Source organism: Lycium barbarum, chromosome 5, assembly GCF_019175385.1.
Source record: "Lycium barbarum isolate Lr01 chromosome 5, ASM1917538v2, whole genome shotgun sequence".
NCBI lineage: Eukaryota > Viridiplantae > Streptophyta > Magnoliopsida > Solanales > Solanaceae > Lycium > Lycium barbarum.
This window is the reverse complement of record NC_083341.1, coordinates 10,081,521-10,153,609: the sequence shown is the minus strand read 5'-3', so window position 1 is coordinate 10,153,609 and position 72,089 is coordinate 10,081,521. Positions and strand designations below refer to the sequence as shown.

At 35.1% G+C, this 72,089-nt stretch overlaps 3 protein-coding genes across 4 annotated transcripts; 1 reads left to right on the top strand and 2 right to left on the bottom strand.

The window, feature by feature from the left end:
- Window positions 1–31,059: 31,059 nt before the first annotated feature.
- LOC132640400 (xylan O-acetyltransferase 1-like) lies at window positions 31,060–40,001 on the bottom strand. Its single transcript, XM_060356984.1, has 5 exons — window positions 39,266–40,001; window positions 38,993–39,164; window positions 32,695–32,897; window positions 32,371–32,529; window positions 31,060–31,755 (listed from the first exon to the last, which is right to left on the bottom strand). The coding sequence occupies exons 1-5, from the start codon at window positions 39,781–39,783 to the stop codon at window positions 31,407–31,409; spliced, it is 1,401 nt and encodes a 466-aa protein (XP_060212967.1). The 5' UTR covers window positions 39,784–40,001; the 3' UTR covers window positions 31,060–31,406.
- A 4,418-nt stretch (window positions 40,002–44,419) lies between these two features.
- On the top strand, window positions 44,420–48,020 carry LOC132640399 (serine/threonine-protein phosphatase 7 long form homolog). 2 transcript variants are annotated; one of them, XM_060356983.1, is made up of 6 exons: window positions 44,423–44,629; window positions 45,495–46,288; window positions 46,381–46,545; window positions 46,654–47,091; window positions 47,183–47,797; window positions 47,882–48,020. In XM_060356983.1, exons 2-6 carry the CDS (start codon window positions 45,791–45,793, stop codon window positions 47,960–47,962), a joined length of 1,797 nt encoding a protein of 598 aa, XP_060212966.1. In that variant the 5' UTR covers window positions 44,423–44,629; window positions 45,495–45,790; the 3' UTR covers window positions 47,963–48,020. The 2 variants fall into 2 exon arrangements, with proteins under 2 accessions (XP_060212965.1, XP_060212966.1); XM_060356982.1 differs by having other exon boundaries at window positions 44,420–44,629; window positions 47,183–47,979.
- A 12,055-nt stretch (window positions 48,021–60,075) lies between these two features.
- Window positions 60,076–63,313, bottom strand: LOC132640398 (zinc finger CCCH domain-containing protein 29-like). Its single transcript, XM_060356981.1, has 2 exons — window positions 63,156–63,313; window positions 60,076–62,447 (listed from the first exon to the last, which is right to left on the bottom strand). Exon 2 carries the CDS (start codon window positions 62,439–62,441, stop codon window positions 60,366–60,368), a length of 2,076 nt encoding a protein of 691 aa, XP_060212964.1. The 5' UTR covers window positions 62,442–62,447; window positions 63,156–63,313; the 3' UTR covers window positions 60,076–60,365.
- Between the last annotated feature and the right edge of the window lie 8,776 nt (window positions 63,314–72,089).

The window sequence follows — 72,089 nt, the reverse complement described above, 5'->3', positions numbered from 1 at the left end:
GCTTGGAATCTTTAAATGTTTTGAAATAAAATTTATATATTTGGAAATTACGTAAATACTACTATAAGTCATAATAATTAATAATTTAAAATATTTAAAAGATATATGAAAGAATTACGGTCAAAGAAAAACTTACTTGAATCTTAAAATTTGAAAGGTGCCACATAAATTGTGACGGGGGGAGTAGTATTTTTTTGAAGAATGAGCATAGGTGTTTGTATTGATTGGGATATGTTCCTTAGATATGCTGGCTCTTTATTTTTTTTTTCTTTTCGAACTTCAAGAAAAATGATATTCTTGGTTATTTGAAGAGATTGTACGTGAATAGCATGTGTTCGCTTTGTAGTTTGCTGCATCATATGATAGTGCTGCTTCTCTTATCTGGTATCCTTTATAGCTAGACTCATGAAAAAAGATTGTACTCGACAGTGCTAATATCCATATTTTAGCCTAACAAACATTTTCTCCACTTGAATTCTTTCCTCTAATTTATTTGCTGGTGGTACGTAGTGCAAGAATGATGAGGAGGTTGTTGTGGGGCACTGAAAACTGAATCACACTATGTACTCCTTCATAGCTGCGCAGGTATGGGAATTAATTCATGGAGCCTGTGCCTTTAAACCAGAGCAGTTATTTTGTTTATCAAATTAGGTAGATAATGTCGTCATTCCATTTACGTGACGTAGTTTGTTTGCCTGACTAGCAATTATGCCAAGGTTCACTATCATTTCTCATTTTAGTCTTCAATTGCTGATATCTGTGATCGGGCATATGTTTATATAATCTGCCTTTCCTATACCTTTTCTCTTGGTTTTTTTTTTTTTTTTTTTGGTTAAACTTTGTCTCCATTGATCATTGATGTGCAAAAAGTTACATATTGAGTTTGGCATCCCAAACTTTGTACATGATCATTGATGAGGCTACTTTGTTAGTCCTAACCAAAATTAGCAAAAAATTATAAATTCTCAAGGTGGCTCATATACTATATGGGAAGATTTGATTCTTTGGACCCTAAAAGAAGGTAGGTTCCATCTATCCATGTTGATGAGTCCTTTGATTTGATTTGGTAATTCAGCAAAAGAGTTGAAGACCTGGATTGCATCACTACTGTGGCTAGGACTGGCAAGTTTATCAGCCGGTTTATTTGCTTCCCTAAAATAGTGGTTAATTTCAAATCCATGCTCTTCAACTAGTTCCTGCATCTCATTGATGATGTTGTTGATCCTCCAAGGATTTTTCCATTCTCTTTTGATGCATTTGGTGATGAATAAGGAGTCTGTTTCACCCAATGTTAGCCTATAACTATTTGCAGTACACCACTTCAGGCCATAAAGTAATGCTGCTGCTTCTGCTAAGTTACTAGTTCCTGATCCCAAAGGAATTGAGTAAGCAAAAATAACTTTTCCTTGGGAATTTCTAACTAGACCTCCACCTCCACATCTGCCTTGAACACAGCTCCCATCACTGTTAAGTTTAACATGTTGATTGGGAGGTTTGAACCATTTGATAATTCTGGCTGATCTTTGCTCTATAATTGCTTCACATGCTGTACATATTGTATGCCAATCTTCTCCTATTCTTGCTCTTCCAAACTTGTTGTCTAGAACCTGCAAAAGAGTGGACATAATATTATTTTTGGTTCTATAAAAGGAAGGTCTGATGTTCTCAAACTTTTTACTGCATCTTGATTTCCATAACTCCCAGCAGATAATAAGTGGAAGAATTCTAGTGATGAACTTTGCTATGGTATTTTTGGCCTTAAAGTTCCACCATTTAAGAAGAAGGATTTTAAGGCTCATGCTGTTATAGTCTACTCCCAAAGGACTAGCAAAGAATCTCCAAATTTTCTTTGCATGCTCTCCCAAGCAGAATAAGTGATCAATATTCTCAATAATAGGCTCTTGGTTCGTATTGTTGCAGCAATGACAAATAGGATCTGTATCTATTCCAAACCTTGTCATTCTTTCATCAATAGATAGTTTATTTTGAATAGCTTTCCAGGCGAGAAAAGAGATTATGAAAGGAATTTCCTTGTGCCAAACACCACTAGTAAATCTGTTTAGCTCTTTTCTCTGTCTAAGAGAATCTCATGCTGAGCAGCTGAGCTAACTGTAAAATGTCCCGTGTTGTTTGGCATCCAGATCGCTTTGTCCTCTTTATTTCTATTGATTTTGATGCTCAACTCCATGATTTTTCTTTTAGTATCTTCATCAGGCTGATCTTGCAGAATATCCCAGTTCCATATCTCATCAGTGAGAACCTCATTAACTTTGATCTGATCTTGAATGACTCTGTCAGGAAAAAGAAGGTATAATGGTCCCAAGTTGGCCCATTTATCATACCAAAAGGAAACTTCTCCTGCACCAATACTCCATAGCATGTTGTCATCCACTTCCCTTTTAATGTTGCATAGTATTTTCCAACTTTGAGACTGTCCAGTAGACCATTGAGCAATAGAAGGATGTTCAGTGTTATAAAACTTGGCCTTCATGAATTCAGTCCAAAGAGAGTTTGTGGTCCTCAAAATCCACCAATGTTTGCTTTGAAAAGCTTGACAAATATCTGTTAAAGATCTGAAGTTTGCTCCACCTTCCTCATAGGGATAGCATAAACTTTCCCATGATGCCCAATGATGTTTTCCTCCTGTTTCTTGCCCAGACCAAAAGAACCTAGCAACATATTTTTCAATAATTTCAATGGTTTCTTTTGGAGGGTTTGTAGCAGTCGGTAGGTGGATTGGAAGAGCAAGGAGGACATGTTTGATCATGATGGCTCTTCCTCCTGTTGAGAGGTATTTGGTATGCCATCCTCTTATCTTGCTGATAATTCTGTTGACAATGTCTGAGTAATAGCAAAACTTTTTCTTTCCAGTGATAAGAGGGCATCCAAGGTACTTGATTGGAAATTGTTGATGATTCATTTCTGTGATGTTCTTCAGTCTGTTTATGGTAGCAGCTTTTGAATTATTTGCTACGGCAAAACAACTCTTTTCCTTGTTTATAAGTTGACCAGAAACTCTCTCATAGACAGTTGGAGTCTTAAGAATCATATCAAGAGGCTTTTTACTACCATTACAAAACAAAATAGTATCATCAACAAAGGAGAGATGGTTAATCTGAGGACCATTGAGGTTCATATAGAAGCCTTTGTAACCTTGCCTCTCACGAAGGCAATTCAGCATTCTAGATAGCAGTTCAGCACTAATGATAAATAGAGAAGGTGATACTGGGTCTCCTTGTCTCAAACCCCTTCCAGATTTAAAAAATCCATGTCTTTCTCCATTTTACAATAACAGAATACCAGTTATTTGAGATAAAGTTATGAATTATATGAATCCACCATTCTGAGAATCCAAAATTTTTTAGGGCCTTACATAAGAATTCCCAAGAGACCCTGTCATAAGCTTTTGTCATATCTAGCTTAATGACAACATTTCCACCCCTAGCAGGTTTGTTGATATCATTGATAATCTCTTGAGCAAGAAGGATATTTTCAGAGATGGATCTCCCTTTAATAAAGCCAGATTGGTTTCTGGAAATTATCTTAGGGAGTATGCTGGAGATTCTATTGTTGAGAATTTTGGAAATCACTTTACTGGAGGTATTACAAAGGCTAATAGGTCTGAGGTCTGAAAATCTTTGAGGGTGCTCAATTTTAGGAATCATAACTAGGCAAGTGTGGGTGAAAAACTTAGGAAGTTTAGCCCCTTGAAAGAAGGATTCTACTGCTCTATGTAAGTCATGGCAAATAATATCCCAAGCTGATTGATAGAAACAGGCACCCAGTCCATCTGGACCTGGTGCACTATCCTTATCGATGGCAAAAACACTATCTTTTATTTCTTGCATTGTAGGAATTGCAATGAGCATGTTGTTGTCTTCATCAGTAACACATCTCTCTATACAGTTTAGAGCCTCAAAATTTGTGTCTACGGCTTCATGAGTAAACATTCCTTGGAAATGCCTCACAGCAGCTTCTGCAATACTATCATTACCTTCTATCCACTGATCATGCTCATCCATGATCTTAGTGATGGTCAGCTTCCTTCTTCTTTCCCTTATGACATTGTGAAAATAGGAAGTGTTGGCATCTCCCTCTTCAAACCACTTGGCTCTAGCTTTCTGTCTCAGAATTTTCTCTTGGATTTTTAAGTATCTAGTAAATTCTGCTCTACACCTTGAAAGTTCACTTCTATTTTCTGGAGTATTGATAGCAACACAGTTATCTTCGAGGGCTCTAATTTCAGCTTCCAACCTTTTAGGGAATTCATAGATGTCTCCAAAAGTCTGTCTCGACCATAAGCTTAGAGCTTTACAAACGTGCTTGATCTTTTGATGAAATGCATAAAGAGGATTCCCATATACTTCTTCTTCCCAAGAATCTTGGACTGTTTTAAGATAATCATTGTGTTCAGTCCAAAAATTTAGGAATTTGAAATACCTAATGTGGGGGTTAACTTCCTTACTCATTTTGACAAGAAGGGGTGCATGATCAGAACATGTCCTTGATAGATGTGTAACAGTTGTGCAAGAGCTGGAATCAAACCAAGCATTATTGTAGACAAGTCTATCAAGTCTCTTCCAAATGGTTGTTGGAGGATCTCTATTGTCACACCAAGTAAATGTAGAACCAATGAAACCTGCATCTTGGAGCCCACATTCATTAAGACATTCTATGAAGTCTAGACCTTCTTCCAGTCTAAAACTTCTACCACCTTTCTTTTCTTCACCTGAGGTTATAACATTAAAAATCACCAATAACACCCCAAGCACCTTGTATACCAGTGGACATGTCTCTCAAGTCAACCCAAAGATCTCTTCTCTGTTCTTCAGTGCATTTAGCATAGACTATTGTTAGGAATATAGTAGGCTGGTTGAGATGAGTTGCACTTATCAATATATGCTGCTCTTTATCCTGAATAATGGTTATATCCGTTTCATTATTCCAAAATATTCATATTTTGTTTGAAATATTGCAAAAACCATGGTTCATTCCCAAACTTCTTTTGTATTTCTCCATTTTCCCACTGTCTACCATAAATTCTTGCAGACATATTAGGGGAATTTGGAACTGTTTTTTGATAGTTTGGAGTCTCTCAAGAGATCCTGCTGATCCTATTCCTTTTATATTCCATGATAATATGTCAATCATTGGAAACTTTCAGAGGTAAGACCTATTTGTTCATCCTTGTTTCCTTGTGTAAAAATTCCACCCTGATTTTGATAGTTTCTAGGAGACAAGTTGTTAAAGTAAAGGATGTTTTGCTGAACTTGAGTGCTTTCAGTGTCTTCCACATCATGAAAGTTATCGTTGATGTTAACTGAGGTGAGCTCATCATCTGAATGAATCATCCTTGCTCCCTCTATGTTGCTTTCTGTCATTTCTGTTTCCATTGCATCTAAATCATGAAAAACTTCTTCATGTTCATCTCTTTCAGCTTCTAGTGTAGGATTCAGATCAGGAGGAACACGATTGTTATTGCAGCTGTTAATTTGATCTTTGTTTCCATTTTGATCCCCATTATTCCTAACTTCTATTCTGATAACCTCTTTGTTATCATTATCCTTCTGAGTTTTCTTGGGGATATTTAGAGGAGTCCAGGTGCTATTTTTGTAGTTTTCCATTTTCCTGATTGTTCCATTTTGATCCTTTGTCTCATCTTGAAGCATAATATCAACTGGTATATCTATTGTTTTGGTAAATTTCTTTCTCTTGTTTTTCACTCCTTTGTAAACTTTTGGATCTTTGATGACTTAAGTTCACCATCTCTCTTTAGCTCCTTATCAATATTGTCAGAGTTGGTTGTAGACATGCTTCTGGTATTTCTGATATTGAGTCCAACAGGTTGGCTCTTGACTGCTGCATTTCTCTTGCCTTTTTGAGCTTTATCCCATCTTGTTGTTTTTTCTTGTTGCTGGTCCTGTTGAGTAGAAAACTGAATGTTCACAATCTCATTTGCTTTGGTTGTGGAGTCCATAGCTTCATTTTCTGTCCCTTCTTGTAGAATATCAAAAATGTTATTAGATATTGTCCTGATATTTTCTTTTTGACCCTCTTGAATCTCCAATCTTGTACCTCTTTCATTGTTGTTGTCTTTTTCCTGTGGTTGGCCTCTCTGATTCCCATTATTCCCATTTCCTCTTCCCCTTCTTCTATCAACATTATGCCAACTCTCATCTTTGTTGTTCTGAATTTGAACTTCTTCCTCCTGTGTCTTGGAGTTTCTTGGGGCTGATTGTTCCATATTCCTCCTCTGAGCATAGTTGTTTTGAAGGTTCTGCCTATTGCTGTTATTTTGTGTAGTCTGTGGGAGATTGCCACCTTTTTTTTATCATAGCAGTCTGATTTCTTTCAATTTGTTTCTGTTTAGGTGCAGCCCTACATTTATCAATAGAGTGACCTTGAATTTTACAATGGGAACAAAATTCTGGCATTGCTTCATACTCCACCATCTGATCAAAAGTCTCCAGTTTGACAAATCTGTTTCTTATTTCAACTCCTATACTACTTAGTAAAGGCTTGGCAAGATCAATTTGGACTCTTAACTTGGCTGTTGTTGGTCTGGTCTTAGATGTCGTTGCCTTGTCCATTACCAAAGGGATTCCTATTGGACCAACAATCCTACATAAGGCATCCCATTCATAGTAATGCCATGGCAAGCCTGGAAGATTAATCCAAACAGGAGCAAGAAAAGTTTCAGCATCTGGTTTAAAATTAGTAGTCCGTTTAAGAATTTTCATGTTGAAATTCTCAGACAGAGGAATGAAATCCCTAGAGTAGATATTGTTAAAATCATCTTCATTTTCCACATCAATGAACACATGATATTTGTCTTTGGCACCAATCTTAACTTCACCTTTTGTAGTAATTATTTTATCGAAATCTGCTCTAATTTTGTCAATAGAGGGTCTAACTGTTAAGAATTTACCGACGATAGTCCATCGGCACATTTCTGCAAGAAGATTATGTTCTTCTTCTGTGAAAATTACCACCGCTTTTCCATCTATCACTTCGTGTGCTCTTGGCGGTAATCTTACCTTTAGTTTTGATTTGTTATCGACTTTGTATCTGAGGGCACCTGCATATGATTCCTTCTAAATTGCTTTCTAAATGAAATTCCGCATTCCGACTCATGATTCTTGATGACAGCTGATAGATTATTATGTCAAAGAGAAATACACATTGAGATACACCGGAGGAATGGTGCCTGATGTAAACCAGGTGTTTTCCATCTCTTATCTCATTTTACTCGTATACCTATTTTGCGGAAATGTGATCATTTTAGAGAGAGCACACTTTTATTTACTTAATAATGTTCTCAACACACCCCTCACGTGTGGGCTGATTCTTTTCCCTGAGCCAAGCACGTGAAAATCTTTTTTAATATTATTGACATTGTGACCATGTCATCTAGAAGCTTAAGCTATTAGAGAGCACAATTTTATTTACTTAATTATATTGTCAACACAAATGTCATCCTAAGTTAATACTTAATGTAGTTTTGTACTTTTTAGGATTATCTTGTCAAAAATTTATTCCAGGATCTAGTTCTGCCCTTCAGTTGTAGGACCTATCGTATTTGGGCAGGGAGATTTTGTTGATCATGGATACAATAGTCTCGAAGTTTTCACAATTTTTTTTTGCTCCTTAAAGCAAGGTATGGTAAGAAGGATTTATATAGAATTGTATCACTTGTCTACTTTTAGAAAGTGGTATTACTGCTTATCCGTTACTGTATCAGGATGAAGCATTGGCTTAACAAAATTGTTAATTGCCCTATGAACTTTGTGATATGGACACATATATTTTGATAAACGTTGTATTTATCTTTTCAAAAAAGATACGGCGACTTAGTAGCTTTTGTGTAGACCCTATATTTTTACTATAGAAAAACCGTAAAGGTAGATATTATTTACTTGCGAACCCATATACATAAATAAGCGGTCGGTTCAATGGTAATGCAAAGGCTAGAGAAGCTCTCTCTTTCCAGAGATATGGGTTCGAAACCCAACCAATGCCTATGTTTTTTTTTTTTTTTGTTATAATAAGCAAGATTATCTTTTAATTTCACTTTTTAAAATTAGAAGAACGTATAAATTGAACTCGTGCAGTTCTTTTCCTTTGGGGGTAACTTTTTTCCTTTTTTCTATCATACAAAATATTATACAAAATTTCTTTTAAGACTTTATATTTTAAAAACAAAATATAAAATTGACAACTCAATAAGCAAAAGCAAACCAAATTCTCCCGATACTTGCTGCTACCATTCTTTTTCATCGTTTTCTTTCACAAAGCCAAACCCAAAATTAGATTTTCAAAATATATTAAATACTGATACTTGTTTGTTAATTTGATGGTTGTTATCAGGGGTGGCTCAAGGGTGAAGCTAGTAAAACCTTTGCTTTAGCCCCCCAAACTTTTGAGGCCCCAAAATTTATACGGATGAATTTTATGATTTTATTTTTTCTTAGACAATATTGAAGATTGTAAAAAGAAGTACAAAATTTATTTTATTTAAGAAGGGAAAAAACTATCTACTTTTTGAGAAATATTTTAGAACTTTGAACTAAATTACTTAAAATCTTCATATTATTAAATAAAGTTTTTACAACATCTAAGGTAATGTATTTAAAACACATGACTAACATCTTATTAACTTGAATTAATCCTCACTATTATAAATATTAATAATAATGTTACTATGTGAAGTAAATGCAACAATTATAAAATAAAAAAATAAAAAAAGCAAGACTAGACTTTTTTTTATTTTTTTATGTATGTGTATATATTTAAGGTCTCGGATTAAAATTTAGCTTTAGGCCATTAATTTTATTGAGACGCCCTTGGTTGTTATACATTAGCTTGAGGTCGTTGTCCTGTCTTAAAATTCCGAACCCCCAGACCTCAAATCCTGGCTCCGCCTCTGACTGCGAGTAATGTTTTCTTTTTTTAAATCAATTTTGATGCTCTTCTGAAGCATTGAGCTTTTAAAATTTATGTGTTTGCCTATATCTTGTGATGGTTCCGCTACTCTTATTCTCTATCTTTCCACTTTACCCAATATGGAGTGTCACTTGTTGAACTTGTTTCCCCTAATCTCACTAGGAGGTCATTTTCCTTATTTTGAAGGAACTTGTTTTCTTAGAGAAAATGTTTTTCAAAATTTTTGACCAACCAAACATAGAAAAATTCCTCCATACTGACCACAGTCACACCCTAAATGCATGTGGCGTGATACTATTTTAGGACATGTTCTCCTTGTTTCTTTAATTTTAAGATTATTTTTTCCTCATTAGGTGGAATCAATCAAAAGGATCTTGGAATGTGGCTCACCTGAGAAGAGTGGGCAAAGGACATGGTAGGATTGCGCTTCTTTGTGAATTACTATTCATTAATTGTACAGTATCTTCCTATTTATATAAAGTTGTCCTATATGTTTCTTAACTTTCAACCTTTTCAGCTGTAATTTAGGTGTTTGGCACGTTGATCAATGCTCCTGCACGATGAGGAAGTTCTTGCTTGATGGGGAGAAGATAGATTTTCAACTTTCCACGAGTACTCTGTTCTTTTAGGGGAATGTTGTCTGGATATATTTTGGTAATAGTGTTGTCTATGAGATCATATAGGGTGTCTCGGTAATAGAAAGTCCCATAGTTGTACATATAGAGCAAATAGATGTCGTTATCCTTGCTACTAATACTCTTTTCAGTACCTCTTGGCTCGAATCAGTTTAATTTCCATTATGATTGCTAGTTTGTTGCATGAAACTGAAGGTGCTCCAGAGACATGAAATTTGTTAGTTTTTGTTCTCCAGAGGATGTTGGCTCAAGTGGAGTAGATATAAATGAATGGAATTGAAATGAAGGTTGTGTTTTCCAGGTTTTGTTTCCTTATTTGTGCAAATTGCAGGGAGGAGTCCAGCACTTGTTTTGTTTTCCAGATGACTGGAAAGTATGAATGTGTTTGTCGTTGTGAAAGGACCCCCAACTTTGCTATCAGCTAGTTCTTGGCTTCTCATAATATAACATCCCCAGTTCCTGGGCTAGGCTAACGCCTATTGCCTCTATATAGATATTAATAGAAACTATGAGTTCACCCTTTTAGTGTTCACCACCTGAAAGTTTACCAAAACAGTCTAAGGGACCTGGTCCCTAAGTTGTTTCCACAGATAATGGCGGAAAGTAAATAAGGAAAGATATTTACATGGAAAACTCCTTGCTCAAGGGATTAAAAATCATGACATACCCCAGTAGGATTTCCAACTTCACTAAACTGAGCAATATTCAGATTACAACCTAGGAATTAAACTCGTAATTCCTCTCCCTTACAATGATCCTATTGTAAGCAACTTTTGACTACTGATGAATATAAATTATTCATGTATTTTCACATATAAAAATTAGTATTCTTAAATAAAAACATGAATAAATATATTCAATTCTCCTATATTTTCTAACAAATCTTGCAGGAAGAATAATGCTTGAAAAACGAGAAAAAGAGAGAAAGAAGCTAAAAGTCAAGGAAGAAAGATGCATCCATGACAAATTCAAGAAAGACTACACAAGGGCAATAAAGACAAAGTCATGGAATTCTTCACCAAGTCCTTTGAATTTCTCACCAAGCTTAAATGATATATTTGCCATGTCAAATCCTCATCAAAGTCTCATGATATTTTGAATTCATCATGATAAATTGAAACCGTTTTGGAGCATATTGAAAACCGTTTTGGAATATGTTGAAAACCGTTTTGGAACATGTTGAAAACCGTTATGAAACTTGTTAGACATCCGTAGGAATTTCCTATAAATATGCACATGTTTGTAAGGAAAAATCAACCAATTTGTATCTAATGTAAGAGGACACAAGAACTAGTCTTGGTGTCTCTCTTGGCTCTTTCCTATAGTAAAAGTATTTTCTTAGTCTTTTAAATTTCTATTTAGTTTTTCTTACTCCATAATGGAATAATCTTTTTCTGTTGGGATAGTTGATGAAACTTGGTAAATTATAGTACTATCTTAGTTTTAATACATTCTTGATTTGAAATTTGAAATTTATATTTCAAACTGTGCTGGAATGATAATTTAATTCATTATTATCACGTCTACATATTTTATCTCTAAGTCATTCTTATATTAATTTTGTAATTCTCACGGAGCAAAATTAATATATAATAACCAATGAGTAAAATAGAAGAGTGAGAGTAATTTTTAATATTATTATTTCAAATCTTTATCTTATTTCTTCCAGTCCTAATTCTCACGGAGGGATTGACTCAAATAAGTTTATTGATTTAAATGGTCTTTATTTTATTTCTTTCAGTCTTAATTCTTACAGAGGGATTGACTCAAATAACTTTATTGATTTAAAGGCAAATCGCAAGAGGTTTTTACTCCTATAGCACAATTCAAGCAAGAAAAGTATTTTGATTTAATCGTCACTAGTAATAAATTAATTAATTGACATGACCTCATGGAGTGTTAATTAGTTCTTTATTTCTTAATGAGAAAAATATAATTGAATTAGAAATAATCAATTAATCTTTAGAGAAATACATGTGAAAACTGAGGTTTTATTATAATAATTTTATCATGTGAATTCAACAATTCCCAACTCTTTTTTATATATATATATAAATCTTCCGGAAGTGGTTTGTTTTAATTAAGTAATTTGTAATTTCAAACTCACTTTTCATCAATTTGATTCTCTCAAATAGTAACAAAGATAATACAAATCTGTAGCATAGGTGGTCCCAATCTCTGGGGGACGATATCTTAAACTTTACTAGAATTTGGAAAAGTACGAGCATAAAACCTTATACAAATTAGCTTCGTCAAATTGGCACCGTTGCCAGGGATTGGTAAACATCTACTTCAGATTAATTATTTTATTACTACTTTGAGATTTTTTTTACTATATATTCATGTATTTTATTTCCTAGTACCTGACAAATGCTAGGGGACTAAAACTCGAAGCTATTATTATTATTATTATTATTATTATTATTATTATTATATTGATATTATAATATTAGTTTAATATTATTATTAGTATTATATTATATTATTATTTTTTATATTTTTATATTATTACTCTCTATATTATCATTATTTAACTAGCTTCATTTTCTTTCGAGCACATAACAAGTGTTAGGGAGAATCTTAATCATTTCACGCACCTTCAAAATGAATCTTAATCAACCACATAGAAATCTTGTCGGAAGTCATTGTCAAGTGATTATCACTTGTAACCTTTGTGATGAGAACCATCGGACATTGAATTGCCCATCAGTTATTTATGATTATGAAGATGATTGCGAACTCTTTGATGAGTTCTCATATGATGATTCCGAGAAATCAAAAGACATTGAAGAATTACTATTAGAATCAACCAAAGGTCAGTTACTTGTGATTATTGTTGTGAAAATCACCTCAGTCATGAATGTTAAGCTAGTAACACTTCCTCATATGGTGGTTCTCAGAGACCGAAAGACCTTGAAGAATTAATTGATAAAATAAGTCAGAGTTCAGTCACATGTGATTTTTGTGGAGGCAACCACCAAAGCTTTGAATGTCAAACAGGTAACACAATCTCATATGGTATTTCTGAAAAACTAAAAGACATTGAAGAATTAATTCATCAAAGGAGAATCAAAGACATTGAGGAATTAATCAATCAAAGGTCTGATATTTGTGAATATTGTGGTGGAAGTCACCTTAGTCATGAATGTCAATCAGGTAATCCTATCTTTTTTTATTCATTTTATGAACAATGTCGTTATGTTTCAAGTTCTTCCAAATGTAATGATTTTTATGGGTACAATTGCAATTCGGAAAGCAATCAATACCTAAATTTTGTGTTGAATCAAAGCAACATGAGTCAACCATTTCAATAGGAGAACAAGAGCTTTGAAGAGACGACTTTGAACAATTATATGGAAAATACAAAATAAAAATATGCACATAATTATACAATGATTTTTGACCTAACAGCACAATTAAATCAATTGGTAAGTTTGGAGATCTCCTTAAGTTGTGATGGTTAGCACTTAAATGAAACAACATCATGTGAGGATGGATCAAATCAAGAAGATGAGTTTTATGAGAAAGAGGCAATCACACAAGAAGAAGGGTCAGATCCAATTGAGATGGTTTACAATGAAGGTTTGGTTGAGCTTGAATTATCAGGTGATGAGTGCATATCCAATTTTTTCTATCCGTGTAAATTGAATAGTTTGAAAGAAAATGAAAATGAAGAGGACATAAGCACGGATACAATTAATGAATATTCCTTTGATTATTATTCTTCAACTTCTTTAGATCATTATGACTTTGTGAATTTTGTTATTGGAGATTTTCAGGAGAATACATGCAATGATTTGGTAAAATAATGCAAAATTAAATTTGGGATCAGCATGTATGAGAGATCTTCCCCTCAAGGTATGGCAAAAAAAAAAAACGAGATTTGAAAAAAAGAAAAGAAAAATGTTTTATGATGTTCTTAGCCTAATGAACTCGGAGAGCATCCCTAAGCAGAGGAAAAGAAAATTTGATTCGAATTTGGGGGCGGAGTTCACAAGCTCTCGGAGAAAAAAAATAGAGGGAGTTTCTTGATCCCACTTGTTTTTAAATTATATCTCATGAGGACATGACACAATATAAATGTGGGGGTAGAAAAAATATATTTATTTTTATCTTTCTTCTTTTTTTAAAAAAAATATAGTTTGTTTTATATTTGGTTTTATTTCTTTCTTTTTATGTGTTTTTAATATTTTTTTTAAAATTATTTTGTTCTTCGTTTTTTGTTGTTATCGCGTAGCCTTTGAGGGTGAAGCAATTGAGCCTTATAAGTCAAGTGAGAGTGAGTGAAAGTGCACTTGATTAATTGAGTTGGTCACTATCCAAATCAATGTACAACTAGAATACAAAATGATGACCTCTACAAAAACAATGTCACTTATACAGAGTAACTCCATAGTGATTGGCATACCTGAGTGATTGGTTAATCAACTGCATTTTTTTTACAGAATTAGGACCAGGGGAAGGCAACGGGACCAAAAAGGATAAAAGGAGATGGATCATGTGTTTGCAGGTTTGATAGGGTTGAAAGCTTTGAGCATCATATCCAGCCTGGCATCTGTAGCTCTGTGATTTTCCAAGTTCTGCTCCTGAAGTCGTCCAACTTTCAGCTACAGATTTTCATTTTCACCTCGTAACTTGGCAACCTCTTCCGTCTGTTTCTCTCTGGGATCAGGTCCTCCAACCTTCAACTTAGCGTTTTCTGCTTTTAACAAGGTATTTTCAACCTGCAACCTCTCAATGTCAGCTAACATCTTCTCATTTGCCTCAATGAGACTTGAGATAGTGCTCCCGATTCCCCCTTTCTTTTGCACAATGCCATATTCTTCTAGTGTGCTCAAAGAGAATATCTGTTTCCTTATTCCTTTAGTGGCTTTCCAAGTAACAACTTTAAAGTGATCAAAAACTTTTGTCAGGAGAAAACCAAAAGGTAGACCATGCTTTCCATCTTTTGTATTTACGACTTTAATCATATGCTCAATCATGATGGAGGGTAGACTGACTAAGTGTCCTTCATCCAAGATCTCCATCAGGAACAAATCCCTCTTAGATCCAATGCACCTTTTCTCAGCTCTGGGCAATACCACCTTGTTAACTAACTCAAAAAAAAGCTGATATTATGGCTTCATTTGCTTCTTATATATAGTGTCAGTGGTCACTTGCTCTCCAATCTTGACTATGAAACTTTTGAAGTCGTCAGAGGCTTTGATATTTTTGTCATTTCCCAGCATTTTAATTCCCTCAGTTGGAACACCTAGAATCTCGCCCAACTGAGCTTCATCCAAAGTAAAATCGACTCTTCCAACTTTGCACACTAAGGTATGGTTGGCAGTGTACTATAGATTTGCAAAGAAATCTGCTACCTCTTTCTCATAAGCAAGAGCAGGACTTTCAAATAGATGATCCCATTGTTGAGCTTTTAAGATTTCCATCAATTCATTCAATCCCTGATGTCCACTTATTTCAGGATCAAGCACTCTTCCAAGTAGCACCTTTTGTCCTTTTAGATTCTTGATTCTCAACATCTCTTCATTTTTCTTGAGTGCTCCCTGTAGTGAAGTACTAGGTCCCTTCCTGACTTCCACCTTTTTCCTTTTGGATGGACCTGTTTCCTCAATTTCAACGTCCTTCCTTTTCGTAGGAGATTTAGAGATTTTCTGAGACTTGTGCACTTCAGCAGTATCATTCTCACTTCTCAATTTCACCTTCTTTTTCAAGATTTTTCTTTCTCGGTAGGACTCTTCTTTTTCCTTTCCTTGGTTATCAACCATATTCACCACCTCTTCTTTGTATTTTGGCCTCACAACTCTTCTTCTACTCTTTGGACTCTTCTCTTTGTCATACTTAAAAGTGGAGTCCGGTTATGTTTGAGTTCTGAGTTTGATAGTGAAGGGTTTCTTGCTAGGCTGGGATGTCACTTTCTTTTTGGCAATATGTTTACTTTTGGTAGTGTTTCCGTTGCCAGAGGATTTTGAAGCACCAGATTCCTTTCGTGAGCATCCTTCCAGAGACACACAAATGGAGGATAGGGGTACAATGTCCAAACAATGTTCCTCGGGACCAGGTCCCTTATTCACATACTCTGTTGCACCACTGTTCCACTTCATTTTCTGCCAACTTTTTCTCAATCTCTCCAGGTTTCTCTTGTGTTTCCATGCTTACTTTTTAAGATTCCCTTTCAACCACTTTTTTCACAGTAATATCACTATCCTCATTTGCTGCAACATCTTCTGAACTTTTACTAGATATTTTCACTATCTCACTTTCATTTGCTGCATCACCTGACACACCCCTTCCTATTTCAACCTTGATATCTAAGATAACATTCCTTAAAGACAACTTCACCCTTTTTTCACAACTACCAATCATAGTATCGACATTTTCAGAACTTTTTACTTCTTCTATACTGGTTAAGGGGTTGGAATTTTTTGATCTTTGAGGTTGTTCTTCTAAAAGCCTTTCCTCATTCTCATGCATCACCTCTACTAGCCTATAGATTTCAGCACCTTTGTTTTGACTTGACACCTCTATTCCATCATCATTGTCAATTGTTTCTTCCGTAAAACCAAAGAGTTGGGAGGTAGTAACGGTTTTGGCACTGATGTCAGAGTCGGGGTTGTAAAAAAAGAAGGGTCTTGTAGATTCAGAGATAAAATCTTTTGATTTTTTTTTTCTCTAGACTTTCAGAGGGACCAGGAATAACAGATTTAAGTGAAGGCGCATTAGGTTTTTTGATGGTGGAAATGTGATCTTTTTAAGAAAGGGAGGATGATAGTGGGTCTGTTGTAGTGGGTTATTTAGGAGGTGAAAGAGTAGGGTTGATTTTTGTTCCAACAGAAAATGAAGACTCAACATTAGACATGGTCCATTTTAAGTGAAGGGATGAAGTGTAAGGGTTTGAGAGATTATGTGAGAGAGAAAAGAGGAGTGTAGAAAGGCTTATATGGGAGGAAGGAACCGATTTCTATTAGTTAAAAAAATACTTTCATAGCCAGGTCGGTTCAGAGAAAAGAGACGTTTGGCTTAAAACAAGTGGGAACTAAAGAAGACATAGCATTTAGGCAAAATTAAAAAGTATATGAATGCTTGAAAGGACTACTAACCTGAGTCATAGGGACCTGATCCCTTGACCTTTATTAGGACAGCTTAGACAAGAACTCTGAAGAGTGTAATGTCTTGAATGTTAGGTTGTCCTGGAATTGCCAAGTGATCATATCTATAACGGTACAAGGATGAGTTAGATATCTCCAAAAAAACACTTTAGCATTGTACCTTTTTTCTCAACAAGCTATTTATAGAGGAGCCATTTGAGGATTTTGAACACCCACAACATCACTGACACAATTTTTTAGCCTTAAGCATCGTTTCAAGGATTTAGAAGACATTACTGATTGCATATTCAACAGGCTTGTGATGTCTTCTGACAAGAAGTGGTTTCTATCTTTTGGATACAACAAAAATTTGTTTGACACTTCAAGGATTTTAACATCGTCCCTCCTAAATCTTTGTGCAAATCCTTGATTGTACTGAAGTAGGGTTCCTTTTGATGGCTTACAAATTTGCAAACAAAGAAGACGATTTTCCTTATTTGTCATCCCTTGTTCAGAACTTTTGTACGTGAGTTGGACATCTCTCCCTTCTCTCCTCTCAATTCATCTTTGTGAGGAGCTTTTGATGTTCAACGCGCTTGCCTTGAGTAGTGAGCAACCTTATCAAAGTGAGGTGATAGCATAGGAACCTTAGGTCTTATAAACTGACGGGACCCGGTCCTTTTGTATTCTTTGGACATCTGGTTGTACCCTTTTACTTTACTATCCTCTGCTTGAATTATTATCTCAGCCTTACACCCTGTCCTTCTCTGCTTTTTTTATCTTTGTTTCTTTTCAGAGGACTTTATTAAAGAGTCCAAGGAGGAGTTCTTCATACCCTTAGAGTTGAGCTCTTTTCAAGTCTTTCTCACTATCATTGAGACAGGAGGATTTGCACTCACATCTCTTTAGACAATTCAGCTTGGGCCCCCTTTTTTTATACTAATCAGCTCACAGTGAATACTTAGGAACAGGATCTCAACCATACATTCATTTAGCATAAGCCTAATGAAAATACCACTTATCTTCAGCACTGTCTTGACAGATCTTCATGAGTCTTGTCTTTCTCTTCCCAAAAGAGATAGTGGTAAGTTCTAGAGACAGAGCACACACATATTACCCCTGTCTTATCTTTAGCACACCACTTGTTGTCATTTACTGTTGATCTCTGATGAACCTCGTCCTCCAGAATTTGTGCCCTTTTCATTTCTCATTGATAGGGACCAAGCATATATCTATTGACAATATAAGATTAACCATATTGAGCTCCCCATAGCTGACCTATCTTAGTATACTTGCAATTCAACCTTTCAACATGGTAAGCACATTCAAATCCATGAGAGAGTGTCTTCCCGACTTTTGTTCACATAAAGAGTGCATAATCTCTTCATGGTATCACTCGACACACTCCTACCTTTCAAAGGCTTAAGTGAGAGAAGATTAACCATTTCTTCAATTTTTGCGCTCAGAGCAGTCATATTCACCAATTGTTGACTACTCCTTTCTCACTCCAGACCATTTCTCCAATTACTTACAAAACTTAGGATACCAAATCAGCTTAGGTCCCAAGTAATGATAGAATGGATGAACTAGATGTCTTCTTGTCCATGCAGGTAACAACTCTTCTTTATTTTAGGAACAGGTCATTCACGTCTTGGTTTGCTTTCAACATTCTCTCTGTTTCTCTGTGATGACTGACCTTTGTCTTTGCTCAAATCCTCAGAATGACCAGCATGATCATAATGATTCCAACGCCATCCTTCAGGTCCAGATATATATATTTCTCTTCCTTGTGATCTTCTAATATTTCCATCAGGGCAAAGTTAGAGTTATATCCTGAATCTTCATTATCAGTGTTCATCATGGATGTCTCTCTTGTATCCTTACCATTTTTAGATTCATCAGAGGAATCTTCCCAATCAGCTAAAACTTCTTCAACCAAGGTGTCGACTTCCGTTTTTGAGTTGAGCTTGTCCTCGGGGACCACGTACTACTCTTTTTCTTCTTCCATATTTCTGATGCTGCTTCCTAACTTTGACAGACCTTTAGTGATGTGCAACATTTCAAACTCATCTCCACTTGAGTCACTCTTCTCTTCTGATTTAACACCTTTCTTCTTCTTCTTCTTCTTCTTCTTCTTCTTCTTCTTCTTCTTCTTCTTCTTCTTCTTCTTCTTCTTCTTCTTCTTCTTCTTCTTCTTCTTCCATCTTTGGTTTTTGATTTCTTCATTTCTTTTTCTTAACTCATAGATCTTGAGGTCATTGATCAGTTCATCGAGTGTCAGTTCTACCAGATCCAAGGATTCAAGAATAGTGCACGCATTCACTTTCCATGAAGTTGGCAGAGCCCTCAGCAGTTTGCGAACTAAGAGATGCTCCTTAATGACTCTATCAAGGGAAGAAGTTCTTCAATGATGGAGGAGAATCTAGTGTACATATCATGAACAAAATCACTTTCCTTCATTTTGAGGAAGTTATACTTTATGGTAAGCATCTCAATTTTAAGATGCTTTGTTCTGCTAGATTCTTCATAGACTTTTTGAGAACATCCCATATTTCCTTTGCTGTTTTGCAGAAGGCAATGAAATTATATTCTTCTGACCCAAAACTGCGAATAAGGATTTTCTTGGCTTTGAGATCCTTTCGTATGGCTCCTTCATCAGCATCACTGAGTTTCTTCTTTTCTTTTGGATCTATTTTTTCTTCAGCCTCATAATCCTTGACAGAAACATGAGGACCATCAAATAATGCACCACAATTCAGGGTCCTCTGTCAAGATAAAATCCCACATCCTTGCCTTCCACCATTCATAATATTTTTCGTTGAACATTGGTGGTCTTGTGATAAATTTTGCTTTCTCCATGTTTGGTGAACTAGCCATGACAAGGATCATTTCTAGTTATTACCCTTTTAGAAAGAACTTGCTCTGATACCAACTGATAGAACCTATGAGTTCACCCTTTTAGTGTTCACCATCTGAGAGTTTACTAAAACAGTCTAAGGGACCTGGTCCCTAAGATATTTCCACATATAATGGCAGAAAGTAAATAAGACAAGATATTTACGTGGAAAACTCCTTACTCAAGGGATTAAAAACCATGACCCACCCTAGTAGGATTTCCAACTTCACTAAACTAAGCAATATTCAGATTACAACCTATTGCAACCTAGGAATTAAACTTGTAATTCTTCTCCCTTACAATGACTATATTGTAAGCAACTCTTGACTACCTCTAGTCAAGCAACCTAATACTCCTTGGTTACCTCTAGACAAGTGTATCACCCAAAAGCTAAAGTAGGTAAACAGCCTACAAACAACTTCTAAGAATTCAAATTAATACACCTAGACTAACTCTAGCCTAGTGTACCACTCAAAAACTTGTGAAGATAAACTTCCTACAAGAAACCTTTGAGAATTCAACCCCTTACAAACAGCTTCTTAAAAGAGAAGAGTAGGTTTACAATTTTATAGAACAAAAGACAAAGACTCTCAACAAACTAAGGACCTAAAGCATCTTTAGTGGGGGAAATGGTCCTTCTGATTGTTGGAGCTTTGTTCTTGAGAGCACCTTGAGAGGGTTGTGGCAGCTGCACTTGTATGAATTGGATTTTTAGGTTTTTCAAGTGTTAGGTCAAACTTATCCCAACATGTTGTATATATATAAGACCAATATAGAGAGCATCTGAGAACCATGTGACCATGGATGGTGGCTTTCCAAGGGCTAGTAGCTCCTACCATACATACAGTTGTGCTGCTGCAGTTCTGCCAGAACAGTGCAACAACTTTACCAGCTGTCATGTTTTGTATAGTGCTCAGGGGACCTGATCAAGGAGCTGGTCCTTTTGGTGTTTTTCACATTATCAAAACTACGACATATCATAACTCATCAGATATGTGTGCACTTAATATATATATATATATATATATATATATATATATATATATATATATATAGGATGCCTTGGACCGTACTTCCTCTTGTTCTATGTTCTGGACTCTGGAGAGTAAGTCGCATCGTACACCCTTTTTTAGCACATCTTTTATGAATTCATATACGTATTCATATACACTACATTCAATTAATTGGGACCAGAAGTGCTACTAAAGGATCTTTGCCTAGAACCAAAATCGATCTTTAGCTTACCAATCACGTGTAAGAAGTCTATATCGGCATTTCAATAGGTTTAGCAAGTCCAACTTCAAGAATTTAGTTTGACACCCAAATATCGACGGTTATTTACCGTGGTTAGGAATTCTGGTAATTAGAATTTGCATGCGAGATATGAATTTGAATATTGGATAAGTGCTTAGAAATAGTTCTATTAACATTGATCTTCTACAAGCACGAACTTGGCATAAAGAAACTGGACATATAAAATATCTTAATCCCTCCATCACTTACTTGTCCATTAAGGACTTTGCATACCCCTTAATAAATAATAAATGAAGAGCATGATACTCATATTAATTGTTGTATCATTTTAATGAACTTGAAAAATGATTTGAAATGAATAATTAATACTATGGGTAAAACATGAAAAAAAAAATTGGTCTTCTCTTGATATGCCAAATTATAAATAAAAGTGAAAATGTATTTTTAAAATACTGGACCGAGGGAGCAGTATTATTTTCAACATTTGCTCATCCAATAGCTACTAGATTTTCCGAGTAGCGTAATCACACTATCCCAAATATAAGGGAAGAAAGGAAACGCATTGGAGTAATTTTATTTTATTAGATTTTTTTTTTCAAAAAAAAAAAAAAGGGTAAAAGCTAACCTATTCACCGTAAAGTGATCTAGTGACACCGGAAAGTGGTTTAGTGACTTTTATGTTAATACACTTAAAAGTTAAGTGACTTTTGTGTTAGAAACGATAGTTAAGTAACTTTTGTGTTAGAAACGATAGTTAAGTGACTTGTGTGGAAAAAAAGTGATAGTTAAGTGTCCATCTCTGAAATTTACCCGTGCCTTTTGATGATTTGTTTTAGATCACATGTTTAAAAGCCTTATTTTCTTTATTAAATTTTATGCAAGTCAAATCACTGCTATATAAATTGAGATTGAGGGATTAGTATACACTAATCTTACCGCATAACAGGAGTACTGCGAAATTGACCTGCAACAGAAATGCTAGTCTGGTATTGCAAAATTTCACTTCACAGACCTCCATTCTATTGTTTGACGTTATTAACGAGACAACACAACTTTTCATAATATAGTTTTCTTTTTAGTCTGTCTTAATAATTTAAGTTTAAAATTTCATTTGATCTCAATGAAATAATCAATAGACACACAAATATTTATAATTTATTTTAGATCATATATTTCAAAATCCTTATTTTCTTTATTAAATTGTATGCCAAGTCAAACAACGTCATATATATATAAATTGAGATTGAGGGAGTTGTATGCATGTATTTTACCTCATAACCAGAGCAACTATAGAATTGACCCGCCACAAACTGGCCTGGGAACTTTTTAGCAAACTCAAATAAATGCACAAAATTGCATAATGAATCAATTACATGTGACTCTAAAAATAGGTCAAAATAATACATTCACACAACAGTCACTATTAAACTTAGATGAATTGATTTGGAGAAGAAAACTCGAGCTACAACAATGGTTGTTACAGTGCAATGGAGTTCATGTGAAGAGAGAGAAAGTGTGGAACAAAAATCTGAATTTGTGAAAGTGAGAACTCAAATGTTTATTTCTACTAACTGAAAGTTATATATACATGTACAGCTCACTTTACAGTTGTCAACAACTAAGCATAACTAACTAGTTCCTAAACTAACTAACAGACTCTAATCATTAGCTAACTAATTGACTCTGATGTAATTAACTAATTAATTTAAACTGATATCTTCAATACCCTTCCTCAAGTTGGTGGTGATGATTTCACAACCAACTTGCTTAGCATCATTGAGTGTTTGATCCCAGTTAGAGCCTTTGTGATAATGTCTACTAACTAATCAATACTGGCAATGTGATGCAAGGAAATGAGCCCCTCATGTAGCTTATCCCTAACAAAGTGATAATCCACCTCTATGTGTTTGGTACGCTCATGAAAGACAGGATTTCTAGCTATGTGAAGTGCTGATTGACTGTCACAACACACAGCAATAGGAGATGGACAGCAAATAGTTAGTTCATTGAACAGTCTCTGCAACCATACTAGCGCACCCACAACTTTTCTCAATGATCTGTACTCTGCCTCTGCTGAGGACAAAGAGACAGTCTCTTACTTCTTAAGCTTACCTATCAATTTTCTGTAGTATGTTGGATCAGTCATGGTGTCCCCTCCTTGGCCTTGAGCTTCATAATGGGATCAAGAGGTTAAGAGAAAGGGCCAAGGGTGATGCTTTCATATTCTTTGAGTAAGTCAAGAACTAACTTCCTCTGGAAAATGATGCCCCTAACACACACCCCCCCCCCCTCAGTGTGCAGAATTTCAATACCCAAGAAGTAGTGCAATTTCCTAAGGTCTTTACTCTTGAATGTGTCATGCAAGTATAGCTTGAGATTTGTGATTTCTGCAGAGTTTGTTCCAGTTAGAATGACATCATCAACATACACAGCTACAAACACCATCAAAGAACCATTTTTCTTGTAGAACAAAGAATAATCATGATGAGAATGTTGATAACCTCTGAAGGACAATGCTTCAGTCAACTTGGCATACCATTGCCTACTTGCTTACTTCAGTCCATAGAACGATTTATTGAGTTTGCATACTAAGGTGGTGTTAGTTACATCTAAACCTTGGGTCACCGTCATATACACTTCTTCATGGAGATCTCCATGAAGAAATGTATTGTTGACATCAAGTTGAAACATGTCCCAACCCTTCTTGACTGCACAAGCTACTAAAGTTCTAACAATAGTCATCTTGACTACTGGAGAATATGTTTCTATGTAGTCAATACCAACCTGGTGAGTGTACCCTTTTACTACCAATCTGGCCTTAAATCTCTCTATGCTTCCATCTGCTCTATGTTTGACTTTGTAAACCCACTTGCAACCAATAACTTGTTTCCCTACTGGTAACTGTACAAGATCCCAAGTGTTGTTTGCATAGAGGGCCTTAAATTATTGTGACATAGCAGCTTGCCAGGCAGGGTTCAAAGCTGCTTCTTCATATGATGAAAGCTTATTATCATGACAAACACTTTGAACAAGAAGCTGACTAGTAGGGGTTAGTGCATCACGAGCAAGATGGTGGTGTTTTGAAAATAAGGCATAGAGGAAAAAACTGGAGGCATTTGGCTTTAATGTGGGAATGTTGCAAATGTAATATTTTAGGTGTTCAGGTGGTTTATTAGGTCTCTGTGAAGTTCTCTGTGGAACCATGGATGAAGGTTGAGCTGGTGGGTGGAAAATAGGAGATGGGATTGGTGATGGTGGTGATGAGGGATGAGCAGGAGGTGGTGAATGGGAAATGGGAAATGGAGGTGCTTGTTGGGATGAGTCAAGTGGCATATCAGGTTCAGTGACAACTGCATTTCTAGTATCATTAATTAGGGTATTTTGAGGTCTTGTTTCAGCACTTTTAGAGAAATCATCAAACACTACAGACTTAAGAACAGCAGGAAAAGATACATTATTAGATAAAAGAGTGAAAAGAAGACAAAATCATGAAACACCACATCTCTAGAAACATGTAATCTTTTTGTGGCAAGACTCAGCACCTTGTAGCCCTTTATGCCATAAGGATATCCCACAAATATGTGAGTTGTGGTTCTTGGTTAAAACTTGTCTCTATGCACCTTTGGCACAGTTGGATAGCATAGACATCCAAAGGTTTTTTGGTGAGAATAGTCTGGTTTTATTTTGTACAGAAGTTCATAAGGGGACTTATTCTTCAATTGGGTTGATGGGAGTCTATTTATAAGATGAATAGCTGTCAGTATGCACTCTCCCCAATATTTCAAGGGCAATTTGGACTGAAACAAAAGTGCTCTGGCAGTTTCAAGCAAGTGTTTATGCTTTCTTTCCACCACACTGTTTTGTTGTGGTGTATAAGGGAAACTTTTCTGATGAAGTATACCTTTGGTTTGAAAGAATTGATTGGCTTCATTACTAGTGAATTCAAGGCCATTGTCTGATCTGATGGTTTTAATGGAGGTGTTAAACTAATTTTCTACCATAATGGTGAAGGCCTTTAAGACTTGGAGAGCATTACTCTTGGTGCTAAGCAGATGTGTCCATGTGCATCTGCTAAAGTCATCTACCAAGGTGAGGAAATATTTATAGTTGTCATGTGTAATTACATGGTAGGGGCCCCCCATAAGTCAATGTGAAGCAATTCAAAGATATTGTGTGTAAAGGTGGTACTTTGTTTGAAGGGAAGTCTGGTTTGTCTTGCCATGGGACATATGGTGCGTAAAAATGGTTGTCTTGGTGAGAATTTCACTGGTAACGTGGAAATACCTCTCATTTTAACAAAGGGCACATGGCCAAGTCTGCTATGCCACATTAAGTCCACATTGCTATTGATAGACAAGTAGGAATTATTACTATCAGACAAACAAGGATTCTTGCTAACAGTCAGACAAGAGTTGTTGTCGACAAACAAACAAGAATCATTGGCAGACTCATCAGTTTTATTATTGTGAAAAGTGGAAATATATACATAAAGGGATGAATATGAAACATATGGAGGGGAAATGAGGATTCTGTTCCTAGTGAACATGTTGCTGCCACTATTTACATTGTTAAGCTTCTTTCTAACAAGAGAGGAGTCACTACCAGGAAAACAACAACAAACAGAAATCACATTAGTAGCACTACCAACATTACACTTGAGACATATGGAACAAAGAAAGTAGAGTCCATCTCTGCTACTACCAATCACCTGAGGCCTCTTCATCAAAAGGGCCCTGAAATAGACATAATGCATTAGTAAAGAGAACCATGCATTTTAAGGAAAATGTCAAAGAATGAACTGAAACAAGATTGTACTTGAAACAAGGCACATATAACACTTTATGTATCATGATTCTAGGTGTAATTGTCACATCACCAAACTGTGTCACTTTAACTTTGTATCCATTTGGGAAAGACACTAGTATGGGATAAGGTAAGGTTGTAATGTTGGTTAAGGAGGCTTTGTTAAAATTCATGTGATTGGATGCCCTCAAGTCTATGATCCACAAGTAAGCTTTTGATTCAAAGCATTTACATGAAGGTTTGTCAAAATCAATAGAAGAAGTACAGACTACAATACCTGTAAAGTTGGCAGAACCAGCATTGACATTAGAGTCATTATTCTGATCTTCTCCAGTGTTCTCAACTTGGAAATGTTTCAGCATACTTATGATTTGTTCATATTGTTCCTTTTTCAATTTGGAATTCTGATGGTTAGCACTCTGAGTATCATTTCTTGGATATTCCTCTCCATAAGTGGATGTCAGATCCTCATGTGCATTAGCTGCAACTCTCTTCCCTTTATCAAAGCTAGAATACTGGTTATTGGTTTGTGGATAGCTTTGGTAGTTGCCTTGTGGATTGTTGCTATGGTTGTTATTAGGATACCAATGCAGTTTGTAGCATTTGTCTTTGGTATGTCCTGGTCTTTTGCAGAATTCACAAAATAAGTCAATTCTATTGTTGCTTGAGTAGTTGTTGTTTCCTGAGTAACTATTGTTTCTTGATGGATGGTTGAATCCTGAGTGGTTGTTCTTTCCTATATAATTTGTTCTAAAGTTCCTTCCAGATGAATTTCTATAGTTCACAGTAGATGCATTCAATGAAGTTGATCCAATTTCCAGTCGATTGTTAGGCCTAAATTCTCTTTGTTTTTCCTCCTAAATCAATATGGAAAATGTTTGTGCCATGGATGGGAGAGGATTCATCATAAGAATACTTCCTCTCACTACAGTATATACCTCATTCAATCCCATAAGGAATTGAATCAAACGTCTGCCATGTTCTGCTTTGTGAAAGCTTTCCTTTGCTCCACATGTACATTGACATTTTCACTGGTTTTTGGCACTCAGTGTGCTCAGTTCTTCCCACAACCTTTTTATCCTTGTGTAGTAGGTATTGATATTTAAGGTTCCTTGTATCAGGTCATTTATTTCCTTTTGGATTTAATATAATTTTGCCCTATTTGTTTGGTCGTACCTATCTTCCAATTCAGTCCACAGTTCTGCAGAGCAATTAACATACTCAACACTGTCTGAAATTTCTTTAGACAAACAATTCAATATCTATGATGTCACCATGTCGTCGCACCTTTCCCATTGGCGAAATTCAGTTGAATTTGTATCAGGTTTCTTACATTCACCATTGATGAACCCTAATCTGTTTTTCACTGATAAAGCTCGAAGTACGCTTCTTCTCCAAGACTTGTATCCTACTCCATCAAACGGAACTGGTACTAACATCACACCAGCACTATCTGAAGGGTGCACATAGAGAGGACTTCATGTATCTCTATTGGAAGTACTGGCCTCGTTTGTGTTATCTCCATTTGCCATTTGGAATGAGATCAGATTAATCAAAATTGAAACTCAAAAGATTGAGAATTAGGTCAGCCAACACGAATTGAAAACCATAATCGATCTATGTTGAGATTCAAAGAAATTGAGAATTAGGTCAATTAACATAGACTAGGAACTAGAATCGATCTGCACTGAAACTCGAAATTGAAATTGAAACTGAGATTTAGAGGAAAATGATGAATCAGTTGCTACTAATTGAAATTTTGGAATTGAATTTTGTTGAGATGCGATGCAACAAAATTTTCGATAATCGAAATTTCGATGAGTTAATCGAAGAACAAACGAATGAAAAAGTATGAATGTAAGTGCAACAAAACTGAATTGCGGAATCACAGAATCAATCGAAACAGCCAATAGGCTCTGATACCATATTAAACTTTGATGAATTGATTTGGAGAAGAAAACTCAAGCTCCAACAATGGCGATGGAGTTCATGTGAAGAGAGAGAAAGTGTGGAACAAAAATCTGAATTTTGTGAAAGTGAGAACTCAAATGTTTATTTCCACTAATTGAAAGTTATATACACTTGCACAACTCACTTTACAGCTGTCAACAACTAAGCATAACTAACTAGTTCCTAAACTAACTAGCAGACTCTAATCATTAGCTAACTAACTGACTCTGATGTAATTAACTAATTAATTTAAATTGATATCTTCAATAGTTATCAGTAATAATTTTAATGTAAATAATTAATCAAACCTTTCATCTTTCTTACGTATATGAAAAGCAACGAACTCAATAGATTTAGTTTACACGGATATTAAGATTACGACTCATTATTATAATAATTGTTATGCTTATTTATTGAGAAAAATGTATCAGGAGCAATTGTTTTTGAAAAATATCCTCTTTTTTTTTTTTTTTGCAAGCAAATCTAAAACAAAAACAGCAGGAAGCCCCAAAAAAGAAATTGCTGAGCTGTTTTCCCTAAGAAAAAAGTTGTTTTGTTATTATTTGTTACCTAACCAATTTCCACAATCATAAATAAACTACCAAAAACTAATTCCTCATTTTTGGGTCAAAATCAGGAAGACAAGCACCCTTTATTTAAATTAGATTATTATTTAGTTTCGGAATTAAGTTATATGTAATGTCAGTATAAAGTTATATTCCTCATAGCATATTAGTTATCATTTTACAAGGTTGAAAACTCTTTCATAAAAAAATTACACAGTATATATAAGTAAAAGATACTATATTATCTAACTTTGTTTATTCCTCTCTGTATAAAGAAAACTTCTAGTATAGTATTTTCTGAATTCCCCGGTTAAAATTCCGGCTCACATTATTATTAATGCTTAACTTAAAATTTTTACATGTTACTATTAATTACTTCATACATGAACTGATTGTGTAAATATCTCTTACACTATAAGCACATATAACTTTAAATCATTATATTAAATAATAATAGTAAGTAGCGTGTTATAGTTATTAGGTTTAATTTTTTTTACACAAGTCAGTACATATAACCTAAATCCAAATATTAGTAAGAGCTTAGTTGTTACCTCTTTGGCATGAGTAAGAAGCTCCTTTGAATAACGCGGGTCCGACCTGCTAAAAGCAACGGCCGCAGCAGTCAGTGTTGCGGCCGTTTCACCAGGAAGGTCGGAGCCAAGATATTGCTCATCAATTTTATAAGCATTCTTTGGAGTTGTCATATCTTCAGGCCTCTCCCAGCACTGATGATCGGAATTTCCATCTCCGTTTTCGCCGTGTAAAACATGAAGCTCTTTATGTGCTTTTATGAAGTAATCAGTTCCCCATTTAATTTGATTGCACTCACTGCATTTTTAAATTCGTTTTTGGATATTAATTGGTGTTGGAATTTGATTATGCTCCATTATAGCATTGTTACTATGAATGCCATTGGAAATCCTAACTTCACGTTGTCTCCAGCATCATAGTATCCTCTTGTTAAGTCAATCTAATTGGAAAATGAAAAGAAAAAAGGAAGGTAAAAGTTAAGATTACAATTAAAACAAGAAATAGTTTCCTTTTAAACAATTTTATTTTGGTTATGCATAGTTATGAAATGATTTGCATAGTTATGAAATGATTTTGAGTCATGATGTGTTATTAGATCAAGCAAGCCTACCACTAAAGGTTGCATTAAGTGATAAAATATTTTTTTAATTTCGATGCGTGAATCCCAATTAGTCGGACCCAAAATGGTATGCAACACCGGCAGCGGCAGGAGATTTGAACTTGGAACCTCAAGGTAAATTTTGAACACTCTAGACCACTTAACCAACTTCTTTTCTTGTTTTTAGGGTGTTCAAAATCTATATATGTACATAAAAAATGAAAAAATACCTTATATATACGGTGTAATTTTTTATCGAGGGTGTTCGGGTGAACACCCTCAGCGGGCCCTAGATCCGCCCCTGAACACCGGGTGAAGAAAAAGATTCAACTAGCCTTAAAATAATCCTAAGATGGATATGTCGTCATACATTAAGATTAAAAAAAAAACACATTCATCAGAAGGTGCGAGTAGCACGCAATTGAGAATAAAATGAGAGAAGGTCGCTTAAGATGGCTTGGTTATGTCTTTCGTCGATCTACAAATACACCAGTCGTAGGAATGAAACTAGGGTGAGTGAATGTCTTAAAAAAGTACAAGATAAACCTAAAATCACATGAAACAAAAATTATTCAAAAGAGATACAATTTTTTTAATCAATGCAAATCTAACTGAAGGTAAAGCCCGATAGGTAGAAAAAGATCCATATATCTTACATCTAGTTGAATTTTTATTTTTTTTTTGGTAATCTAGTTGAAATATATTTTAATCTTGTTAATACGTTTGTTTTGAACCTACTCTTTTGCGTTCTCTGGCACCAAGACCATCCAACAGTTTCTATAGAAAATCAAAAATAGTTTTTTATTACTTTTGGTAACAATCACTTGGCCAGAATTTGTTTTTAAACAAATCAGATATATATCCAGCAACCCAACAAGACAGGACTTAGACATTGCTGTGTATAGGATATCAGAAACTAGCCCAATATAATTGGCCATGGGCTAATCAAATTTTGACCATAACTCGTGCAGTCTGGCATGGGTGATTTATATTTTGGTTTAACCCTGCTTGCTCCATGGGCAAAATTTCAAGTTTAAGAAACTTTTGAATTTTGAGCTTGAAGGTTTACCTGTAAAGCAAGTGGGGTCAAAAGTTCAAATACACTCATTTCCGATGTCATTGGGTGTAATTTCCTAGTCTGACATAGATTAATATACAATAGAGGATCACAAACATATCACATTTTTCCTTTTCCTCACTGAAGAATTAATGTAGACATGAAATGTTGATTGTTGTGTGATCGTTCAGTAGTAAGTACTGTTGTATCTTCTCTCAAAAAAGTTATAATTATATACTAAAACGTATAAATACCCAAAAAAAAAAAATGCACGAGCCAATGTCACGAGTTGAAGGGCTAGTTGGGGTATATGAAAATAATTATTGTATCACGTGTGTCCCTTGTCAATATGATTGATAGATACCTTATTACTAGGTCGGAGAATTGGTTCGGGTTGAATTTAGATGAGTTAAAATATGTCGAATCAATAAATGAATCATTGTCCAACTCTACCTAAAAGTTACTTGGGTCATTTCTCAATCCGTTCAACTCTTGCCAAGTTTTAATTTGTTTTATTATTTTCTTATAATTTGTTTTATCACCAAACAAAATAAATAACACCCTTTTTCTTTTTCCTTATTATAGCTCTGTATAACATGTCAAATAAGTTTGTAGCCAAGACGGTCTGGCAACAATTTCTATGTATATATGACTTAATATAGAACCCGATGATCGAAACCAATAAGCACAATAGAAATTTAATAAAAAACATTTCACATAAAATGAAAACAGGACTCAAGTTTCTGGCTCAGCTACATATATACTTACAATTTGCATCCATCATTTATTTCCTTTGAAAAGAAAAAGAGAAATTCATTATACAATTTGGTCATCCTAGGTATTTTCTGCAATTTGTAGACTCTCCAATAGTCTAGTGGGCTAAAGGAAATGGCCCAAAGGAGCACAAGAACTTAATCCCCAACTCTAAACCAATTACTACCAAGTATAAAACCACGACTATTCTCCGATTACATACTGTCACGAACTGGACAATATACGAGTCCATGGAAACTCATTCCAGCGACATTTTGGAGGAGTTTCACACACAATAAGTGCGGGTTCAATTCTCACTATTCTCTCGAATATCAAGAACGGGACAGTATACGAGTATACAAAAATTCGTTCCACGTGTCTGGCAATCCCGGGAGGCACCAATGAAGACAATCAGCATACATAGCTGGATCAGTTTGCTGTTGTGATGTGAGCATTTTTCCTTGTCGAATTGTGTAGATGGAAGTGTGTGCATCTTTTCTATACTCTGATAGACTTGTGATATTCATGAAATATACAGGAATTTTCATTGATTGAGTCACATTTGATGCTATAGCAAATAGCTTCTTATCTGTCCCAACATTTAGTGGCATTGACATGTTCAGTACTGGTGTTGTTTCCTTTGCACATTTTATCCCATTCGGATTGTTCCAATCCGCACTCCTGTTTCATGCATTTCCATATATGCAACCATTATTAGTTTACTTTTTCATCAACCAAGAATTAAAAGAAAGAATTTAACCAATGACAGCATGTAAGTCATTATTTTATAACTGAATTACCAAAAAGAAATATGACACATTTCTATATTTAGGAATGGCTTAACTTTAACCTTCACATTTTTATCCGTAATGAGATGGTTTACGGTCAATATAAATATCTATATACTTGTTTTATACCACAAGTTTCGAAAGTCTTTCTTTCTTAAACTGCATGCCTAGTCAAAGTGACATCAAATAAATTGGGACACGGGATTAATATTTATCATGAAATTTACATGTAATTACCTACTAAGTGACCTGGTAGTTTAACTAATACATTACTTGTGTAAACGATGTCTTATACTATCAGGTCAGATAAATGCTAACTGTAGCCAATAAACAATAAAGATGAAATCAGTAACCTAAAAGACAAGACAGGGTGATTGCCTACCATCACAAGTTAAATTATACTAAAAATGTGAAAGTTTTTACATTGTTATTGTTTATAAGTAAATTCCTAAATGAGAATATTGCTCAAAGCCAAAAGTAGCACAACACAAGGGAAATAGAGGATTACTTGATATGCATTGGTGACATGCTCATGAAGAAGACTTGTGTCCGATTGGGATCCACATTGTTTTCCACCCATTGGGACCATGTTGTCAATACCTTTCTATAAGCTATTGTCTTCTCTGTTTCATCATATTCTGTCGATCCTTCATCAAATGATCCTCGTCTATATGAAAATATTGAACGGTTGATAACTATGACAAATTTGTAAATATTCACAAGCAAAGGAATTAAAGATGTATGTTTACTACTAATAAGTAATAACGGTGGGACCGAAAGTAGTATTAGCCCTTTTTTTTTTTTTTGTTTTGGCTTTACTAATGTTACTTACAGAAAATTCATGGTGCCACCTGGATTCATCCACCAAATGTAAGTATTGAAGATGAGATAGTCTACATTCTTCCAGTTATTCCCATGTTTTTCAATTGATTCAGGCATGATGATTCTGGTCAAAATGCTATGCAATGCTGGATCATCTGTGTTTGACTCCACAAGATATGGGGCCCAGTAAAATTCTACCGTGGCATTGTAGTCCTGCAATATTTACCTCCTTTTGGTTAAATAGGAAAAAATATTAACAAACTCTTAGAACTTTTTAGGGTGGTGATAGTAGTTTCAACTAATCAAAGAAACTTGCAAACAGAGGTAAGCAACTTACAAGTAATAATTGAAAATGGGCTTAATTGAAGAACCTATTAATCTCTGTTCTTACTTATCCAAAAGGTCAAAACTACTGTACCCTGCTCATCATCACTAGGAGTAATTCAGGAAGTATCATTAGTGTCTTAACATCCCAAAACATATTCATTTTGTTAAGTATTATCCTTGAAATACACCCTTTTAAGAGCGGATTCATTCTACCACACCTCATCTGATTTGCTGGTTTGAAATCACTTATTTGTACTTCTAATGAATTTTTTAACACATATAATATAAAAGGTTCGAGCCAAAGTTATTGAATTCTAATGAACTACTAACTTACACTTTACATCCGTCCTTAACCCTATAGTTAGCCTCAGTCAAGAGCCTCACCCGAATAAATACTTCCCATATCACAAGGAAGAGAGCGGCCACCAAAAGGTTCCTTTGAGGAAGCTCTTTCACCCCCTTAATTACGATAGTCGTAGTTGACTCAAGGATCTTACGCAGCAGAGCGAACTCTTCTATCAGGTTGTATTTTCTCCACCACACGAATCCAATCAGTAGACTTCGAATACCCAATGATTAAAAGGGAAAACAAATCTATTCGGAAAAGCTTATACTACTAATATGTGGGGTCCAGTCCCCTATCCCATATTTTAAGAAAGGAAGATTTTTCTTCCTTTGACAAATTATACATTGGCAACAATTGTGGACTTGGCTAACAAGCTAATTTCTTTGTTCACATTTTCATGATGTAAGCGCTTACCTCATCATAATCGTGATGTAAGCGCTTACCTCACCATAGGAAATTCATTCCTATAAATAGGCAGCTTATGGTTCATTTGTAACACACCAAAATCTCAGACAATACATCTGAGTGAGAGCAAAAGTGAGGTATTCCATAGACTGTAAGAAAATAGTCTGTGAAGAAAAATAGAGTGTGAGTGATATTGTAGTGAGGTGGGAAAATCAAAAGAGTGTTATTTCTTTTGAGGGTGTAGTGGTCTTAGGAGTATTTGTACTCGTTACTACACAGTGTAAAATTCCTCTATAGTGATATCAGCTGCTCCTCTTGGCCGTGGTTTTTCCCTTATTCAGAAGGGTTTCCACATAAAATCTTGGTGTCATTATTGCTGCATTTTATTCTTGCTGATTTAACCATAAGTTAGTGTTCCGCGTTTATCACTAATACCGTGAATATTATTTTTGCGGGTCTATTTTATTCCCATCAAGTGGTATCAGAGCCAAGGTTCTGTCTGAGTATGCTCTGTGGTTGCAGCACAGTCTGAACTTCCACATCAGAAAAGAATTACTTTGGTCTTCGAATAAAATAATATTTGTATTTGTGATAAACGATGGAAGCCAACACTAGTAGAATGGTTACTTTGAGTGGCGTAAATTATGCCATTTGGAAGGGCAAAATGGAAGATTTGCTCTATGTCAAGAATTTTCATCAACCTGTCTTTGGAAATAAAAAGCCTGATAATAAATCAGATGAAGAGTGGAATTTGTTGCATCGGCAGGTTTGCGGCTTTATTAGACAGTGGGTTGACGATAATGTGTTGAACCATATTTCTGGAGAGACACATGCTCGGACCCTATGGGAGCATCTTGAAAGTTTGTATGCTCGAAAAACTGGTAATAACAAGATGTTTCTGATAAAGCAAATGCTGGGTTTAAAATACCACGATGGTTCCGCAATGACAGATCATCTGAATATTTTTCAGGGGATCATGAACCAGTTATCTGCTATGGGTATTAATTTTGATGAAGAAATTCAAGGCTTATTTCTACTTGGTTCCCTACCAGATTCTTGGGAAATTATTAGAACTTCATTATCAAATTCTGCTCCGGATGGTGTGATCTCTATGGATCTTGCCAAGAGCAGTCTTTTAAATGAAGAGATGAGAAGAAAATCTCAAGGTTCCTCCTCATCAGATGTCTTGGTGACTGACACTAGGGGGAGAGGCAAGAATCGTGGTTCTCAAAATAGAGAACATCATAGAAGCAAATCCAGAAGCAGACTTAAAGATATTGACTGCTATCATTGCGGGAAAAAAGGGCACACAAAGAAGTTCTGCCGGATTTTGAAAAAAGAGAATAGAGAAAAGGAGGAAAAGAAAGAAGATGGCAATCGTGTTGCCGCTGTCACTACAGAAGATCTTGTTACTGTCCTTGATGCGGATCTGATAAATATTGCTTGTGATGAGTCAAGCTGGGTTGTGGACAGTGGTGCCGCATCTCATGTGACATCAAGGAAGGAATTTTTCTCATCCTATACTCCGGGTGACTTTGGAACTTTGAGTATGGGTAATGAGACTGTATCCAGGGTGGCTGGTGTTGGAACGATTTGTTTGAAAACTAGTATTGGAACTAAACTAGTTTTAAACAATGTAAAGCATGCACCTGATGTTCGTTTGCACTTGATCTCTGTTGGTGTTTTGGATGATGAGGGATATGTCAGTACCAATGGTGCTGGAAAGTGGAAGCTTACTAAAGGTTCCATGATTGTGGCTCGTGGCGAAAAGCGTCGTGGTCTATACTGGACTACGGCCTCTACCTGTGTTGATATGGTGAATGCAGTTGAGAGCAATAGCTCTTCAACGTTATGGCATAAGAGGCTTAGCCACATTAGCGAGAAAGGACTAAATGTTCTGGCCAAAAAGAAATTATTGTCAAATTTCGAAAGTGCTAAATTAGAAAAGTGTGAGCACTGCTTGGCTGGAAAACAAAATAGAGTTTCTTTCAAGTCTCATCCTCCTTCAAGAAAGACAGAGTTGCTTGAGTTGGTGCATTCAGATTTATGTGGTCCAATGAAGACAAGGACTTTGGGTGGTGCACTTTATTTTGCTACCTTTATTGATGATTGCTCAAGGAAACTTTGGGTCTACGTCTTAAAGACTAAAGATCAAGTGTTGGGTGTCTTTAAGCAGTTTCAGGCCTCAGTTGAAAGAGAAATTGGAAAGAAGCTGAAGTGTATTCGTACTGATAACGGTGGTGAATATTGTGGACCGTTTGACGAATACTGCAAGCAACAGGGTATCAGACACCAGAAGACTCCTCCTAAGACTCCTCAGCTTAATGGTTTAGCAGAGAGGATGAACAGGACCTTGATGGAAAGAGTCAGATGTTTGCTTTCTGAAGCAAAGTTGCCGAATTCCTTTTGGGGTGAGGCTTTATTGACCGCTGCACATGTTATTAATCTATCCCCTGCGGTTGCTTTGCAAAGTGATGTTCCAAACAGAGTTTGGTATGGAAAGGATGTTTCCTATGACCACTTGAAAGTGTTTGGTTGTAAAGCTTTTGTACATGTGCCTAAAGATGAAAGGTCGAAATTAACTGCCAAGACAAGGCAGTGCATCTTCATTGGTTATGGCCTTGATGAGTTTGGTTACAGGCTATATGATCCAATTGAGAAGAAGGTTGTGAGAAGCCGTGATGTTATCTTCATGGAGGATCAAACCATTGAAGATATTAACAAAGCGGAGAAGATAAAATCTTCAAGTTCTGAAGGTTTAGTTAATCTTGATCAAGTTCCTCATACAAATGCTGATGAAGTTGGTGGGCTCGATGACGATGGTGATGCCCAGAATCATGTTCCAGATCAGCATGTTGATGATGATAACGATGCTGCTATTGATGAAGTAGATGCTCCTACTCATGAAGTCGTGGATGAGTCAGATATTCCACTTAGAAGGTCTACTAGACAGCATGTTCCTTCTTCCCGTTATTCACCTAATGAGTATGTATTACTCACTGATGGGGGAGAACCTGAATGTTATGAGGAGGCCATGGAAGATGAGCACAAGGATCAATGGATTGAAGCCATGCAAGATGAGATGAAATCTCTGCGTGAGAACCATACTTATGAGTTGGTGAACTTGCCTAAGGGCATGAGAGCTTTGAAGAACAAGTGGGTGTTCAAAGTTAAAGCCGAAGAACACAGCTTGAAGCCCAGATACAAAGCTAGATTGGTTGTTAAGGGATTTGGTCAAAGGAAAGGTATTGACTTTGACGAAATATTTTCTCCTGTCGTGAAAATGTCCTCCATTCGGACAGTTCTTGGTTTGACTGCTAGTCTTGATTTGGAGATTGAGCAGATGGATGTGAAGACTGCTTTTCTTCATGGTGATTTAGAAGAGGAGATTTATATGGAACAACCTGAAGGCTTCAAGGCAAAAGGTAAAGAAAATCTTGTATGCAAACTCAAGAAGAGTCTCTATGGATTGAAGCAAGCTCCCAGACAGTGGTACAAGAAGTTTGAGTCTGTTATGGGGAAGCAAGGCTACAAGAAGACTTCTTCAGATCACTGTGTGTTTGTACAAAGATTTTCTGATGGTGACTTTATCATCCTTCTGCTATATGTGGATGATATGTTGATTGTAGGCAAAAATGCTTCCAGGATTGACGAGTTGAAGAAACAGTTGAGTAAGTCTTTTGCAATGAAAGACTTGGGTCATGCTAAGCAGATTTTGGGCATGAGAATTACTCGTTCGAGAGATGAAAAGAAGCTTTATTTGTCGCAGAAAAAGTACATAGAACGTGTACTAGAGCGCTTCAATATGAAGAGTGCTAAGTGGGTTAGCACACCTCTTCCTGGTCATCTGAAATTGAGAAAAAAGATGTGTCCTACAACAACAGAGGAAAAACAGAGAATGGCCAAGATTCCTTATTCCTCTGCCGTCGGAAGTTTAATGTATGCAATGGTATGCACTCGACCAGATATTGCTCATGCAGTCGGTGTTGTTAGCAGATTTCTCGAAAATCCAGGGAAAGAGCATTGGGAAGCTGTGAAGTGGATACTCAGGTATCTAAGAGGAAGATCAGATGAATGCTTGTGTTTTGGAGGATCAAATCCAATTTTGAAGGGCTATACAGATTCTGATATGGCAGGTGACCTTGATAACAGAAAATCCACTACTGGATATTTGTTTACTTTTTCAGGGGGAGCTATATCATGGCAGTCAAAGTTGCAGAAGTGTGTTGCACTATCTACAACGGAAGCGGAGTATATTGCGGCTACTGAAGCTGGCAAAGAGATGATATGGCTCAAGAGATTCCTTCAAGAACTTGGATTGCAGCAAATGGAGTATGTTGTCTATTGTGACAGTCAGAGTGCAATAGACTTGAGCAAGAACTCCATGTACCATGCGAGAACAAAACACATCGATGTCAGATATCATTGGATTCGTGAGCAATTGGAAAGCGAATTGTTCCAAGTCAAGAAGATTCACACGAATGAAAATCCTGCAGATATGCTGACCAAGGCGGTACCGAGAGACAAGTTCGAATCGTGCAAAGAACTTGTCGGCATGCACTCAAATTAGAAGCCAGTGTACCCTCCTTCAGGTGAATGGGACTGGAGGGGGAGATTTGTGGGGTCCAGTCCCCTATCCCATATTTTAAGAAAGGAAGATTTTTCTTCCTTTGACAAATTATACATTGGCAACAATTGTGGACTTGGCTAACAAGCTAATTTCTTTGTTCACATTTTCATGATGTAAGCGCTTACCTCATCATAATCGTGATGTAAGCGCTTACCTCACCATAGGAAATTCATTCCTATAAATAGGCAGCTTATGGTTCATTTGTAACACACCAAAATCTCAGACAATACATCTGAGTGAGAGCAAAAGTGAGGTATTCCATAGACTGTAAGAAAATAGTCTGTGAAGAAAAATAGAGTGTGAGTGATATTGTAGTGAGGTGGGAAAATCAAAAGAGTGTTATTTCTTTTGAGGGTGTAGTGGTCTTAGGAGTATTTGTACTCGTTACTACACAGTGTAAAATTCCTCTATAGTGATATCAGCTGCTCCTCTTGGCCGTGGTTTTTCCCTTATTCAGAAGGGTTTCCACATAAAATCTTGGTGTCATTATTGCTGCATTTTATTCTTGCTGATTTAACCATAAGTTAGTGTTCCGCGTTTATCACTAATACCGTGAATATTATTTTTGCGGGTCTATTTTATTCCCATCATAATAAATACCTCAATCATGAAAACTGATAACTGGCCAATCTTTTTATATTTTTTCGAGCTGAATGGAACCCCAGATTGAAGCAAACAAATCATAGATTCCCATTGGTTCCTATTCAACGAATCTCCCACAAACATTAACCTCTTATTCCTCAGCTTTTCAAGTAACAATCTTGGTCTAAACCTGAAAATTTAATCACATAAATATGATACAATGTCCATAAAAATAAGAGAAGAAAGAAAATAAGTTCTATTGAAAATTCAAGAAATAGCTTTTTGTCTTACTTAGGTAAAGAACAGTCTCTAGGCTGCCACCTCCAATTCTGATACAAAGAATCTTTTCTTCCATTCTTCAAACAAGTAACTTGTTCTGTTAGAAACTTGCATTCATTTTCTTTATAAATTGGATGAGTAACATTATCATATATCCATTGCCCTGTAAAAAGATCACAACTTTCTGGTGGCAATTCAATTTTCTTCTCTTCTTGAATGGGCATTTCAATCTTCACATAATTTTCAGTTCTTGAATTTGTCAAAAAAGAGGTATTTTTGCTATGTTTTCCAAGAATCTTGGAATTTTCTTGAACCCCATTTGATTTATTTGAAGAATCTTCAAGATTTTGTTGAAATTTAGGCTTTGAGACTTGGAATTGTGCAATGGACTTGATATCTTCACTGTAAATGAAGAACCCAAAGAGGAATAATGAGGAAAGTATTATGCATACGGCTAGATTGTTGAATTTGTGGCTATTTCTGCAACTTTGTTTCGTGTTGAATAAGTTGGACGAGAAAAAGAGTGGCATTTTGTTTGAGTTTGGAGCAAATGCATGAGAATTAGGAGTTAAGAGTATAGGCTGTGATGGGGAAAAAGTTACAGGTGAAAATAGTAATTATAGGGAAAGAAAAGAGTGAAGGAAATGTAACATATCTGTAAAGAATTACTATTTTTTTTTTCTGTTATAATTTTTTGTTTAATGAGATTTGGTGAAATGGGTTTTCTGCAAGAAATGATTTGAATACCGGTGATTGGATGCATGTCTTTCTCACCTTCTATCTGTTTATCATAAGTTTATAACTACTCCTCCCCCCACCCCCCTCGCCCCCGCCGGCCCCAACTCTCGAAAACTAACTGCTACTTTTTTTCTTTAAAAAAAAAAAAAAAGAGTAAGGAGATTCAATTTGCGCCTAATCTAATTATTTTATTAGTAGTATTATTGAGCTGAGCTGAATTCTAATTTCTTAGCATGTCTTTTAGAGGAACTGATTATGCTCGCAACAAGGTTGTAAAAATATTAAACAATATTGGAATCAGGTCCTTTGCAGAGGACTTGAGACGACTGTTGATCAGTGATTACGAAGCAGATTTCAAGTGTAAAAAGAATTCCTTGAGGAATTGAATTTATGGAATAAAAAATGTGGAAGGAAATATGTTCAAACATGGAAATGTTGTTACACTTGCATATATGAAAATAAGAGAGAACGTGTAAGGAAACCAATTCCAAATAGGATTGGATTTTTAACCAAATTCCTATGGGATTTGGAGCTCGAAGTCAGGGAAATTCAGTCAATCCAACTCCTACATAAAGCATAACATCGATGCTATTGAAGACTATGCTATTCGCACATATTGAGATTTATTCTTGGCAAATAGCAGTCATTGTGAGGAGTGTTTTGTGAGAGTTAAACTGTGGCATGCAAGTCATGATAAACCGATATGACTTAAAGTTATAATTATTTTGTTGAATTACTCGTATGCGATGTCAGATCGTCGTAATATTGGAGCAAAATAATATTCAAAAACAATTTTGAGGCACCACAAAAGAAATCGATTTATTTAAAAAGTTATTTTCTTAGATATCATGAGTGCAATAGATTTATTTAAATAATTATTTTCTCAAGTATCATGAGTGCAATAGATAAATTTAAAGAATCATTTTGTGAGGTATCATGAGTGAAATACTATCAAAAGAAAAGGAAAAAAAAATACATCTTAGAACTGTAGCATTTACAGACCAACATGATTTAATGATATATTCGACCTACAAACGCAACTGGATTATTCACAAATCGTATTGGAGCTACAAATATAGGATGAAATAAATACGTACAAGACAGATTGATATGACTTTTTGAATATACAACCTAACTATTCTATTGAATTACTCAAAAATCATATTGGATCGTCATAATTATTTGCAAAGTCATAAAATGCACGGGCTTACATTTTAATTGATCAACTAATATATCATTTATCTTATCCGTAAAACAAACCACACCTATTTTTGTAAGATATTAAAAAAAAAAAAAAAAAAAAAAAAAAAAAAAAAAAAGTGCGTTACATTTCAATTGATCAACTAGTATATCTTGTATCTTATCCGTAAAACAAAACACACCTATTTTTGTAAGATATTTAAAAAGAACAAAGACAAGTACTAAATAGCAATTATGCAGAAAACTAAATATTACTGTTAGAGGCAAGGGAAGCACATGAGTGATCTCAAATCGTTACTTGTTTGCTCGTTTATACGGCTCTTCTCAAATCCTGTTTTATAATAGCCATAAATTTGAATTGGAAAATTAGTACTTGCTATGCAGAAAAGCACATTTTTCTTTTTCAGTCTTTGTTCAAATGCTAATTTCTTTAAATTTTTAGAAGTCTAAATCTCAGGTGTCTATTATTAAAAGTCTCTCTCTTTTTAGGATTTGGAAGTTCCATTCATAGTATTTTACTACTAATATATAGTCGTAACACGCACAATTCATTCGAGGTTGACTTTTTTTTTTTTGGTATTTTCAGTGTCCAACCAGCACTTGGAGATATAATTAAACGAACACCTAACAATAGATTTGTGGGGTTGGCATTTAAATTGTTTTACTTTTATAATTGATGAATCAGTTGAAGTACAACGAAATTTAATATCTTCTAGAATAATAATCCATCATACGAATACATTAATTAGTTATATAATATTACCTAAAACATGTGTGGTTATGTCATCTAACTACATTAAGTACGTAATAAGTACGAATAACATTTAATTCGTCAAGCTTATTCAAATTATAATGATAAGCGAAGAAATTAAATACAACAAAATATGATGTAATAAGCAAAACGTTGTTTTGCCAATGAATTAATTAAATATGGAGAGGTTAGAGCAGTTGCATGCGCATTATTAATATACATATTCCTAGTAATATCATAGAAATCTTTTAATAAATGGACGATTAATTGAAAGAGTTTTAATTTCTTGTCACCAACAATTCGACGTGGGGGGTGGTTAGGCGGATAGGAGTTGATGGCACGATTAAGGTTCTTAAACCTATGTTTGGATGGTTGTTTCCCGTGGTTCATTAATGTACAGTATGGTATGGTACAGTATGGTGTTGTATTGTATTGCACTGTATTAATGAACACAATGTTTGGATAGACTGTATCGTTTGTTGTGGTTTAAAAACATTTGTATTGTTTGGTTTGACTGTATGGTACTGTATAATAACTTGTAAGTTTACTAAAATACTTTTAACTCTTAATTAGAAATTAGTTTATATATATTAATAAATTTCAGGTAAAGAATGAAATAAGAACTTTAAAAAACAAATAGGTAGTGAATGGGGGTGGTGGAGGGGTAGGTGGTGTGAGGTGCGTGTGGGATGAGGGTGGGAGTAGTGGGTGATAGGGTGGGGGTGGGTGGTGGTGAGGGGTAGTGGGTGGTGTGAAGTGGGTGTTTATGGGATGAGGATGGGAGTAGTGAGTGGTAGGGTGCGGGTGAGTGGTTGTGAGGGTGGGGTTAGCTGGTGGTGAGGGGTGGGTGGTTGTGGGATAAGGGTGGAGGTGGGTGGTAGGGTGGGGTGAGGTGGGGGTGAGTGGCGTGGGTGGGGTTGGGGTGAGTGGTAGGGTGGGGATGGGGTGGATGGTGGAGGGTGGGGTGGGGGTGAGTGGCAGGGTGGAGGTGGGGTGGATGGCGGAGGGTGGAGCAGGGGTGGGGTAGGGTGAGGGGATGATGGAAGGTGGGGTATAATGGGGAAATGAAATACATAATCACCGAAAAACCATCAAATTTGTGGTTACAAAAATTGGGACTTTTGATGGTTATATAACCATGGGATGAACCACGGGTTTACAATATCATACCACATAATTTTTAGGAACAATGGAAACAAACATGCTTTTATACAAAATCATACATTAATGAACCACGGGAAACCACCATCCAAACAGGGGGTAAACAATTATTCAGCTAAGGGTCAATGACGTATGGGAAATAATTATTACCTTTTTCTTTCTTTCTTTTTCTTTGTACACTAACAAGATAATGGCTAGATATACCTTTTGCATAAGTCTGCTTCTCATTTTACCTATGGGAGAGTTTGTATATATGATAGATGACCACTTACATTCCTTCTTGTCCAATTTAAGACAACTTTCCCGTATTGCAATTTTACCCATTTGTAACAAGAGAAAATAACATTGGAAATAAGGATAAGAAGAATATAAAATAATTTGGTGCACAAAGCATCCCGTGTTCATATAGGGTCTTGGAAAGAGCCACAACTCAAAAGGATATGTTGTAGATAGTTTAAGCATCAATAATTAATTTCACGGGATGAACGGGTGACCTATAAGTCATAGAGACACCTTTTGTTGTTGGTCCAACGCACCCTATCAAACAAGTGCAAGAAAAGAAAGAAGACAAGGAAACAAGGACAAAAAGAAAAAGCACTCTTTTGGTCACAAATTAACTCACTTTAGCTCAAAAGAATTATCACTTTAGAAATTCAAGACCAATAAGTAAAGATGGCAAATGTTTTCAACTATATCTTTAATTGCAAATTATTTAAGAGGAAAAAGGCAATTTACTTTTATTAAATAGAGGAAATTAACTTAATAAAATATTTGTTAATTTCTTAGCGGACATGAAAAGTGTTAAAGCAATAGTTAAAATAAAATGGATGGAGTATATTATACTATAAGTATATAAAACGCTTCAGCACCTTTTTTCACATGAAATTAAAAGCTATTACAGAGAGGGACCGTGCTAGAAGATGCAGTCCATAAGAAGTCTTTGCGTAGAGAAAGGTGCACAAGTACAAGTGGTTCATTTCAAATTGTCTTGATCTGCAACTAGTTCATGTGAGGCCCAGATACCCCCATAGCTAGCTGATCTATGTGATATAGTATTATCCTCGAGTCCGGAGTCTAAAGGGTATAAAAATACACGATTTAAACCAAAAGGTGATGATAAAAAATTTATATACCAAAAGGGGTATATCATGGGCTGATCCACGTTATACCCCAAAAAAAAAAATCGGTTGTCAGAACCAAATCAACGAAAAAAAAAATTTAAAAAAAATTAATTGTATAACGTGGACTGATCCACGTTATACAAAATATATTGTATAACGTGGATCAGTCCACGTTATACAATTTATATTTATAACGTGTACTGTCCACGAGCACGACTCACTCAAATGTTGCCCTAAAATTTTCAATCTCCTCCGCCTCCACTAAAAAAACTTACAGAACCTCTACCTCTCCATCTCCTTCTCCTTTTCCTTCTCCTCCGTTTATTTTCTTTTTAAACCCTGCATTACAATCTAATTTTTGGAGCAACTTTTTCATCTTTATCTTTTATTGCTATTTAAATTAAGGTATTTTTTCTAACTCATATAATATTGTATATTTATAGTAGATGTAGATCTGTTTGTCTTATATATCTTAATTGTTATTTTTTATTTGTGTTATTTTAATACGTTTGTGTTATTTTAATAAGATATATGTTTGTGTTATTTGTGTTATTTTAATTTGAACTTAAGATATGATTGTTAGAAGCATTATTATATAAAAGGTCCGATTTGTTTAGTAGCACTTTTGAAGAAATTTGTTGTTATATTGCTGTTATTTTTGTGGATTGTTATATAAAAGATCTGAATAACTAAACAATATATTTTGTTATGGATTGTTATGTTGCTGTTATTTTTGTTATTTTTGTGGATATTTGTAAAACGTGGACTGATCCACGTTATACAAAATATATTGTATAACGTGGATCAGTCCACGTTTTACAATATATAATTGTGAGACGTGGACAGTTCCACGTTATACAATATATTTTGTTATGGATTGTTATACAATATATGTTGTTATGGATTGTTATACAATATATTTTGTTATGGATTGTTATACAATATATTTCATTGTACCTTTAATGTGATATTTATATAGCCAGAAAAGTGAAACTTAATTGATGCCTTAGTAGCCCCCAAAAAAAATACTTAAAATGTCATGATAATGCTTTATTATATGGGACCTAAGTCTAAGTGGGTGGACAATTATTTTGTCTATACCTTATAGGTATTAATGTGGTCCACTATCAGTGGTTTCTAAATAAGGCGTATGGAAGTTGGCTTTATCTAGCCAGTGCATATTTGTTCTGCTAAAATTGGAATAATATATTTTTTTTAATAGTGAGTTACTCCAAATAGCTTGATCTGGACTTCATTTTTTTTATATAAGGTATGGAGTTTTCACGGGTATGCGTACATCCGGGGCCAGAAGTGTACGATGTGTTAACACTCCAGGAGAAGCATCGATCAGAGGCTGTGTGGGATGGTTCCTTGAGAGGACCGACCGGATGCCTGTTTCCTCGCCGTGCGGATACCGAATTTTAGAATCACGTGAGGTGTCATCCTTTTCATCCTCGCATCCTTGACTACTTTGGCCTGTGTAGATTTAGGGGAGTAGTAGAGGTAGGATGTGTATCATATGATTGGGCAGTCATCACTGCACTTATAGAGAGATGGCGTCCTGAGATGCACACCTTTCATCTGCGTACAGGTGAGGCGACCATCACATTACAAGATATTGAGCTCATGTTTGGCTTGGTTGCTGATGGTAATCCCTTGAATGATCTTAATGCTAGAAATATAAGTATTGTTGGGTGGAAACAATTGATCCATGAGCTTATTGGTTGGGCACCCGATCTGGATTGTTTTAATGGTGTTAGTAGGTTAGAAGTACATAAATTAATTGAATATATTAGAGGCTTAGATGACATTACAAATCAGACCCCAGAAATTGATGTGCAACAGCGGGTTAGGTTGTACTTTCTATGGCTTTGTGGCGGCACGATATTTCCGGATAAGTCCGGTGACTTACTTAATTTAGACTATTTGCTTGACATGCGTGACCTTAGAGCAATGAGTAGACAAGCTTGGGGAGCGGCTGCATTGTCATATTTGTATACTTGTTTATGCCGCGCTTCGTTGAGGAAAGTCAAGGATGTGTGTGGATTCATTTCCTTATTGCAGGTACGTGACCTTTAAAATTATATAATTTTATTTGGTTGTCCTATTTGATAGTTATAAGGTTTTTATATATTTATTTTAAATTTTTAATATAGGTTTGGGCTTGGGAGCGAATTATACCGATGCAGCCACCACCCAGGGCCCTTCAGCCACACACGACTCTTGCACGAAAGTGGACTCATCGTAAAGCTCACGAAAATGAGGCACGTGTTGTGCTACCCATATGTAGGGATGTATTGGACAACCTAACAGATGGTCAGGTATTTTATCATAATTATGGTTGTTAATGGCGTTTTATTATAATAGTTACGCTTAGGTGTAATTTATTTATTTTATTAGCATGTAATTTTATGTTCTTTCTATCCTAGTTTGTGTGGCAGCCTTATTCAGATGCCATCATTAATGGACTCCCTGAGTGGTGTCGGTGTGGCCGAGATATTTGGATGGCGCAGGTTCCCCTTATTTGTGGGATCTATCGAGAGTGGCACATGGTAGACCGCGTTCTCAGACAGTTCGGTAGGAAGCAACATATTTCGGGACCATTTGCTGAGATTGATCCTTTTCATTACAAATGTGACAAGCGGTATGCTATAACAGTGGAGGATCAACAAAATTTTGCAGAAATGGACTTTTTATGGGAAAATCGTCGACAAAGGGTAATTCTGGCCGAGTATGAAACTCAAGACCCAGAGTCATTATCAGAGTATTTTTGTTGGTATCGACGTCACTCGCGCACGTTCATAGGAAATCCTGCGCATAAAGTGGATAGAGGATACCAACACATGGCAGGCAAGCATAAGGCACTGGTACGTACATTACATTCCATTATATATTTGATGTCTTTATATGTGTCTTAGACCACTATCAAATCTTGTAATTTTTTTAATTTTTTTTTAGGCTTTAGGACATCAAGAATCGTACAGGTTGGCTCAGCAGACTATCCAAGATCCAACCAAGTCTGATGAAGTGAAGGAAATAGCAGAGATGTTTAGCCACATTAATACAGAGTCCATGGCTGCTGCCTCTCTGGGGACGATGTTGCGTTTCGCTCCCAATTATACATCACAGGCAGAGTATGTTGAGCCGCCTACTGTGCAAGTGCCTCGTTATCAACGTCCTAATGTACCAAGACCTGCGGCGCGTGGTAGAGGACGCCAATCAGGTAACAGACGGGGTCGAGGTCCCGTGGATCACAAGTTGGTCGATGAGGAAGAGGTTCGCTTTGATCAAGATATGCCCAGCTCAATGATGCCTGCAGCTGATGATGCATATTACCCAATAATAGATTTTATGTCCAGCTCATCGACGTCTGCTCCCGAGGTTCAATCACCAGCGGTAATCAGAAGTGAGGGGCCTTTTCAGGCATTCGCATCGTCTGGGCCTGTTAGCCTCACAGTTATGGCCCAACAGTTTGGTGTTCAGACAAGCAGCTCTTATGGGATGACTGAGGGGCCTTTACCTGCATTCACTGGACAGAGCTCTTCAATTGGGAGGAGACTGAGTTTTATTGACGTGAGTATTCTAACCACTCAAATAGCTTGTATCTTGTTTAATGTAATGGCTACCTTATGTGTCTATATTATTTATTTTGCATAGTCTCCCATGGCATTTGATGTTGGATCCTCACACATTCCTGTGCCGGATGTACAGACTTTAGAGCCACAGGTTAGCTTTTAATTCAAAGTTTTTGGAGACTTGTGGTTGTTATGTGGTGTTTTGTCTTGGTTGTTTGTGTTGGTATATGGTGTTGATATATAGACGGTACTCATCTATACGGTAAGTATGAGATGAAACTGCTAATTGTTGTTGGAATTGATGCGAACAATAACATTTTTCCACTTGCATATGCTATTGTTGCACGTGAGAGCTTTGAGTCCTGGACGTGGTTCCTTGTGTTGTTGTGGAGACATATTGTTCGTGAGAGACAAGGAATTGGACTTATTTCTAACCGTCATCAAGACATCTTGCAATGTGTCCAAGCACATGATTGGTTACAACCACCATCCATACACCATAGGTTTTGTGTTCGGCATTTGAAAAGCAACTTCAATAAAAAGTTCCTCAGCAGTGACCTTGAGAAGCTAATGTGGTTGGCGGCTACAGAGCACCAGAAGAAGAAGTATAAAATGAGGATGGAACAAATCAAAACAATGTCACCTCCAGCGTATCTGTGGTTAAAAGCTCTTCCGGAGGAGAAATGGACATTGCATAAGGACAACGGTCATAGGTGGGGGGCTATGACAACGAATGTCTCCGAGTCTTACAACGGTTTATTGAAGAAAGCTCGTGGATTGCCCGTTACTGCCATGGTCCGTTATACGTTTAAAATTCTTGTTGATCGGTTTGTTGAGAGAAGCACCCTTGCTGATTTGTTGATTGCGGATAAAAAGTTTGGCCGCGCGCTGTTGAAAAGAAGTTTGATGAATACTGGGAGAGGTCCCTAAAGCATACTGACATGCAGTAATACAATGCAACTGAAGGGGTCTTTGAGATTCTGACATTTGCACACGAAGGTAAGGGCGGAAATATCCATAAAGTCTCTGCCGAAGGGAAAAAGTGTTCGTGTGGAAAGTGGAAAAACTACCATATGCCATGTTCACATGCAATTAAATTTTGTGATATTCGTGGAATTCAACCAAAGACCTATGTTAGCAAATACTACAGTTGCAGGTTTTACAAGCAAACGTACAGTGGAAATTTTTCACCGTTGGGTGATGAGGCATATTGGCCACCTTCTCCCTTCAGTTTAATTGCAAACACAGAATACGAGCGAACTTCAGGAGTGCGGAGTACAACTAGAAGGAGGAATGAAATGGATATAGCTCCTGCTCGCATGGCTAGAAAGTGTAGTACGTGCAAGCAAACAGGTCATAACAAGAATCGTTGCCCCGACAGAAATCAGTAGTTGTTGTTGCTTGTTGGTTTTTATGTTTTTCTTAAGTTGTACGATTGTTGTTTCCTTATGTACTCTTTCAAGAATATATAACATGTCTTGTGTCGTTTAATAGTTAGTATGTAATTTAACATTTATTACTCAGTTAATGTGTGACGTTTATTTAACTTATATTTTATTTTTTATTTCTGTTCGCATATTAAACACATTTAATTATTGCATGAGTTAAAATATTTATTTGAGTTAATCATTCTTTAAAAATTAAAAAAATCAATAAATTTTTTTTATTAAAAACACAACCGAATATGATTTAAATAGAGGCAACGTCTTATCAAGTATTTGTAAAACGGGGGAAAAAATATTAACCGTATAACGTGGACTGATCCACGTTATACAATATATTTTGTATAACGTGGATCAGTCCACGTTATACAATTAATTATTTTTTTTAATTTTTCGTTGATTTGGTTCTGACAACCGAAAAAAAAAATTGGGGTATAACGTGGATCAGCCCACGATATACCCCTTTTGGTATAAAAATTTTTGGTCATCCCCTTTTGATTTATACCGTGTATTTTTATACCCTTTAGGCTTCGGACTCCATTAGCCTCACAGTAAATATGGTGTATGAGAGGGTGATCCATTATTGCTAATAGAAATCTACAGACATTCAAGAAATTTGAGTAAACCGTATTAGGAGATAATATCGCAGATGGTCACTCAGAAAGTCACTTAACTTTGTTTTCTAACTAGAAAGCCACTCAGCTTTAGTTAGTTCACTCAGAAAGTCACTCAACTTTGGTTAGTTCACTCAGAAAGCCACTCAACTTTTGTTAGTTCACTCAGAAAGTCACTCGACTTTATTTTCTAACCAGAAAGTCACTCAACTTTGGTTAGTTAAATCAGAAAGTTACTCAACTTTATTTTCTAACCAAAAAGTCACTCAACTAATTGGTATTTCACCGACAAAGTCACCTAACCTGTTTAAGTGCTTTTATTGACATGACATTTTTATTTAAAGCCAAAATTGTAAAAAATAAAAAAGTACCCATTTAACCATTGTATTGACCCGCCCCACTTAACCCGACCCACTAAAAATATATTAATCAGGTGCTTTTATTTTACCCTCATTCCCTCCTATTCTATCATAGCGTAAAAAGTTCAAATGGTTCTCTAGTTTAGTTGGATCTACGCCTCTCGTATTAAAAACGCTGTGCATATGTAAATAAAAGATTCTGAATTTCTTCTACCAAAAAAATTAATAATCCCAGTGGGTGATGTTCTTCTTGTCACTCAACTTTTGCTCTTCTTGTCATTTTAAAATCTTTGACCACAGGGGGTGATGTTCTTTTTTCTAAGTTCATCTAACTTTAGTTTTTTTGGTTGTTATTTAAGTTTTCGAGCTTAAACAAATGGATAAATTCTTAAAGAATCAGTTTTCAGTATTTAAATTGAAAAATAATTATCATCATAGAGTTTCAAATTTCATTAGTAAAACTTCAAGAAATAGCCTAGAGTTCCACTTATGTAATTTGAGATTTTATGATAATTGTTATTTTCCAATAACGAAATTGATCAGTGTTCACTATTTCCACTACACAGCCCATAGGTTGATCCAATCCACTAGAGAGGAAGTTGTAGAATAAGTAGAAATTCATATTGGTCCACTTATTTTTGGGCTGGTCTATAAGTTGAAACTATCTTTACTAACAAAGCTTTCAAATCCAATCTAACCTTCATATGCAACAAACACCGCTGGTGGTGCTAAAAGCACCAGAGTTTTACTTAGTAGGCGTTTGGACATGCAGTTTGAAATCATGAGATGAAATTAATGCTTGGATATGCATTTCATCTCATGGTTTCAAACCATGATTTCAAAAATTTTAAATATAAAATTTGACCCATAAGTTGATAAATATTTTTAACAATTATTTAAATATGCATGTCCAAAAAGGCATGATTTTAAAAAATTTAAATATAAAATTTGACCCATAAGTTGGTAAATATTTTTAACAATTATTTAAATATGCATGCTCGGCGTGAAGAGATTGTTCGTACCATGTGGGAGGATTATATTAAAGGGTAGTTACATTACTATTCATGTTAAATTTTCGTTTTTATTGAATTAAAGTTTGATTAATTGATGTTGTATTTTTTAGAAAGGCTTTCTAGTAGCGTATTAATTTTGTTATGAACTATGACTTGCTCATTTGGTAAGATTGTATAAGAATTGGGAATGTTTTGATAGTTTTCACAACTTGTGGGGTTTTTATGTCTATAAGAGAAAATACAACTTAAGATATCCAAATTGCATATCCAAACATGGTTTTAAACCATGGTTTCAAACCATGTCCAAACGGCTCCTTACATACTCCCTCCATTCACTTTTACTTGTCCAGTATTCTAAAAATATATTTTCACTTTTACTTGTCACTTTTAGCATATCAAGAAAAGACAAATTCTTTTTTCCTCATTTACCCATGGTATTAATTACTTACTTCAAATCATTTTTCAAATTCAATAAAAATATGCACCAATTAATATAATTACATTGGTAAATTATGCACTTCATTTGTTTATTATTTCTTAAGGAGTGTGCAAAGTCAAAAGTGGACAAGTAAAAGTGAACAGAGGAAGTATATATTAATAATATTGAGATAAATTACATTATCAGGTCACTTTTACTTGTTATAATGGATACCTAGTATAACTGCCAGTTCAATCTTAGCCATAAATTAATTGGAAATGTAGCATCCCTTGCCAGGAATTAATTGGAAATGTGCATCCCTGTGGATCTTGCGCTAAAGACTTTGACCAGAGGCAAATTTAGGACGGATTTTTATATGTTCAATGAGATCCATTACTTTCGGTTTGAACTAAACATATATATGTATACTACAAGAATTTAAGTGTATACATATAATAACAAGATTACGTTCATTCTTAACTAACGTACTCTAAATTTTGGATTTGCCAATATTTCTGATGATGAAAAGCTCAAAATTTAGAAGTAGTACATGTGGATTGTGGCACCAGGAAAACTAAAAATGTTTATTAAGCACTAGCTAGTAAGTTTCTCAGTACTACGAATTTCTTGAGTACAAGGAGAAGCAATATTGCTGTTAGAAATAATGAGCTGTATTTCCCATTTGAAGAAAATGACATCAAGTCATCATCAGCCCAATTTAAGAAACTTTAAGAAATTCAACACATTCTAGATGATTTTCCTCCCAACTTGGGAAGTCCAACTTTCACCATGCTCTCGCATTTATTATTTCTGTTGGGGAAAATATTTTTGTGGGGAAAAAGAGATTTGACAATTCTAATAGAGTAATCTTTGTTTTAAAGCAATTTAAGCTAGCACTGACAAAATTCCTTTAGAATTTATAAGGAAAGTGAATTCAAGTTCAACAAACTTAAATTCCAACAAGAACACAAAGGGAATTTTCAGAAGGGAAGATGGAGTTCTGAATATATATAATTCTGATAAATATGTACAATTAGGAGCAGGGGCCGCGGAGCTAGAATTAAGCTGATGCAGTATAAGTTTGGCCGAACTCAATAGCTTTGATTCAAACTTTGTATTAGTATTAAAAAATTCATTAAATATGCGCAAAATTTAAATTCTAGTTCCGCCTTCAAAAATCAAAGGCAAGTATTTATTAAAATACATCTGTTAGGATAGTTATTTTTAACAGATACAATCTCTAGCTAGACACTTTAAAAGTCATCCTTTAATTTAATTAATAGTTAAAGTAGTCTACTTTTCTCATTCAATCACTACAGCACTGACAAATTCATTACGTACCTGCAAAGCTTATGAATTAAAATCGACCTCATATTTATCTTTCAACAAGCCAACTCCACACCCAGAGGCGGATCTAGAATTTGAAGTTGGCGGGTGTCACTATTTTCTTCAATGTACATCTTGTTAGAAACGTATATTTGGGTCGGGTCCATCTCTTTTTAATTTATTCGGGTCAAATTAATAGGCTTTTTTTTTTAATTTGCAAATATGAAAATTACATCTCAAAAATCAAGAAACGAACATAATTAACATCTTAAATAAGGAATCACACTCATTAACACCCATTAACATCAGAAGTAAAATCAACATTTTCACCAGGGACTTGCATCTCTTATGTATATTAAAAAAAATGAATTTGCACAAGTAAAATAACATCTTCAATAAGAGAATTACACCAATCAAAATAAGAAAAATAATAGAAAAATTCTCCAATTGGTAAATACACCCCATAAGTAAATGTAGAATTAGATAAACTACAAGTTCTAAAAAATAAATCATAAATTTCGTGTTTTTTCTAAGCAGTGATTATGAAATTTTCATCACAATTGAAGTAGTAAAAGTGATTTAAATTGAAATTATACGTACTCTAATTCATTTCTCATTTTATTATTAAATACTCCAATTCATTTCTCATGTTATTTATTGCTTATTAAGAGTGTCCCAAGTCAAATCTAGATAAGTAAACATGGACGGAGGGAGTAATAAACAAAAGAAATTATAAAAAAAAAAAAAAGAATTTTGATCTCAATCCAAAATTCCCATTGAGACCCAAGTTTTTCGATTTAAAATACTCACATATTTGAGATTAAGAGAAATGTTTAATTTAAGGGATTTTGAAGTTTCTATTTGTGTGTTCTCGCTAGAGATCACAGATAAAATAATAGAAAAGAGGAAAGACAATATAAATGATAAAAAGATAAATAGAAAATTGGGAGGGCCGAAAAGGGAATTACTGGTACAAAGAAAGTAAAAAGCGCAAAGAAAAATAGGAGTCGAAAAATGTTCAAGATAGATTCAAACTTATGTCAGTCAGCCGTGGCACCTTTGTCTAATTTACGATTGGGGGTGGCAGGATCAAATATTTAACCTAATTTAAGCAAATTACAACATAAGTATATAAAAAATTTATTAATCGAGAGGGTGCCATGCAACCCTCACCCTAAAGGGTGGATCCGCCTCTGCCCACACCCCGCCCCCACGGCACACACACCCCCACAACAGGAGGTTTCTGTGTTTCTGAAGAACTTGGTGTTAAGGGTTTTAATTTGATTCAGAAGTCTATCCTCCTATTCAAGTAGAGTGACTACTAGTTAAAAGGCATATATATTTCAACAAGTGCATGCAGAGTATCAATCATCAATGTACCATCAGTCCATCACTCATATGTAATAATGAGCATAATATATTCTTCTTAGGATTTACATTACATAAAGTGACAACTGACAACGTAACGGAACACAATATTCCGCGACGTCTTTCATTACATCCAATAAATCCTCTTTTTTGAGCACCTTTGCTCGTCGGCCGAAAGGCCTTGATGTGTAGTTTAACCTTTTGTAAAAGGTTATTCGGCTTACTTTTAAGTTATTAATTAAAAGTTCAACTAATTTTGGATTATTACTTGCCATTATTTTTTAGGTGACTTGATTACTTACACCTATTACCTATTAAAATTCTGTTCAAAAACTTCATTCAAGAATTCGTATAGAGAATGATTTTTCACAACGTAACAGTTCTTCTATACTAACTTAATTAGTTGCTATCAGATTAAGCAACGGACTTTACGTGAAGTGTTTGGTTGTGACTTGATGACTTGTCAAGGCTGTAGAGTTTCAATTTGCTCGTAACTCGAAAATTTAACGGTCTTTTTCTGCGCTAACTTTGTCAAAAAATCAATAACTTTCGCTATCATCACAACAAGATCCTCGTCCATATATAAAAATTCTTTTATATTACCAATTTATAAAAATTAGATTCTAACTTTTAAAAGTTGTGGAATTCTTGTCAGAGTCGAAAATAAATATCTGGCAATTAGATTCCATTATTGTATTTTGCCTAAGATTAGGTTGAACAGATCACTACCCTCCAACTGGATACTCCTGTCATTGACCAAAAGGCCAACTTTCTCAGCAAAATCCACCGTCCAAATAAAGAACTTTACTTTCTTTAATTTTGAACATTTTTTAACTGTATGCATGCATTTGCAAACAGACGATATAAAGACAATTTAGTATTAAAATTTTATTAAATCATTAATCTGCGTAGTTCATTTGTTTTTATATTTCAAGCTACAAAGTCAATGTGATTACCAAGTCAAAAAGAAGTATCCTTTCAATTTATGTGACATGCAATTCCTCTTTTAATTTGTTTGAAAAAAATAACACCCTTTTATATTTGGACAATTAATTTTACATTAATCATTTTACCCTTAAGGTTGACAAGCAGTGGTGACTGTCTTCCTTTCTTTTTTTTTTATGTACTAGGTTAAGATATTTATGATCAATCGTATTATGATTTCTTAAAAAGTATATTTCTTATAAAATATACTTAAATAAAATTGACTTGACCACCATTTAATGTTTGATGAACTTCTAAAGATCTGTTTGCATATAAATAAATGTAATTTAACACAAAAAATGAAAAAGTTAAAATACCTATAAGAAAAAATCTAATGGTTGCAATACAATTGCATGAAAATCAATATACACCTCTCCTTTAGCTTTCTGACTAACATTATTCAAGGACCTAAGTTACAGACAAAGAAAAACATAAAATTTCTTACAAGTAAGAAAGAAAAGGAGAGATAATGGCTAATTAATTTTTTCCAAGGGTTTTAGGAACATTACTACAAAGACATCAGCCAAACTCAAAAGAAATTATAAAAATCAACGTCAATCAATTAATGCTATACTACAATTCTACAAATTAGCAAGGACCATTTCTCCCATAGTACTATTGCTGACTGCAAGAGACTACTAGTTCAATTAGAGAAAAAGAGAAAAATTAGAGTACCATATTAAGCATATTTACAGAGGGTATGTTAAGATATGTGTCATATATTAATTGAGTATGTGTAAAGTATTGGATGCGGATCTGCATGTACTCCGTGTTTACTCCAAACTATATTAATTTATTAGGATTAAATCATAAAATATATAGTAATTAACTGTGATTTAATGATAAAGTATACATAGAAGCATGTGTCATGAGTTAATTGAGTTGACAGATTGTGAAAGCAATCGTTAGAGGGAATTATGCTAAATATCACCCTGATGTTTTAATTATATCCATCTGCTAATTATGTCCTAGGGACAGCATTAATAAGAAAATTTTAATGTAATAGAAATAGTTAGCTAGTATTAGTAATTGGGAAATTTAAAGGTCCGTGTTTGTTCCAGTGGTGTTCGATATTTCTCAATGTAATTATTCGTTTCACTTTTAATCTATTTATATTTTTGTCGTGGACAAATCGTCTCATGTTACCGTAAAACATATGGACTCCGCCTGTCCAAATTAGATTCTTCGAGGAAAGATTCTCGTTTACCCTCAACTTTTATCATAATTTATGAGAAAATCGTCAAATGCCCCCTCAAGGTTTAGTCAGATTAATTATGTCGCATCCAATCTTTACGGGTGATCTATTACCCCCTGATTATTTTTAAACGAAATTATTACCCCCTGGATGGTGAGGCGGCACAGAGAGTGTAGTTCAATCTCTTTGAGAGGTGAGAAGCAAATAAAAATGTTTAAAGAAAGCATTATTTAGTTTTTTTTTTCATTCTCTCTCTCTTCTGTTTTCCTCTTATTCCCTTATTCTTCACCGCCCGCCACCATCCACCGCCGTCCACCACCCTCCACCGCCGCCACTTAATTTTCTAAAAATTAACCTATTACTTCCCCTACCTTCTTTTACCCAAACTCAACTCCAAAATTTGCGCACCCACCGTCCTAATCCTAACACTATCCTCAACTTCCTCTCCTTTCCCACTATCATCTTCCTCATCATCCTCCATTAGAGGATACCCCATCATCACCGGTAAAGCTCTCATCATCCTCCATTAGAGGATACCCCGTCATCACCGGTAAAGCTCAATCATTTCATTATTGGGGAATTCTCTGTTACATCCAATTCAACATCCCCAAATACTTCCTTATACTTTAACATCCACAAATACATATACACCTAAAAAGTGAGCAAAGACATAAAAGATGAAAAAAAAAACAATCAAAGAAAAATCAGAATTTCAGTACCCATTTGACAGAAATAGAAAAAAAATGTCCATTTAGCCTTATTTGTTGGTATTGTTTAGTATAGCATTCTTGATTTGGTGAAAAATGGCTTCATTTGGTGATGGATTGGTTTTATTTGGTTTAGAAATTTCGAAATTAGAAGTAAAAGGTAAAACAAAATTAAAAAAAAATTAAAAGGTGAAAAAATACGCGTCAAGCGCGTGCATTTCACCACTCAAATATAGATCTGGTGGTAGCGTTTCAAGGGGTAATAATTCCATTTAAAAAATAGTCAGGGGGGTAATAGGTCACCCGTAAAGGTTGGGTGCGTCATAATTAATTCGACTAAACGTTGTGGGGGCATTTAACGATTTTCTCCAAAATTTATAATTAGATAAAACAATACAAAATACCCCTAAAACGTAAAATATTTATCCGCTCATGCGTCCTCCTAAACTAATTTTGCTTCTTATCCAATCGACTGAAAAATATTTACCTGAGTACTCCCTCGCCCAAAATCCTTCCTCCATGATACCATCTCAGTATATTAATATATCATGATAGTATCATGGAGGACTAAGAGAAGGACCGAAGTAGTCCTCCATAATACCATCTCAGTATATTTTATGTATCATCATGGTATCGTAGAGGACTGAGGAGTGGCTCATTGAAGGACTGAAACAGTTCTCCACGATACCATCACAGTATATGTATAAAAGATGATGGTATCATAGAGGTTTTTAAAAGAAAAGTATGTCTTTTGAATAAATGAACATGATACCATGTTAGTATATTTATATACCATGTTGATATAATTTTGGGGATATTTCAGATAAATAATTTTAGGAATATGAAAGTAAGAGAAATATGAATGGATAATTATTTTATTTTCAAGGGAGAGCAACGTGCTTTCCCCTTATAATTATGCATGTAGAAATCCTTTTAAGGGTCGAGGGCAAAATAATTTTTTTTTATAATGGCGAAGTCGGGCGTGTAAAGGGTTACTCGTGTTAGAGAGGTGTGTCACAAGGATTTAGCTTTAAGATCTTGTAAATTGTATATTCTCTCTCATTAATCTAATATATAATAAAATTGCTCAATTTCAAATAATACATGAAAATAAACATAATTAAATTTGATCAGTTTTGCCTTAATAATATTACTATCCTTATAACCAAACAAAGGCAAGAAAAGAAAAGAGAACCTAATCTAAACACAAGAAGACGACAAACTAAGGGCGGCTAGAAGGAGAACAAGTTTCTTTTGCCTATAGACTTGTGGCAATACAAATGGAACCCACAAAGCAAAAGGCAAAAAGATAATGGAATTTTGCCAACCAGCAATATTAATGGCTCTCATACCTTTCACCCCTTTCCAAAATATAATCATATTCTTTTAATTACCATCTAAGTTGCTTTCAGTTTATCTTCCTGCTCCTTTTTTTGGTATAAGATATCTTCTTGCTCCTCTTCTGTCTCTACAATTCCTTCTTTTCCATTGAATGGTGTACATGAATGTAGTGTGAAAAGAAACAGTGAAAGAATAAAGCCTGTCTATAAGTAGCCTATATCTCAAATAGATACGTCAAATGACAAAAAATAATTACGAGAATCGAATTTGAGGCCTTTAACACTTTAAATTTAAAAAAAAAAAATGAAATCGCTTTTAATAGGAAATGTTTTACCTATAAAATATAAATTCTTGAGAATAGAATTAGTTGAGTCTCAATGTAAATAGCAGATACGTGAAAAGCAAAAGAAAGATCCGGGATGATTAATGAAACTGAAATTTAAATAATCATATACATTTTACATGAGCTTTGCTAAAAGAGACTTGTGGATTCATCAAAGTGTATTTCTTCCTATAGCATGCACTATGTGGCCATTGGTGATACAAAATTTAATCAGTACACAGTCTGAATTATAGATTCTAAATTGAGAGAATGAGTTCTTAAATTTATATTTAACATTATTTACAATATTTTCCGCCAATTCCATTGTTGATCCGCCATTGTACGTGGCATTTGCTATACCCTAAGAAGTGACATGGTATTTAATAAAAGAAAAATACTTTACTTGCTGAGTTGAATAGGTCATACCACTTTGAATCACATAGGTCAAAAGGGAATTATAATTAATCCCCAGGGGTCAGTTGAGGGTTAAAAAGAGAAAGAAAGGATAGCTCTTTTTTTCTTTTTTCTTCTTCTCGCTCAGTGCCCAATATTCATTTTTGGAAGACTAATTCGAATTCATTTCGAAAAGTCTAGCTACATATTTTAGAGACTAGTCTGAATTTATGCCTGAAATACCCCTTTGGAGGTAAAGTGATCCGTATCAAAAGTGACTTCAATTGAAAGCTCAAACCCAAAATAACCAAATTGAAAAAAGTAGGGGTACTTGTGGCATCACAACCTTTGGTGATAAAGAATAGTCATTCCACTTTATATTAGGAAAGAATAGACGTACCACTTAATTTATCCATATGTTGTTATCAGGAGAATAAACAAATGACCCTGAAGACTACTGGGTCTCTCTTAAAGAAAAATAAAGCTAAGCAAAATGCCAATAAATTTTCTGAAAACATGGAGTTGCTTTTCTTGACTTTAAATAACAGAAAGACTATTCAAAACATCAACTCCAATTTCCCAACTTGTAACTATCAGAAACCAATAATGCAGTTGACAAGCCACTACAGCCATTCTTGACTATAGTGCAACCAGCTACAAGCCATAGCCTATCTAAGATATAATAGCAAAAGTACCATAGTAGTGTATTATTACTAATGATCGTCCTAACTTAAAATCACACACTCAATTCTGCACAAGAGGAATATAAGAAAAAAACTTTAACAGGCTCAATATGAATGGCAACTGAAAAAATATATATATATATCGAAATACAACTTCAATTCCTTGAAGAATATAAAGAACAAAATCCCTAAGGGATGTTATTATATAAAAAAATATAAGAATATAACAAATGCTTCTTTTTTCAATCACTTAATTGTTGAAACAATGTGATCAGTTATCCTTCCCTATCCATTTCTTTCCCCATAAAACTGGGATATGTTGATGTTTTCCCTTGAAACTAATGGTTAACTTATATCCAATAATATCGAATAAGAATTCGAAAAGAATAATTATGGAGCAATTAAGCCACGATCCGCTCCTGGTCTATGTACATTTGTTCCAGCCAAGGTGGAATTGACTCACGAGCACCACCGCCGTGCTTCTGCTCTGAACTATATAGCCCGGTACCAGTGGATGACACATCTTTCACCAAGGAATGAACCCACGACACGTCTGGCTCGTTGACTTGAGATGGTGCGATTGGTGATCTTGTTGGAGTACCACCATTTCCACCACGAAAACCAAAAGATTGAGATCTCTTGAGCTTGTTCGTGTCCTCACTATTGTAGCCCCACTCCAATTTCCCGTCGGGGGAACCCCAATCTGACATATTATTAGATGACATCAAAGGCGGGGAGTTAGCAACACCATTTGGACCACCAGCACGATGGCCCATTCCACTACGGTCAATAAAACTCTGGCTGCGCTTTGCAAAAGCAGCAGACCGGGAGTTCATGACAGCTTGAGCCACTGCTGCTGATGAGTCGAATCCGTAGGTCGAGGGTTTTCTCATAGGAGACGATGATTGAGAAATGTTGGAATAGCTCGATTGAAATTGGTTCATGTTTTGTCGCATCTGAAGCCCCGTTGGAGATTGCATCTGGGAGCCGTTACTTGAAACCTTAGGTGAGAGACCTTGCAAATGAGGAACCGATGGAGAATACAATTGAGAACTGGTGGATGATGCAACTCTTGGAGATAGGCCCTGCAATTGGGACAACATTTGAGAATCCATGGATCCAAAAACATCATCGAGATTAGTAGGCTTCAGATCCCCCATCCGATTGTCGTTATTCCAATATGATGGTGAAGAGAGACCAGCCATCTCATCTATCAATTGCTGCCTTAGTTGCTGCTGCGTGCGGATGCTTTCCAAGCCGAGCATTTTCATATCCAAATCCAAGTCTCGGGCATTCACAGACGTCTTTAGCCTACTACCGGGAAGTTGTAATGCTGGTGGGGTGATGTTCATCTTGCTTTGCCACATGTTTCCACCCATCGGAGATGAACATGTAACAGCAGCAGGAGACATCGGAGGCGAAGAACCAAGAGCCAGAGGGCTCAATGTTGACATGTCCATAGAACTAACCGGAGTAGCCTTTGGGGAAGGAAGAGCTGAACCGGTGGAAGCATACAACGGGCGAAGCTCTTCAGGCTTGTGAGCGAAAAAGCAAACTTTCCTTGAGCACCCGGTCTCGTCCTTGCAGAGACGTGTTCTATATTGAGCAGGATGGAGCCACGACTCAAATACACCGTGAGCGTACTCGCAAGAATCACCCTTTGCACAAGCACCTTTCTTGAACTCAGGACACGGGACACATGTATAGTTGTACTTCCTAGGGTCACGTCTCCTTGCGTTCTCCCCTGGATGAACAAAAGGGCATTCGGTCCAGTCATGAGAATAAGCCCTGGAACATGGCTTAACCTTGAAACAATACATCCTGAAATCATCGCTTCCATAAATCCCATCATTTATGTCCGGCAAGGAAGTATCGATCGGGTATTCTTTCTTCTCGCTTCCTTCTTTCATCACCACTGCTTCTCCTTGTTCTTCCTCCAGGTCGACAAGCTCGCCCAAGCCTCCGTTCAACAACAACTCCAGCGATTTCCTTTTCGAATTCAGATTCCTTAATGACTTTGGAACAGAAGCAATCACATCACAAGGTTTGTTTCCACTGGCATCACAAACACTGGCATCTGCAGAAGCATCAACCAAGATCTTAACGACCTCGATCGATGAATCCGAGCCACCAGCTGCAGCACAGTGAAGAGCAGTTGCACCATCAGAGCCACAGGCCCTATTGACATCAACTTTCCCAGTACCAATAATATACTTCAAAATCTCAGTGCTTCCATACATAGAGGCAATCATCAAAGGAGTTCTCTCTTCGAACCCCATCTTTTTCGAATCAAATCTTTTTCCATACCAAAAGCTGAACTCATCAACAGCACAACCTTTCTCTACTTCACATATGAAGCCAGAAAGATCATCTGAAGCTGATAATTCAAGCAATTTCGAACAGTTTTTACTAGGCCCTTCTTTCTTGTCCATGTTTAGATCAAAAGGGCAAAGTTTACTCTTTGAACCAGTGCACATCAATTCCTGTAAGTTATCAAAGAAGCTTCCAAGATTTAGATTTGATACTCAATAAAGTCACAATTTCCAAAAGTAACAAACTGCATAATCTAAATAGATACTGAATCAAGACTGTAAGTTTTCAACTACTCAAAATTCTTACTAGATTTACATTTCTACTAAATTAAACCCATGTAAATCACAAATTCCAAAAGTAACAAACCATAAATCTAGATAAATACTGAATAAAAAATGTAACTTTTTCTTAATCTAATGAACCCATCAGTTTATTTTAGAAAGCAACCCCCCCCCCCCCTTTTTTTTTTTAAAAAAAAAAACAAGAGATCTCATGTGAGCTCTATTAAATTCAACAAAAACTGAAACCCATCTTGATAAAGTTTCAAACTTTCAATATAATTACAAAAGACTTCATACCCATAAGCATTATTTACCACAAAAGGACAAAAACCCATACTTAGAAAAGAAAAGCTGTTTAAAGTTTCAACAAAATTAAGAAAGCATATACAACTAGTCAACAAAAACTGAAACCCATCACTAAAAAGTCTCAAAGTTTCAATCTTTTTACAAAATAATCCATACCCATAAGCATTATTTACCATAAAAGGCCAAAAAAGCAATAAAAACTGAAACCCATCACTAAAAAGTTTCAAAGTTTCAATCTTTATACAAAAAATTCCATACCCATAAGCAATAAATGTTGAAAATAAATAGTACCTTAGAGATGGATAAGGTTTCTTGAAAATCCAAGAGGAAAAAATATGGTCTTTGAATTAGTTGGAAAGAATTGTGAGTTTGTAGTTGTAATTTGTTGAGTATTTTTGTGAAGATATGACTTAGGGGTACACAGGTATATATGGGTCGAAGGGAAGGAAGGAGGAAAGTGAGACTTTTCTTCTTGGTGCGTTCTATTTTTTTTTCTTCTCTTAGAATTTATGGTCAAAGTCAAATCTTCAAAATAGGGTCCACTAATACAAGACAATTACAGAAATGGTCCTTTATATTTGGAAGTTGATTCAGAATAGTCCCTAAAGTGGGGTTTGAATAATTTTGATCCTTTAAATTAGCCAAAAAGTGCGTCTCCGTCAAATATTTAACAAACTAGATTTGATGAAAATTATGAAGAAAAAGAATTTTGCGTGAACTTACCTATTAAGGTACACTTTCTGCTATTTTTCGTCTCTTTTTAGAGTTACGTGCAGTTTATGTTATTTTTTAATCTATTTTTTTTTGTGTTTAGTATAGTTTTTGCGTTGCAGTCAGAGGCGAATTCAGGATTTGGAGGTTCCGGATGCCACACTGTTTTGAAAATAGACGTGTTACTGTTTAACCGGTTCAAATACAGTAAAATTTAATCGATTTGATCAACTTTGGGCTTCAGTTCAAATTATTCGTCTTTTCAATTTATATAGATAAATAAAGAAATATTCTTTATAACAAACAGACAAATGGACAAATAATATTCCAATTTATATTTTAAAAAATCATGCTCAGATCAATACATAACTTAAGCTTACTAGCATACTTTTAATACAGAAAGAAGATTTTTTTTGCTTTCTAAATGAGCGTTATGACACGAAACCAGGACTCAACATACCCATTTTTTTAATTTTAATAACCATTTAAATTAAAAACAAAGCAACTTGTAAAATTCAAGATAAGAAGCAATGTCGAGGGAGAAGCTGAGGCAGTTGGGGAAGGTCAATTACTAAAAGTTGACAAAGGGAGAGAAATTGTAGGAGGAAGGAAACTATTTACTGCTATATCTTATGCTTAATAAAATAAGAAGGAAGAAAAAGAAAATCAACAAAAGTTACTAAAAGATGCCAACAAAGATTGGTGTAACCGCGTAAGGCTACCACATACTAAAAGATGTATTATAAAAAGCGAAGCTAATAGGATTCGAACTTGAGTCTCTAGTGTGGGGAAACTGACATTTAGCCACCGACACCTTTGACTTGATTGTAACTCTGGGTGGCAGGGAGATTATTTATCCTATTTCTTATAGATATAAACATACACATATAGAGTTTCAATCGAGGCGTCCGGGTGCCGTGGCATCCTCACACTAACACATGGATCCGCCCCTGGTTGCAGTTCCAAGTATTTGATGAAACTTTCCTAGTGATTTTTGTTTACCGCTAAAAATGATTTTAGGACACTCAGTTTGTTAGGAAATAGGGCTAAACACAAGTGGATCCTATCCGACCACAAATTCTTTCAAGCAACTCTAGGTGAGTTTGGTGATAATAGATAATATTGAAAAGAAGAAATAGATTGTTAAAGAACAAGAAAATATTAAAAAGTCTCAAGAATGAATTTGTGTATTCAGAGCTCTTAGTGAGAAAATATTGCTAGGGCGCCACTGTGGGAGAGGAAGTAAGGTTCCTTCCTCTATAAGGTATATTTATCTATACCAATCTTAGACTTTTCAACTTAAAAGTACAACCAACATGACATGCCTACAACTCCATCCTGCAGACGTATAGCAATGCTCGTCCCAAGGCTGATAGATGTGACGGAGGTTGGTGAGAGTGGAAGCCAATTGTGAGAGGCAACCTGACTTACCCATACATGAACCTTAATGAAATAATTTATAACCACACAAATGTCTAAAGTTTATTTTTAGACCACAAATTAGGACAAAGGGAGTAACCTTTAATATTTAAAGGACTACTTTAAACTTACTTTAAAAAATTAGGGACCATTTTTGTTATTTCCTCACTTGATTACATGCCACTTGTGTGTCTTACTGGTTCCCACCTAAATGCAAACTCAAATGAATTCAAGTGAAATTCAAATGAAAACTCAAATAAATGCAAATGAAATGCAAAATGATTGAAATTTTGAGCGCGTCTAAAAAAGTGGGACCCATGTCCACGTCAAAGGTCCAATATTATTATTATTATGATTAGAATTTTGACCGTCTCAACGGGTTTGTTCTTTGGTCACGTGTGGGTAATTAGCTTGCAGTGGTTTCTGTAACTCTGGCAGACGCGCCCCAATTGGCCCCGCTCCTTATCATCAACACTTGGCATCTGTTTTCCACTTTTGTTCTACTTTGGTTGGGTCCTTTATGGATTGATGACTCGTATGTCACAATTTAAATTGTAAATTCACGTTAGGATTGAAATATTTTGTGAGGAATATGAGTTTATATTATTAAAATTAGTTTATTTATGTTTTAAATATCTGAATTTGATTAGTAAATAAACATGAGCCAGCCGTTATAAGTATGGTAATTGATTATTAGGTCAGGCACTCTTGTGCTCGGTGATCTACAATGGCGGGGCTAGAAATTTTGGTAAGGTTATTCAAATGTTTACGAGGGTATAATTTTTTTTCAATGAATGAGTGCAACAATTTTTTTTTAACATCATCACTGCACACTCGCCTAAAAATTTATGGTCCATTGGATTTCGCAAGTTATTCTTGATAAATTTCATTGCTAAAAAACTCTTATGGTGATTACAGTTTCAAATGACAACCACATACCCAGTGTACGTAATCGCACAAGTGGAGAACAACAAGGGGCATTCCGAGAATGTTACAAAGCGAGAGATAACGACTAATTAATATTCCTTGAAAAAAAAAAGTTGGATAATTAAAATGTTTACAGAAGTAACTAAAAAAGAAAAGAGAACATAATAAGAGATTGCTAACTTGCTATTAGATCTCATAGTCATCTTTTTAACAATACGTCATCTTCTTTTCTAGGAAATAGCAAGGAAAGAAGAAAGACTAAAGAAACTTTAACAAATGAGTCCAACGTAACTCCAAACCCACATAGGAATAAACCAAATGCAAATTAATCATATTTGAATGCAAATTAATCATAACTCAAATACAAATAAGTTTAGTCGGAACATGGAAGAAAATAAATACAAATACAAATCAACCAAGTAGCTTAAGACATTGTTTGTATATTTTCTTTTAAAGAAAGAAGATGACCAGCGTTTGACGCAAGCTTTAAACTGTGACTTTTAGGTAAAATTGAACACCCTTTACCTCTAAGTTCTTTATCTCAATTATTTTAAGGGTGTTCAAAATTTAATTTATATCCAATTAACTATAATATCTAATTCATAGACTAGTACCATTTTCCAGCCAAGGGTGTGCAGGTGATCGCCCTTGGCCATGAGTGGCTCCGCCACTGGTGATCTAGTGTGGCATTGAGTGTATATTCAACCCGATGAAACTCGTAATTGGAGGGTCCAACACAATTTCATTAATTAGAATTATATTCTCTTTCTGGTCGTTATATAAACACATTGTCGAAGATATTTCATAACATTTGATTTGTATGGCAGATGATTGATCCCGACTATTATTTTTTAGTTGAATTAGAAAGCTCTTTTTATATTTATCGAAACTTGAGTTATCTAAATAATGGATTTAGGGGCGAAGATTGCTACTGTAATTCTAATTGTAAAAAGGATAATAAAGATGAAGCCATAGTCCTTAATAAAATCGCACTAGTGTATGGCTCAAATAGGTACGTAATCATCCTTGCTAATTCAAATTTACTTTTATATCCTAACATTATGTTTGATCTTGATTTTATTATGTTAATATTCTTAGACGCTTTCCTAGAGTAGGTTCGGGAGAATTGGAGGGATCGATTTTATTGTCTATTACAAATGTTGATTTAGTTATACGGTATGACTCTTTTTTTTTTTTTTTTTGGTAATTAAACGAACTTGTATTAATCACCAACTGAACTATTACAAAACTAAAGCTGATGAATACCACGAGTTATCTCATACTGAAGAAAACCAGCAACTTAAACTACATCCTCCTAGGCTATTCTAAAACATAAACTGTCTCAACAAGGTACTTATACCAAGAGGTGCTCTCACATTACTAATAGACGCAATCACCTTTGCTAGAGTATCAACATTTCTCGCGACTTTCTCAAAGATTCTACCATTCCTCTCGAGCCAGACTCTGTAAATAAATTCTGTGTATATCAACTTAAACATCTGGGCATTTTGTGACTTCCCTTTAGTAGCAGTGATTGCGTAATGCAACTGTTCATCCCATGAGTTATGTTGCACTGCTGATTTCTTGAGCCATTGCATAATTCTCTGCCAGATAGCTCTAGTGTACACACATTTGACAAATAAATGCTCTCTTGATTCATCTTCATTGTGACATAGAGAGCAAATTTTATCCACATCCATACCCCGTTTTTTCAATCGATCTGCAGTAAGCATACTCCATGCATCAACAACCAAAGAGTAAATCTAGCCTTCGGGCGAGCTGCATTGTTATACATTACACATTTCCATGGTACCCTAGGCTGGTTGCCAATAAAGGACAGATATAGTTGTCTAGTAAGACCATGATTTGGCTTAATCTGTACTTGAGCATTCTGTAGCACATCTTTTGCATCCATTACCTTCTTAACTATCCAACTAGCTTGCTTTGGACTAGGACATTCAAAGAACTGTTGGTTCTTAATATAAAACATATGAATCCATTTTACCCAGAGTATATCTTTTTTGCTTGCTATATCCAACAATGCTTAGCCAATAAAAATACACATGTTATTCTTATAAGATCATCATCTTCTATTAAAATTGTAGCTGGTCAATAGGAGTTCATTTCCTCAAGAGAACCTATTTCATCTCTTGCAGGAAAAAACAAAGATGATGCGATTCATCTAGATAGACGTGATTAAAAGAGTAGTTGACTCTAATATCTAAGGCAATTTTAAGATATAATTAAGGTGGCTTCGGGAGTTTTTTTTTTTTTTTTCCATAAGAGCAATGGTGATTGGCCCTATAGGTTACATTGAAAAATATTCCCTATGCAACGAACTCCATGCAGAATATTGTCAATATTATAGAAATTAGACATACTTATTTTCAATGTGAGATTTTCTGGTGCTAATTTGGATATGATCAAATTTTAATGTAGATACTGAACAAAAAATAAATAAACGTTGTGACACCCTAACGACTTTGACAACAGACAAGAAATCACTAGACTCGATTAACATAATTAGCATGATTTGCACAAGTTTTACTAAGTTAACCTCTCATTTTGAGGTCACTCCTCAGGTAGCTGGAAAATCCGCTAGTTGATCACAATTTCAGGGAACGAACTGAGTTGCTGATCTTCTAGAATCCATGATTTATAATATTGTAATATTAATAGCATAGTTGTGTTATACTCCTATCGTCATTCTCATTTTTCCATAATATTTTGACTATTCCATCTTTATATGTTTCGAACACCCTTGAATCAGACAACCGCAAAACTATATTAGTAAGAAAAAATCAAATTGTATTGACTCTTATCTATATCTTCAGTTGCCAATACAAACACCGGCTTTTGACCTTTCATTATCAAAGTGTCAACACATGCACTTATTTTATAATGACTTCAAACAATATGTAAAATACTACATTATTATCTTTTAGACCAAAAAACTTTCAGATATAAGGAATAACTTTTAACTTTTTCCCCTCTAAATAATCTCTAAATAGTATTATACTTGCTTACAATTGCAAATTCCTTGTATGAAGAAGAAATTTTTGCAACATCATGGGTTCGAATATAGTGGAGTTGTAGTCACTATTGCTTAGTTGGACAGTCTCACTTTCCTAGAGTTTGTGAAGAAAACAAGTATAACAATTGTGGTGATTAAGAAAAAATTGAATCGAGCTTGAATTCAAATTAGTAAGATTACTATAATATTTGTGAATTGTGGTTACCAGTTGTTACGCTCTTACTAATACCCCCATCAACTCCGTTTTAATTTGATGGGATTGACTTTCTTTTTTAGTATGTTTAAAAAAGAATGCCATTATTTTGTATAAAAGTTTTAAATTCTAGCATTTTCCTTTTACACATTGACGTGCTTAAAACTACAAGATTTAAATTATATTTTCAGTATGTTATGCATAGCTTTAGTTAAAGACCACAAGATTCAAATATCTTCATCACGTTTTTAAATTTCGTATACGGTCAAACTAATAACAACATACTCAATCTAACTGCATAAGTGGGGTATGGGTATACGGTCAAACTAAGACGCATAAAATGAAACATATGAAATATAATACTATTAGGGGTCGTTTGGTTTAGAAGTTATGCGAAGATTAATAATATAGGAATTTTTTATGTGGTGATTAATAATTAAGGAATTGTTACGTAGTGATTAATAATGAAGGTATTGGTATGCCGATGAATGGTGATTATTGACGAAGAGAATGTTATCCATGAATTAATTACTCTAAAAGGTGTTTTTTTTTCTTTAAATAATTTACTCTGCATTACTAATACACATCTTCTTATTACACATTTTCTCTCGCATAAAGTAATACATATACAAGGGCGAATTTATGTACAAATTTTGGGTCACGTGAACACACGATCACTCGACTCGATATATTATGTGTATAATTATGTAAAATATATCTAATATTAATTGAATGAACACATGGTCAAATCAGGCCAAGTGGAGCACTGGTTAGGGGCTGTTTTATTTCCTCAAAGTCCTGGGATCGAACTCGAGCTCCTGCACGTTTTATGCATTTTTTTCTTCTAAAGCAGTCTTTTAACTTTCCTTTTTATATTATTCTAAATCTATTTTCTTCTATAATTCTAATTACACAAAAGTAAAAAACGTGTTTCTTTTTTTATATTACATCTAATGACTTTTTTCCTTTATTTCTAATTACTCAACTAACCAAAGGCAAAAGAAATCAAAAAACCCCATAGCTAATGGTAAACTCATCCTCTTGAATTCCTGAATTCGCCTCTGTACATATATCCTGTATAATTTATATCGCAATAGTACCACCAGGCCAATACTATATTATCTTGTATACCTTATGCTAGATTAATTATTGGAAAATCTACATGGTGTGGCAAACTAGTGTAGGTAATTATATTTAGTAGCTATAGTTTACATTAATTACTCCTCATAGCTAAAAGTTGTATGTTAATGACACTTATTAGCTACTTTCTCCTTCTCCTCCTCTCTCTAACGTTCTCCTCCACTCTCTCTCTCACGTCGTCTTCTCTCTCTCTCTCTAACATTTTGAGCCGCCGCCGGTCATCTTTTCCGGCAAAGCTCTACCGGAGCCCAATCAAACGACCGCCTCTCTCTCTCTCTCTCTCTCTCTCTCTCTCTCTCTCTCTCTCTCTCTCTTCCTTCTCTCATTCTCGGATTTGTATGGATCTGTGTTGATTTTTAAGATCTGCGTTGATTTTTGTGTCTTCAACAGATGGCCAATCTACGCTGACTTTGTTGTTGTTGAGTTCTATGTTGTTACTGTTGGCCGTGGTTGTTGTTGTTGTTCGTCGTCTCTCTCTCTTCTGACGACGACGACTTACAACTCCGCAGCGGTCATATCTGGATGGAAACAACCAGATCTGGCCAGAATTTGGCTGGAATTTTATTTCTTGTATTCAGTTTTGAGTGTATTCGTTAATTTTATTTCTTGTATACAAATGAATACAATGAATTTTGAAGTGTATACAAATGAATAGAGTGAAATTTATTTCTTGTATTCAGTTTTTTAGTGTATTTATTAATTTTTTTAGTGCAAAATTCTGCGTTTTGGGGTGTATTTTGAAGGATATTTTTTTTGTATACAATCGGTTTTAAATACAATGTAAAAGTAGCTATAGATGAATACATTTGACATGAATACAGTTGAGTTGAATACATATGACTTGAATACAGTGAAAATAATTTTTGAATTTTTTTTATTCGCTGTATTCATGAATACAGCTAGGCCGTTTTATAAATACAGCGAGCCATTTTTTGAATACAGTGGAAAAACTGTAGCTACGCAATGTAAATATTGAAACTGTAGCTATGAAAAATTTTAAACTCCCAAAGTGTAGTCATTTATGTAAAATTCCCTTAATTATTTTTATACCCGAATCAAACACCATATTATTTTATGTTGAGATTAACTATTTCTACATCCAAACCAAACGACCCACCCCTTATTGTAATAATATAAAATAAATAAATGGGCTGGGATGGGCTTTGTGCGCGTGAGGTATGGGTTACCGGGTATACACTAACCCAGTTGAAAGTCTGAAACTTACCGCGTGAGACCGAAGACTAAGGAAAGAAATTAAAAGAATAAGGAAAGAAATTAAAAGAATAAAAATAATAATTTCTTTTTTGTCGTATTAGCTGTGGTTTTAGTTTGCAAAAAAATTGACAGATTTCTCTTGAGGTTCATTTTTGTAACACTACTTAGAGGGTGTCTGGGTTAACTTAAAATTTGACTTTTAAGTTTTATTTTTATTTTTTGTGATATTTGAAAAAGATAAAAAATATTTTTAAGCACTTATTTTTAAGCTAAAAAAGTATAAAAATAAGTAAAAGTCAAAAGTTGGATAATCCAACTTATGACTTTAGCTTACAAGCTATTTTTAAGAAGTCAATCCAAACACCCTCTTATTTATTTATGTACATATCCGAGTTCTTAATCTCTGATAATCTTATTACAAAAAGCTTCTAGTTTAATCCAAGTTCATTTTGTATTATCAAAATAGGAAGAAGATGGTTTAAGAGAATGCTTAGTTACACATGAATTGTCTAGCATAAGAGGTATTCAATCCAGGTTGCCTGAAATTGTTCAAACACCACCAGGTCAATTCCTTTGGACAAAACCA

Bases quoted from the DNA above. Each gene is read 5' to 3' on its own strand.
- LOC132640399 (XM_060356982.1), top strand. From the start codon at position 45,791: ATGCACACCTTTCATCTGCGTACAGGTGAGGCGACCATCACATTACAA. The intron at 46,546-46,653 runs GTATTTTATCAT...TTTCTATCCTAG, and splicing joins ACAACCTAACAGATGGTCAG to TTTGTGTGGCAGCCTTATTC. The intron at 47,092-47,182 runs GTACGTACATTA...ATTTTTTTTTAG, and splicing joins CAGGCAAGCATAAGGCACTG to GCTTTAGGACATCAAGAATC.
- LOC132640398 (XM_060356981.1), bottom strand. From the start codon at position 62,441: ATGTGCACTGGTTCAAAGAGTAAACTTTGCCCTTTTGATCTAAACATG.
- LOC132640400 (XM_060356984.1), bottom strand. From the start codon at position 39,783: ATGCCACTCTTTTTCTCGTCCAACTTATTCAACACGAAACAAAGTTGC. The intron at 39,165-39,265 runs GTAAGACAAAAA...TTAAATTTTCAG, and splicing joins AGAGACTGTTCTTTACCTAA to GTTTAGACCAAGATTGTTAC. The intron at 32,898-38,992 runs GTATTTATTATG...TAAATATTGCAG, and splicing joins TATCAGTTTTCATGATTGAG to GACTACAATGCCACGGTAGA.